Genomic DNA, 72,089 nt, shown 5'->3' with positions numbered 1-72,089 from the left:
CTTTGCTCTGTACATGTTAGAGCATATGTCGAGCAAAGTAGTCTACATGCACCTCAGCTTTCCTCAGTTCCACATCTCTTTGGCATAATTCTTCCTAAAAACACAATTTGTTGGAAATCATCTCCCATCTATTTGTAAAATTCAAAGTCTCTTAAGCACCAAAGTTTGGCCATATGAGGCAAACATACCTATGCAACATCCATGACAACCTGAACATTGCCAGTGCTATCATCCTCCATGTAGGAAATCGTCTATCTCCAAGTTCCAATTTTGACATGCAGCTTTTGTTTTTTTGATTCATCAACTGTAGTCTCATATGCCTCCATGGCCCTAGTGAGAATTTGAAGTTTAAGAAACCAATAGCATTGGAGAATCTCCAATCTATGAGGGATTAGCAAAAACATGCACAATAAACCTCGCCCTTGAAGGGGAGGAAGAAAAACTGGTTTTCATTGGGAAATAGCTTCGACAAGAAGATTAAACCAAACTCAAAGCACTCCTAATGGAATACCATGATTGCCTAGCATGGTCATACAAAGAGATGAAAGGAATTTCACCAGAAGTGGCAGTACACACAATACCTATAAGGGAAGGTGCTCACCCTAAGGTATATGGACCTTATCGCACAAATCCTAAATATGGCACCATGGTTTATGATGAGCTAGAAAAACTCCTAGATGCTGGATTCATCTACCAAATAGAGCACATTGATTGGGTTTCACCCATTGTCATTGTGGCTAAACGCAACAATCTTTTGCTGGAGCTTGTTTTGATGTTGATTGGAGGTTCTTGATAAACCTTCAAATGGAGTTCCAGTAGCTGGGGGTAAACTTGGGGCCTGACATGCTGGCACTTTATTTTATCTTTCCCCTGCCTAAGTTGGATAAAAACAATCAACCAATACTTGTTCGGAACATCAACTTCCGTGAGTTGGCATGGGTTTATGACCACCAAGCTCAGGCCATACTCCAAGTGGAAGTCCTCCTTGGTCTTGCAAAACACCTTCTGGCAAAAAGTCTCAATGTGGGCTGCTTGCCACCTTGACGACATTGTGAAAAAAATGAAATGGATCCTAATACTGAAAAAAATGCAGAGATAGTTTAGAAACACACAATTACAGACACAGTGAGAGAGACATATAATAGTTTTGGATACTCCAAAAATAGATGGAACAGGCAGTCTCTCATAGGCTCAAGGTTGAAGCCTCTACAATGGTAGGCATGTTCATGCTTTTAATATGTTGAAGTAAATTTTCATAGACTCAATCACATTTACTTGTGCCTTCCTTCTTTTATTTATGGCAAGCTTGTTGGCAGAGTGTTCCATTCTTTCTAGTCTTTACTTCATGTTTAGGAATCCGAAAGCTAGCTTTGTCATCTCACCAACATGGTTTTAACAATGCAAAAACTTAGAATAAAACAAAGCAATACATGATCAAATGAAAGACACAGATTTCTAGTTATAGGAAACCTTTGAGTAGACCCAGACAAAATCCATGGGCAAACGCATGTTACCAGCTCTCACCTAGCTCACGATTTACAAGGAATGTAAGGAAAGAGCTCACACACAGAGGAAGTGGAGGATAGGTCGCACTAGCTCACAATTGATAGTGAGGGAGACAAGTTCATTCAGTAGCCACAACTCGCACCAGCTCACAATTTGCAACTGGTAATGAAAGAGCTCATGCATAGAGCAAGTTGCACCACCTCACGATTTGCAAGGAGTCATCTTGGAGGAAAGAGGTCATGCACAGTATTTGTTTAGTCTACATCTGTGTGTGAGTGAAATTGACAGTGAGGGAGATGATGTTCATTGAGTAGCAACTCATCTAGATCATACACAGGCCAATATATTGAGCTAGTTGGTACACCCAGTAACTTCTCAATGATTTCAATTACACGCTTTAAAATAATTGTTGGTGAGAACTTACCCCCAAAGGCCAAACCATGTGGTTTAGTGTCCTCATGTGGTGCTCGATGTGCTCCTACCACCAATGACCTCGCAACATTAGTAGTTCATTTTCCACCACCACAATGCCTGTAAACTTGCTCGAACGCGCATAACTAGGCAAAGCAAAAAAGATGGTAAGTGTGTTTACATGGTAGCATGCAAACACCTTGTACCTTATCATCGTGGGGCCAAGGCCGCATCTAGCACAAGAACCATCTACCACCAAAAGGATGGATTCCCTATTGCCTTGTAGCCGTGGCATAGGGGACAACAATGTTGTTGAGGCTTTGCTCTGTACATGTTGGGGCATATGTCGAGCAAAGTCTACATGCACTTAGCTTTCCTCAGTTCCACATCTCTTTGGCATAATTCTTCCTACAAACACAATTTGTTGGAAATCATCTCCCATCTATTTGTAAAATTCAAAGTCTTTTAAGCACAAAAGTTTGGCCATACGAGACAAACATACCTATGCAACATCCATGACAACCTGAACATTGCCAGTGCTATCATCCTCCATGTAGGAAATCGTCTATCTCCAAGTTTCAATTTTGACATGCAGCTTCTGTTTTTCTTATTCATCTACTGTAGTCTCATATGCCTCCATGGCCCTAGTAAGAATGTTAAGTTCAAGAAACAGATAGCGTTGGAGAATCTCCAATCTATGAGGGACTAGCAAAAACATGCACAATAAACCTCGCCCCTTAAGGGGATGAAGAAAAACTAGTTGTCATTGGGAAACAGCTTCGACAAGAAGATGAAACCAAACTCAAAGCACTCCTAATGGAATACCACGACTGCCTAGCATGGTCATACAAAGAGATGAAAGGAATTTCACCAGAAGTGGCAGTACACACAATACCTATAAGGGAAGGTGCTCACCCTAAGGTATGTGGACCTTATCGCACAAATCCTAAATATGGCACCATGGTTTATGATGAGCTGGAAAAACTCCTAGATGCCGGATTCATCTACGAGATAGAGCACACTGATTGGGTTTCACCCATTGTCATTGTGCCTAAATGCAACAATCTTGTGCTAGACCTTGTTTTGATGTTGATAGGAGGTTCTTGATAAACCTTCAAATGGAGTTCCAGTAGTCGGGAGTAAACCTGGGGCCTGACATGCCGGCACTTTATTTTATCTTTCCCCTGCCTAAGTTGGACAAAAACAGTCAACCAATACTTGTCCGAAACATCAACTTCCATGAGTTGGCATGGGTTTACGACCACCAAGCTCAGGCCATACTCCAAGTGGAAGTCCTTCTTGGTCTTGCAAAACACCTTCTGGGAAGAAGTCTCAATGTGGGGTGCTTGCCACATTGATGACGTTGTGAAAAAAATAAAATGGATCCTGATACTGAAAAAAAATACAGAGATAGTTTAGAAACACACAATTAAAGACACAGTGAGAGAGACATATAATAGTTTTGGATATTGCAAAAATAGATGGAATACTCAATCTCTCATAGGCTGAAGGTTGAAGCCTCTACAATGGTAGGCATGTTCATGCTTTTAATATGCCAAACTAAATTTTCATAGACTCGGTCACATTTTTTACTTGTGCCTTCGTTTTTTTATTTATGGCAATCTTGTTGGCAGAGTGTTCCATTATTTCTAGTCATTACTTCATGTTTCAAAAGCTAGCTTTGTCATCTCACTAATGTGGGTTTAATAATGCAAAAACTTAGAATGCAACAAAGCGATGCATGATCAAATGAAAGACACAGATTTCTAGTTACAAGAAACCTTTGAGTAGACCCAAACAAAATCCATGGGCAACGCATGTTACCAGCTCTCACCTGGCATGATTTTCAGGCAACGATGTCTCAGGATGTTGAAGCAGCTCGCACTAGCTCACGATTTGCAAGGAGTGGTAAGGAAAGAGCTCACACACAAAGGAAGTTGACGATAGGTTGCACCAACTCATGATTGACAGTGAGGGAGACAAAGTTCATTCACTAGCCACAACTCGCACCAGCTCACAATTTGCAAGGACTGGTAAGGAAAGAGCTCATGCATAGAGCAAGTTGCACCACCTCACGGTTTGCAAGGAGTGGTCTTGGAGGAAAGAGGTCATACACAGTATTTGTTTGGTCTATGTCTGTGTGTGAGTGAAAATTGACAGTGAGGGAGATGATGTTCATTGAGTAGCAACTCATCTAGATCATACACAGGCCATTACATTGAGCTAGTTGGTACACCCAGTAACTTCTCAATGATTTCAATTACATGCTTTAAAATAATTGTTGGTGAGAACTTACCCCCAAAGGCCAAACCATGTGGTTTAGTGTCCTCATGTGGTGCTCGATGTGCTCCTACCACCAATGACCTTGCAACATTAGTAATTCGTTTTCCATAACCACAATGCCTGCAAACTTGCTCGATGGTGCATAACTAGGCAAAGCAAAAAAGATGGTAAGGGTGTTTGAATGGTAGCATGCAAACACCTTGTACCTCATTATCATGGGGCCAAGGCCACTTCTAGGAACCATCTATCACCAAACGGATGGATTCGCTATTGCCTTGTAGCTATGGCATAGGGGGCAACAATGTTGTTGAGGCTTTGCTCCATACATGTTGGAGCATATGTCGAGCAAAGTCTACATGCACCTCAGCTTTCTTCAGTTCCACATCTCTTTGGCATAATTCTTCCTACAAACACAATTTGTTGGAAATCATCTCCCATCTATTTGTAAAATTCAAAGTCTTTTAAGCACCAAAGTTTGGCCATATGAGTCAAACATACCTATGCAACATCCATGACAACCTGAACATTGCCAGTGCTATCATCCTCCATGTAGGAAATCGTTTATCTCCAAGTTTCAATTTTGACATGCAACTTATGTTTTTCTTATTCACCAACTGTAGTCTCATATGCCTCCATGGCGCTAGTGAGAATCTGAAGTTCAAGAAACTGATAGCATTGGAGAATCTCCAATCTATGAGGGACTAGCAAAAACATGCACAATAAACCTCGCCCTTGAAGGGGAGGAAGCAAAACTGGTTTTCATTGGGAAACAACTTTGACAAGAAGCTGAAACCAAACTCAAAGCACTCCTAATGGAATACCACAACTGCTTAGCATGGTCATACAAAGAGATGAAAGGAATTTCACCAAAAGTGGCAGTACACACAATACCTATAAGGGAAGGTGCTCACCCTAAGGTATGTGGACCTTATCGCACAAATCCTAAATATGGCACCATGGTTTATGATGAGCTGGAAAAACTCCTAGATGCCGGATTCATCTACGAGATAGAGCACACTGATTGGGTTTCACCCATTGTCATTGTGCCTAAAAGCAACAATCTTGTGCCAGAGCTTGTTTTGATGTTGATTGGAGGTTCTTGATAAACCTTCAAATGGAGTTCCAGTAGCTGGGAGTAAACCTGGGGCCTGACATGCTGGCACTTTATTTTATCTTTCCCCTGCCTAAGTTGGACGAAAACAGTCAACCAATACTTGTCCGGAACATTAACTTCCATGAGTTGGCATGGGTTTACAACCACCAAGCTCAAGCCATACTCCAAGTGGAAGTCCTCCTTGGTCTTGCAAAACACCTTCTGGTAAGAAGTCTCAATGTGGGGTGCTTACCACCTTGATGACATTGTGAAAAAAATGAAATGGATCCTAATACTGAAAAAAATACAGAGATAGTTTAGAAACATAGAATTATAGACACAGTGAGAGAGACATATAATAGTTTTGGATATTGCAAAAACAGATGGAACACGCGGTCTCTCATAGGCTCAAGGTTGAAGCCTCTACAATGGTAGGCATGTTCATGCTTCTAATATTGTGAAGTAAATTTTCGTTGACTCGGTCACATTTTTACTTGTGCCTTCCTTCTTTTATTTATGGCAATCTTGTTGGCAGAGTGTTCCATTCTTATTAGTCTTTACTTCATGTTCAGGAATCCGAAAGCTAGCTTTGTCATCTCACCAACGTGGTTTTAACAATGCAAAAACTTAGAATGCAACAAAGCGATGCATGATCAAATGAAACACACGGATTTCTAGTTACAGGAAACCTTTGAGGAGACCCAGACAAAATCCATGGGCAAACGCATATTACCAGCTCTCACCATGCATGATTTTTAGGCAACGATGTCTCAGGATGTTGAAGCAGCTCGCACTAGCTCACAATTTGCAAGAAGTGGTAAGGAAAGAGCTCACACACAGAGGAAGTTGACGATAGGTTGCACCAACTCACGATTGACAGTGAGGGAGACAAAGTTCATTCACTAGCCACAGCACGCACCAGCTCACAATTTGCAAGGACTGGTAAGGAAAGAGCTCATGCATAGAGCAAGTTGCACCACCTCATGATTTGCAGGGAGTGGTCTTGGAGGAAAGAGGTCATGCATAGTATTTGTTTGGTCTACGTCTGTGTGTGAGTGAAAATTGACAGTGAGGGAGATGCAGTTCATTGAGTAGCAAGTCGTCTAGATCATACACAGGCCATTACATTGAGCTAGTTAGTACACCCAGTAACTTCTCAATGATTTCAATTACATGCTTTAAAATAATTGATCACCCCTCTTTACATTGCTAAGGTTGTACTAGTGGGGCACCACTATTTAGCATATGCAAGTGTATCACCTTTCCGTGCATTCACCCATAACTAACAATATGCCATCGTCGATTAGTGATGTCATTTGATGGATAGTGGCAAGTCTATAGAGCTAGGATTGTGCCTTGCAGCCAAATAGGCCCAAGTTAATTGTCAAGAATGAGGAAAGAGAGTGGTATAAGAGATAAGGGAGGGATAAGGGTTGTTGGCCCTCCCTTCAAAAGGTGGCATGTATAAAATGCCAAATGGTTCACTTTTCCGGTTAGTGATGTCATTTGATGGATAGTGGCAAGTTCGTAGAGCTAGGATTGTGCCTTGGAGCCAAATAGGCCCAAGTTGATTGTAAAGAATGAGGAAAGAGAGTGGTATAAAGAGATTAGGGTTGGCCCTTCCTTCAAAAGGTGGCATGTATAAAAGGCCAAATAGTTAACTTTGGTATTCACTTGTTGGCTGCCAGATTGGAATACAACTCTCCTCCTCCTCTTTGGAGTTGTCTCTTGTTACATTATAGTGCCTTTGGTGAATGCCATGTTCTGTTCTCCTCTTCCCTTCTTCTTCTCCTCCTCCTCCTCTTTCTTCCCCACCTCCTCTACCCTCCTTCTCCTTCTCCTTGGATTAACGATTGCAACAAGCTTGGAGACGCTAGAGTGACACTAGTGGATGGTATTTGCATGCATTGCTCTCAATTTAGAGTAACTTGGAGGAGTTCACCATCAACGTTCCTACAAGATCCCCATGACACACGGAGTCACTCACCACCAGAGACTACACATAAGTATGCACATTTGTAAAATTGTATACATATTATGGATTTATACCATAAATGCATTTTAAAAATAAATAGTAGAATTTAGAAAGAGAAGAAATAGTATAATCATTCCATATATAAATGCAAAATGAATACACACCCACCACATGAATACAATAAGAAGATTAAAAAGAACAACTTTTGTATAGGATCATATTTTTTATGTTGCTAGATTTAAAGCAACATTCATCTCATCAAAGGGGTTGCATTGCTAGACTTTCATTACATCTAAAACCTACTAGGATACTAAGTGTACCCATAAGTTCTATTCTCTCTCTAGTATTGTGAGCTATCATCTTTTCAAAGGCATGATTTCTTACGCACTTCAAAAGTGCTCTTATTAGGCATGCAACTAGAGGGATCAAAATACCCAATTGCATCTTTTCAAAATGATATAATGTCTATAACTATCCATATAAATGCATATATGTCCTACTGAGGGTGTACATGCCTCTCCTAAAAAGCCACCTTTTTTGTGCATGCTCTTGCTCTTTCTTATGCTTCCTTTGTACAATCCATGATCAGTGTCTAGAGATTTCTTCTTCACATTTTAAAAGATTTCTTACTCTCTGAAGAAACTAATGCTATTCCCCATTCAATGATGCCAACTCTACATGAAAATTTTGTTATGAAATCTAACAAAGTATTTCCATGATGCAAGTTTGTGTGAAGCCATTGAGCCTCATGTAACTTTGCTAAACCAGCGAGATGATGCATGCATAATGTGGTGTACATTTTCACTAAAGTAGTTCATTTTCTCTATTTTTTCAATTGTGCATAAATCCTCTAATGTACCTTCATTTTTGCACCTCTTTTTAAGACATGTCAACATACCACCTAAACATGCCTTGCTCAAATGGTAAATTTTGCATAAAGTGCATCAAGCCACTACCATTAAAATATGGTGAGATAGTCCACAACGGATGCTCTGGAGTCATTGCAATAATATGAACAAGCATATGATACATTTCCACCTCTTTCCACGCCTCTCCCATGTGATGCCTTATGTCACCCTTGTATCGCTTCCAGCATAGCATATATGTTGTAATAGTCAGAGAGCATCTACTAGTCGTACTTTGTAGACAAACCCATATGTATCGGATCTTATCTTTTTACCAACATGGATCTCTTTTTCAATTATGTACATCACAAATAACACATTGCTTATATGACTTGCCCTGATTGAGCATCACTACCTTGCAATTCTCACATTGTTCCATGCAAATTTCTTGCACCTTCTTCTTCTTTTCATATTTCCTAGCCCTTCCAAAAGCAATTGCTGAATTTTTCTCCTGACTTGCAGCTATTATGTTTTCCCATATGATCTTATAAGCTTCATCTTATTTTGAGCCCAAAAGGAATTCCATAAATGCATCTTTACCTCACTAACCTCATTTGCAAATGTTGGGTTCCCTACACATGCTTCATGAAAGCAAGCCAAGTAATGTACAATGCACCTCTGTACCTGAAGCATAGCAACAGAGGCCCATTTAATGATCCCTAAAAAGTAATTCTTTTTAGAATGCAACTCTTATATATGCTTTGTGTTCAAAACAACTTTGCTCTTTAGAGTGCAATCTACTAGTACTTCTTTTACTGCTTAAGTGTATAGACCTAGCCTACTTTTCCAAAAAGATATTTGATATGCTAAAAATAAATAAAAAGTATTTATTATATTTATATAAAACTTGGTTGAATTTCCATGGAATTTATTGATAATTCAATTATAATCTTAAAGGCTAAACTTAGCTCTTTTTTTAAATTTACTTTCAAATCCTAGAAAGTGTGTTGAGCTTTTATTTTTATAGGAGCATATAAATTTTGACAAGCCTCATAAAACTTTCACTTCTAAACTAATGGGAAAAAAGCATCCCTGTTGCCAAAATTTTACACTTGATCCAACTTTAAATTGCTTGCATATAGGTGTTAAATTTGTGCCAACATCTAGTGACTCTTGGTTGGCCAAGATCATCCAAAGCATTAAGCCCCAAAAATGTATTCATCTCTTAGGCATCATCTAATGGAGATGACGTTGGACTACTTATAGTTCAATTTCTTACCATGCATTGATCCTCCATAAAGCTGTAAGAGTGTGGTATTAGAGCCATGTCTTCTTGCCTATTCCTCCTTTTATTTTTGTTTGATATTGTAGCTGTATAGGGCATTGGCTTGTTTATCTAAAATCATCATTAGCTACTTACCTTGTGGTTCACTTGGTGACTCATCTATATCCATCTAGTTTATGTTGCTACCTTGCTTGGGTGAATTGCTACCTGAGAATCATCTCTTGAATCAAGTTTTCACCTAAGCCAGATTGCAAGTCTTACTTGGTAATTCATTGCTCCATTGATAATAACCAAGGTCTGTTGACATGCCATCCTATTTGTGGTGTGATATATGTTGGATTGTCAATTAATAAGGCTAAGTTTGCATTCAACCAGCTAAGGACAATATTTTACATTGTTTTTTGGTGCTTCACATCATCATTTACCAGTTTATCAATGGTATCTTTGAGATATAGTCTATCTAGAGTTTCATTACTATTTCACAATTCTCTAGATTTTTTTTTTTAGTGCATCAGATTCATCTCAAAAGAAGGTGGTTCTATAAGAGGAAGAGGGATTCTCAATGGTTTCTGGTGTACTTCAGCCTACTCATTGCTAATGTGATCTCAGGGATCTACATTATGGTTTTCATATAGCCAGTGGCACTCTGAAGGACAGGATGCTTTGCAATAGCAAAGAAAGCCCATGAGAGTCATTTCATCACAGCCAAAAAGGAGAAAATAGCATGGAGCATGTTATATTTCATGTTCTTTGAACTACAAACGTTTTCTAAATACTCATGGTATGTGACACGTAGCAATAGATAAGAAGCACTCTCTTGGTTGCATGCAATTTAATGCTTCTAAGATGCCTTCATCATGTCAATCTGCCAATCATGTAAGTTACTAAGAATTGTAAAATTAAGAATGTGAAACCAAGAACTTGGTACTATTGCCACGCAAAGAAGTAGGGTTTTTCTGAGTTCATTTGCAATAAAATGCACTTATATGGCTCAAGTGATTTCTTTGTAAAGGGGATAGACACTACTGAGTAGTAATTAATTCAATAAGACCTCTCCAATTGCCGACATCACATGACATTGTGGACAAGTTTAGGGGTGTTGGTTTTCATACTTAACAGTCAAAAGTGATGTAGTGGCTAATGCAAAAAAAATTATGAATACTTATCAAGGGTCATGACACACGGGACTCCCAATGGGAGGTGAGTCATGAAAAAGCACTAGGCTACATTGTTGCATCATTAGGAGATGAGTGCATCTGTTACATTGATGGTATTGCAAGTGCAAATGATGCATGGGAACAATTAAAAAAGGATTTGAGACATATGCATGTCACTCTAAGGTCAAGCTTCTAATGAGTCTGAATAGCCTAAAGTACAAGGAAAATGAAGACCCATTCAACCATCTGAACAAATAAAAAAGCATACGACAATAACTAGCTATCCTTATGCAAACACTAGATAATAAGGACGCCAAGGCTATACTTCTTGCAAAGTTGTGATGTTAAAGGCTATGTTACCTTGGTAGAACACTATCAATCATGGATAATCTGACCCTACATGATATTGAGTCATGTCTCTTAGAGAGAGAAGGGAAAATAAAGAGCAAGAAAGGATCCATTATATCAACAAGAGACAATGTTTTCTTTAGCAATAAGAGGAATCATCCACAAAGTACTACAAGAATGAAATTCAATTTTTATGGACTCATTAATCATGAAGAAAAACATTTCCTCAAGTGGCCCTGCAATGGGTCATGGCCCTCACCATTTCCTTAAACTCTTTGTGTGCGTGATTGATCATGCCACCATTTGAGGAAGTGCTGCCAAGGGAGGATGATGCTACCAAGATGGTCATGTCTTCATCCAAACCACTCTGGATGATCACGTTTTTGTGTCCCTTTCCAAATTTAGTAGCAACCTTGGTACTTACTCATGCAAGTTTAGTTTCCTCCATAGGCTCTGACATGCCAGCCTTGTCCTTTTTGACCTGCTTGCAAAGTTCTCTATTAAAGGTTTTAGTCTACCACCTTGTGATTGTGTTCAAGGGCATTGACGACACCTAGCCTCTCTCAATGTTTAAAAAATTAAGTGTGGTCTTAGGATTAGTAACATGCATTGATGGCTCTCATTGGACAATCCTTATAGAGATGGTCAGCTCTGCAACAAGTGCACAATGGTGTTGCAGTTGCGACTGGCACAAGTTGGTTGCCCTTGTAAGGGAAATCCCTCAAATAATGAGGTCCTTGACACTTTTTACATGTGGTTGATTGATTAGCCGCTCCCTTGAACGGACACTCATTGGCTCTGTGAGGACCTTGGCATGGATTGATTAGACCCAGTAGTTCACCCTTCTGTTCACGAGTTCCATTGTCACTTAAAAAGGATGAATTATGGAGGATGTGTGTGGAGTTTGGACTATAGGGTATTAGACAAGATGACCGTCCAATCCCATGGATCGATGAGATTCTAAAAATAAGCGAGCCAAAATTTTCAGCAGATAGACCTTAAAAGTGGATATCATCACGTCGGGATTGCCCCTCAAGACATACACAAAACAACCTTTGGGACAGCACAAGGGATTTATGTACATTTGGTAGCTCTTTGTGGGTTGAGTAATGCACCTGCTATATGATGAGCCTAATCTTTTAAAAACACCGATCCTTTGTAGGAACGTTCTTTTACGACATCATAGATCCTTTACACGGACACGCGGTAGCATATGAAAGTAGGATGTTGAAGGAAGCTGAGCTGAGTTATGATGTTTATGAGAAAGAAAGAACTTGCAATCATTCATGCTTTATGGGTTTCGAAACATTCTCTCCCAAGTGTTGTTTCCTTATAAAAACTCACCCCTCCTACTTCATGATGTTGATCTTGAGGAAAGGTGTTGAGGATCCATCTCAACATCATGTATTATCATATGTGCATAGCGCTAACACATAGAGTGCTATAAAGAAAAGGGTTAGAAACCCTAACCCTAACCCTAAACCTAACCCTAATCCTAAAGGGGTTTGTATATATTCATAATTTTCAACTAAATAAAAAACGTGCAAAGTTGCTTTCATCTCAAGCTTGTTGATCGCAAAATCAGGTGATTCCGGAAACTTGCCCGCACCACCACGACATGCCCATTCTATTAAGGTCGTGGGTCGGCGGAGAAAAAATCTTCGCCGCTGTGTCGGATCAAAACGTTAAAAGCCAGATTCGTCGGATTAAAAACGACGGACATTTTCTTAGAATGTGCCACGTGTCGCAACCTACCGTCTGTTGTTGAAGGCCGAGTGGCCACGTGTGGGCCCTTCCCAAACGGCATCCGACTTGACTTTGGCTCCCGGTCTTCGGAATCCTACCGGATTTTGGCTCCCGGTCGTCAGAATCCGACCCGATTCCATAGGGAAGGGCCTCCCAACGGCCTTTCTCTACTCCGTTACAGCTCACAACGTCAAGCTTGAGATCGATAGATAGTAGGCTAGCAAGGGGAACGTGTTTGTGATCGTCTTTCAGCTGCAAGGTATTGTAGGTATGACTTCTTTTTGAAATGTTTGATCACATACCTGTGAATTTTACATCCTCGTCCATTTTTGCGTTCCTAGCTGATAGCTCATTAGCCTTAACAGGTTTCATAATTCCGTTGGGAATCCATGCCTGCATAAATTAGGGGCCACTCCACACAGAGGCTTCCAAAGAAAGCGGTGGATATGAGGGTCAGGCAAAGAGAAGCCAACCCACCCACTGAAAAGTCCAAGAAGAGGGTAGCGTAAAGGAAAACGAGATGATTGAGCAGAATGGATTTTGACAGTAACCGATTAGAGTGGTGGGAAGGAGGATGCAGTGAATCTATTGTTATGCAAGTACGTCAGGCGAGGAGATGGAGGCCCGAGGGTGGTTGATGTGAGATATATTCGTGATGGTTGCTAAAATTGCAAATGGTTTCATGCATGGTTTGCATCTGTTGATGTTGTCAAGTGGGGGGTGCGTGGTACATCCAGCGTTTTGCTTGTACCCAACGCTTCTCTGTTCACGTGTGAGAATCACGAGGAAAGAGAGGGAAAAGTTATGGAATAGAGTAATGCTTGAGGTTTTGGACGAGAGGAGTAGAGTATTGTCAATGAGAAGGATTGTACAGTGAGAAGAGCACAGTGTTGTCGTGTGTGGGCAGCAGAGTACAATACTTCCTAGTGTAGTAGAGACGAGTTTGTCCTTGAAGCAAGAAAGCAAGTTGAAATCGAGTGGTCTTCCCTTCCACAGCAAGGGACACGAGAAATACAGCTTGCTTTGCAAGCAAACTGAAGCACAGGTGGGAATGATATTGACGATGAATGTTAGTTGCATTAATCTAGTTATCCAGTGATGAACGATTGTATCCTGCACCTCCTCTATCATCAATGGATTCATTGGGGTTACATGAGTGATGGCAGTAGGGGTGGTAGTACTGGCGGAGGAGATGGGACATCTGTAACCTGTAAAATCCTCATGCAGGTTGGTTTTTTCCTGGGTTGGCTCCTTGCACTTGAGTGCTTAGCATGGGGAGGTGCAGGTAAAGCAACTGTGGTCTCATTTGATATGTCAACTATTCCTCTCCTCTCTAGCTCAGCAGTCCTCAGTTTGCTGCTGGGTTTCATAACAGTATTTTCCTAGATATGAGCAGCTCTAGAGAGTCTAGTTTTATAGTTATTGTTACAACTATTGAATAGTCTCCAAGGCCATAGGTTGACTTGTAAAGGGTGAATAACAACGGAGATACATGTGAAAGGTAAGTAACCTCTATTCCTTTTCAGCTGTGGACATTAATACCTCAAAGATGCAGGGTTGTCGGAAACATTGAACGACACGGCCAATTCACCAAACAGGAGAAGACAAAACTTTGAGCTTACTTATTGTAACATTGATGCCAAAGTGTTTTGCGGTGACGGATGTGCCGCACTCTATCAGGTATGCAAAAGGAAAAGTTGTTGAGTTTCCGTCCTTTTGCTTCGGTTAATGTGAGAGATTGGAGAGAGAGAGAGCAAGAGAGAGTGAGCTTGAGAGCTGAGTTGCAATAGAAGAGTGTAAAAGAGAGTACAACTGAAAGAGTGAGAGATAAGGTTTTGTCCTACTGACAAAACCTTAGTAGTCACTAACCATAGTTAGTGAACTAACTGCGGTTAGGGGGAAAAACCTCTTAAAGAGGGAAAAGTGCCCCTAACTAGCTTATTAAATTACATTGGTCACTGCTGAATTATATCTATAATTCTAACACCCCCCTGCAGTGCCAATGTCATGTACAAGGCTGATCAATCACCAATTGGGCTGTGCATGTACCTGCTCACCTGAGATACTGCAAACTGAATATTAGGTCTAGTGTTGCAGCGATATATGAGGCATCCAACAGCCTGACTGTAAGATGTGGCATCAACTGATTCTCCTGCATCATGCATTGTGAGTTTCAGCCCCGGCTCCATGGGAGTGGCTATGGGCTTACAATCATGCATGTTAAATCTGTCCAAGAGTTTTTGCACATACTTGGACTGAGACATAACAGTGCCACGTCTCTCTTGAGAGAACTGGATCCCCAAATAAAAGTGAAGCAGCCCCAAATCTGACATGTCAAAGGTGGTCTGCAAATCAGCTTTGAAATCTGCAATTTTATCTTCATTGGACCCTGTGAGCAGTAAGCTATCAACATAAAGAAGGATGACTAAAATTTCCCCCCCATCCATCTTGATGTAGAGGGCGCTCTCAGTAGGACTATTGTGCAGCCCCTTGCTGGTCAAAAAGGCATGAATCTTGGCATACCATGCACGAGGGGCCTGTTTCAGCCCATACAAAGCTTTGTTTAGCTTGCATACTTGAAGTGCATTTGCTGTAATTTCAAAGCCTGGAGGTTGTTTGACATACACCTCTTCCAGCAAGTCTCCATTTAAGAAGGCTGTTTTTATGTCCAACTGATGAACATTCCACTCAAAATGCGCAACCATTGCAATTACAGATCGGATGGTGGTCATCCGGGATATAGGAGCACATGTCTCCTCATAATCTATGCCCTTTTTCTGAGCATAGCCTTTAGCAACCAGCCTTGCCTTGTATCTGTCAATGGAGCCATCTGGCTTCCGTTTTGACCTTGAAAACCCATCGTGTGCCAATGGCATGTTTACCTGGTGGCAAGTCTACAACATCCCAAGTCTGATTTTTTTCAATGGACTGCAACTCATCGTGCATGGCATTCATCCAATGCACATTGTCCTTTGCTTCTTCGAATGTGGCAGGCTCCTCCTCATCAAGAAGAGTACCTGCATATGCTGATTCCACTGAATTAGCACCTTCCATGTGCCTTGCTGCACTGCGAGTCCTGCCAGGTAACGGAGCATCAATTTTACTCTCCATGAGAGTCTGTAATAGCCAGTTTGGGACTGTTTTTGCTGCATGTATGTCTGCAATTTCTTGCTGCACCACCTGTTCCACTGCCTGTGGAGGTGGCAAGACATCCTGTGGCTGAACTAAAGCATCGGAAGGTGGCTGTAAATTCTGATTTGCATCAGAAGTATCAACAGGGGAACCCAAGGCAATGGGTAGCAACCCCTCAAAGACATCCTCTGAAGAAGAAGACATTTTGAAATTCAGCCTGAGTGTGAGCTGAATTTTCTGCAAATATCACATCTCTACTGACAATGATCTTGTGTGTAGCAGGATTGTAGGGACGGTACCCCTTGCTTTCTGCACTGTACCCAACAAATATGCACTTAATTGCCTTATCTGACAACTTGTGCCTAAATTCAACTTGCACATGAGCATAAGCAAGGCATCCAAAGACTCGGAAATGATCGACTGAGGGCTTTCTCCCATTCCAGACCTCATAGGGAGTTTTTGTTTTTAAAGCCTTAGTGGGAGCCCGATTTAAAATATAGTTGGCACACATCAGACCTTCAAGCCAGAATTTGTGAGGCATGTGTTTGCTTTTCAGCATACATCTGTCCATCTCCATAAGAGTTCTATTTTCCCTCTCAGCTTTGCCATTTTGCTGAGGGATCAGCCTTACTGTGAGCTGATGCACAATACCCTTGCCTTTCAGAAAAGCATCAAAATTTGTAGACAAGTATTCCCCACCTCTATCTGTGCACAATGTCTGTATCTTGAGTCCGGTTTCATTTTCAACCATGGCTGAAAAGTGTTTAAACACCATGAACACTTCTAATTTGCGCTTCAGCCCAAAGACCCAAGTGAAATTGGAGTAATCATCAATAAAGGTAACAAAGTAGAGATGACCACCCACTGATGGAGTCCTCATGGGACCACAGACATCACTGTGTATAAGCTGTAATTTGCGGACAGCTTTAACTGAACCATCCTTTTTGAAGGGGAATCTATGCATCTTGCCTAAAATGCACCCTTCACAAGCATGTGGAGGAGGTATCTCAAGAGGTGGCAATGCATCAACCATAGAGTGCTTCTGAAGTGTCATCAAGTTGTTGTAATGCATGTGGCCATATCGGGCATGCCATAATTCTGCATTCTGCATGGCAGCAGTAGGGGTAGAAACTGCAAGAGCATGGGCTGCTCTTTTCTCAAAAAGATCAAGCTGAAAAAGCCCACGCAGCAGAGTACCAGATAATCTTAAGGCATAATCATTTTCCCTGTCTCGGACAGCACATTTGTCATCCTCAAAGATGACCTGAAATCCAGCTCTGTTAAGAGTGGACACTGAAAGAAGATTTTTGGTGATACCAGGCACATATAAGACATCTGAAAGTCTGAAAACTGAGCCATCAATGGCAGTAAGCTCAACTTCTCCTGTGCCACGTACTGAATATGATGAGTTATTGGCACAAGTGACTTTCTTACCAACGGGAGGTGGATGCAAGGAAGTAAAAAGACACTTCCTAGAAGTGATATGCTTGGATGCACCGCTGTCAAAATACCAAGTGTTCAGTGTTTCATTGACACTGAAAGCAGATGCATCCGTGGAAGAGTCATAACTGCAAGTCAAAAATGCATATGTATCATCATTACAAGTCGCTGTACTATCCCGAGCATCTGGAGCAGCCAGCCTAGAATCTGAAATGCAAGATAAAAAGGCATAATCCTGTCCAACAAAGTTGGCTGCAGCATCCCCACTGTCAGATGCATGAGGGGCTGAATCTGAAACAGCCATACCAGAGCTGTTTTTCTTCTCTTTTGCAAGCCTTTTCCTGCATTCTGCAATGTGATGACCTGGCTTTTTGCAGTAATGACAAAAACCCTTCTTCTTGGGCTTACTTGCATCATTGTTAGCCTTTTGTGAAGGCTGTCCTCACCCACTGGAAGGCTGATTTACTGATGTCTTTGCCTGTCCCTTTGTTTTTGACTTAAACTTTGAGAGCATAGCTTGTTCACCTGCACGTGAAGCCAAGTTTTTCCTGGTCTGCTCTTCCTGAAGCAGAAGTCCTATCAACTCATGAAAAGTGAGAGGATTTGCACCCCCCCTCAATGATAAGTTCAGCGAGGTATGAAAGCTGAGATAAGACTCAGGAAGAGAATTCAGAGTGGTAGTAATCATCTCTGAATATCTATAATTCCAACACGGTTTGCATTCTAGTTCTAGCGCAGATCTAAAGAATTTGGTGTTGTAGGGGAATTAGAGGAAAATTTCAGGCATTCTGTTGCGATCAGGATTTCATGAAGCAAGGAGGTTAACCTCAAGGCTTGCCCAAATTGCTATGAACGTAAGTAATTTGTGTTAAGCAATTGAAATGGTTCTGCTTGATAATTGCATCAAAGGTCCATGCAAAAGAGGGGCACTAGTACATGTATAGTCTGGCAGTAGAGTAGTACTATGCTGCTGTACTTTTACTTTTTATCAATATAAGCAGTCATGATGTCTCAGTCACACAGGTCATGTGCTTGTTTGCTTATCACATGGCTCTTTCTTGCAGTAGGATCCCTTGAGAATGGAAGAGTCAATGAATCCTACAGTTGGAGCTCCCTACCAAAGTAATCCGGGGATGAGTGCATATGAGCAGCAAAGGCCCCAATTTGTTCAACAGGAACCAGGCTTGCCTATTAGACCATAATACTATCCAAGCTTAAATCAGCCACATGTCTCATTTCCACACCCTCTCTAGCATCCTTTTGATAGGATGAACTATCTTTTCTGTAATATCAGTCAATGGGACTATATGGACCTCATTATACTAGAGATTTCTCACAGCATGCATTTCCACAAGCTACACTTCAGCCCTCCATGATGTCAACATTCTCTAGCTATCAGGAGGAAGAGGGATTCTGCATAGACTTGGATAGCACAGAACCGTAGAAGGAGAGCACTCAATGCTGTGCTACTAATCTCTCCTCCTGTGCTAGCTATACTGAAACACACACCCCCTCTGGTGACAGCCAACAGGTTGCGAAAGGGAAGTCAGTAAAGAAGAGAGATTGGCCTTCTAGAAAAAGAAAGGCACGTAAAAGTCAGAATCTGAAGCTGAAGGAGCTGAGCATGAAGACAATGATCCACAAAGGGGAAAGCGATACTAGTGAGCTGGTCGATTTAGTGAACTTTTGCTTAGAGATGCAACCTAAGTTTGAGACTTTGACCACTGATCATGAGTGCCATGATTGCAGGCATGGATTGCCTTACCTATATTCTGCCGACATGTAGGAAAAGAAAAATAGTATGTCAATCGTGTGCATTCACACATTTGCAATAACGGACTGGAAGCTCTTAGAGCTGTTGGGAACCACATTGTGCCTATGTGGATTGTGGAAGTGTGCTTGATGCTCAAGAGATTTGGAAGTGTGTTTGAAAGAGGCTGAGAAACACATGCTGAAAGTGCACAGGGTGATATGTATGCTAAAGGTGGTGCACTTTCAGAGGCACGGGAAGTCTTGGACATGCTGCCAGTTTGAGATGTGTCGTGGAATGTGTTAATGACAGGATATGCTGAATGTCAACATGATTGGAATATATTGAAGTGTTTTGTATTATTGAGGTGGAGGGCATTTTGCCCAAATACTGTTACTCTAAAGAAGCCTGGGAGATTCTTGATTGAGGTCAATAGCTTATTCTGGGAGACAAATCCTGAATGCTAAGCTGGGCAAGTTGAGTAGGCTGATAGAGGAGGAAGGATATGTGGCTAGATCATAGTCACAAGAAACGTTTCGTCTGTTTCGTTGTTTCGAGGTTTCGACACGCTTTGTTTCGTTTCGTTTCGAATCTTCGGACGAAACGGATAGGTTTCAAAATGATACTTGATATATACAAGGATAGGGGCAAATAAGACATGTTATATTCAAGTTGAGTGATGGAGAAGGCCCTGAAATTTTGGAAGAAACAGAGAATTGGGGCAAATTGGGCTGCTGCTCGTTGATCCCAGGTGCTGCTCCTTGAGCAGAACAGAAAAACAGCAGCAAAGGGGACGGTGGGCAGGACTGTCGGTGGCAGCAGGCCCTAGGCATGGGCGTCGATTGCAGCCTGTTTGTGCAGGTCGTTGATGGCGTCGATGCTTGTGCAGGCAGCAGGTCCTTGATGGCATCGCTGTTCTAGGCGTAGGTCTCCCTTCTAGGCCTGTGTTGGTGGTGGCTAGCAGCAGCTAGCTTGAGTCTTGCATGCAGGTCAATGGCCCAGCGGCAGTGTGCACATATGCTAGCCCACGAGCCACAAGCTCACGTGAGCATAGGGAGCGTAGGGAGCAGAAGCGGGCTGGAGAGGATGGTGAGTACATAGACGAAATCAGGCTGGGAGGATCGCAATCGATTCGCGAAGTGCAGAAAGGAAAAAATGGGCAAAAATGCCTTTTTGGGATTTGGGCGAAATATGCGTTGCGTTGGGAGCGTTTCGTATTGTTTTGAAACGTGCCGAAACTTTTGGTCTTGTTGAACAGGACGAAACACGTTTTCATGTGAGATTGGACCTAGTGACATAGCCATTGTACCCTACAGGCAAAAACGTTTTTGCTATTTTACAAACCTAAGGGCACGAAATTCAAACGACAATCTGTGAGCATCTAGTTGTTAAGCATTGCCAACATGTCTTTCTACAAGAAAGACATTATATATCACCTCATGAGTAACTACATTTAGTTTGATGGAAATATAATAGTATGGTACCTCTGAAAATTTCCTCCTTGGTTGTATCCAGACCTTGCTTCGGTGAATGGTTCACCTAGGTTTGGCACGTTGTGTCTTGTACATTTTGATAGTTTAATGCAACACAATTTGACTTTCAAAACATCCTGACATGTTTCATGCCATGTGTATTGTTCAATTCAGTACATCCTGAATGAAGCAAAAGGTTGAATAGAATCTGAATGGAAATGAAATTCTTATCATATGATTTACAGTGACATATTATAAACATTGATAAAAAGCCTCACGCATCAGTCGAGGGCTACCAACTATGGTTAATCTCTTAGCAAACAATGTTCTCCCACTTGGACAAACTTACATACCAAATATTTGTTTCCTTTATTGTCCCCTTCCTCCATGAGATTCCATTACACTACAAAACCACATCATTATTTGAAAGCATCCTTGCCTCTGTTACACCAATGCATTCCCAGACATCATTCGTTTCTTTTGAAGAAACAATTCTGCAAGGTTATCTCTAATTATTCCCGATTTAGCAACATCGTCATCATCATCTAAGACTGCAGAACGTGGACTTGGATCTGTTGCCCTAGCTAAGAAAGCAGCCTCCGTAGGCCATAGTGCATGATTACAGCTCATCTAATCCTGCATCTGCAATGGCAGCCTTGATTGCAGCCATCTCGGTGGGTTCATCTGCTCCTTCCTTTCTTTTTTTACTACCCAACTTTGCAGCATGTAACAAAACGTTGGCTTCCTTTATCCATGAAGGATCTCTTACCTCGTTTCTCACAAGAAACATGTTGTGCAAGGTACAACAACTTGCAACTGTGCTTACATTATTGTTCAAGTCTGCTTCCATGTGTTTCAATAAAATTCGAAACCTTGCCTTTAAGCTCCCAAAAGCTTGCTCAATGCATATCTTAGTGGCACTCAATGCATAATCGAAACTTGAAAGCTTGTTGAGCAGCAGTATGTTGACTGTGTGATCTCTTGTAAGGGCACATCAACCATGGTTTTGGGGTATTAAAGGCCGTATCTCCTAATAGCCAATATCCCTCGCGAGCTATATGGCCCTCCAGCCCTGTACGCCCAATCTTGGATAAAGCAAGTGCCTTAGTATCATGTATACTACCACACATACCCACATCAATTGCGAGGAATTGTTGGTGCACAGCTACAAATATTATGGAGTAGTATGAGTTGTAATTATGAAATTCATTCCCATCCAACGAAGGTTTTACAACAGGAATATTGCTTCCATCCACAGATGCCATCACTCGTTGAAAATTTCTTAGCCCTTTCACCATATGGCCATGTTATGTACACCTCCATCCAACATTGGGTTATAATATAAAGTCCCTCTTGTATAATTCTCGAAACTATACTTTGATTGCAAAAGAACTTGGAGCTTATTGACAATTGGCTGTTTCCATGGGTAAGATGCCATAAATGGCAACCCTGCGTCGTAAAGAGATGAATCTTTTATTTGGTCCCAACTTGGTTTTCTCAAATCCATAGGGTTGGAAGATGGTAGAACATAACCACTCAATGGCTGCCTTAGAACATTGATATTGTGACCAAAAGTCTTAGCTTCATAGAACGGGTATACATTATATCCCCATGAATCTGTATGGTGAAGTAGAAAATCACAAGCATTGCCATGGTTCCAAAAAGAGTCGGTCTTTCATTTAGTACCATATGTCTTCTCTTGAGATATAGAGGCACTAGCAATAGAAATGTGATCTTCAAATCTTCCCTGTCCATCTCTAAATGTGCTGAGTTTGCAAATTCTTCATTCCACAAAAAATAATGTTGGTATTTACAAATCCAAAAGACAATCAACTCTTGTTGTTTGCCACACCTATTGCATGATTGCATAACCTGTCATTTAAAGGATGCATGTTTGTAGTATTTGCTGCTCTTTATTCTGCCACTTTTGAGCCAGACACAGCTCATAGATGCATCACATAGCCTCACATTTAATGCTTGCATATCTCTTGAAATTTTCAATTCATGAGCATTCTGCCAATTTTGTGTTCATGAGCATATCTACTATTTGCTGCTTGCCACTTTGAGCCAGACACAACTCGTAGATGCATCACATAGCCTCACATTTAATGGTTGCATATCTCTTGAAATTTTCAGTTCATAAGCATTCTGCAAATTTTGTGTTCATGAGCATATCTACTATTTGGTACTTGCCACTTTCAGCAAGATACTGCTCATAGATCCATCACATAGCCTCACATTTAATCCTTCCATATCTCTTCAAATTTTCAGTTCATGAGCATTTTGCCAATTTTGTGTTCATGAGCATATCGCTTGCGAAAGTTCTATTCTTCTGTTTGTGTATGTCAAGAGAGTTTGCCTTTCATGCTCCACTCCTTTTCAAACCCCCACTTGGGTGCTCTCCCCAAAGCTCCACTAGCTGAAATTTCCCCACTATTTAGTGTGGTACGGACTGCCTGGAATCCTTGTGACTAGGCTAATAAAATGTGAAATCAGCAGTTGTGCCAAGACAAAGGGAAAATTGATCCAATTAGCAAGCAAGATAAATCTGATTGCCAAAAGACTTGGTATGCCCCTTGTCAATGATATTGCGATACAATCTCTCCAATCAGGCTGGAATTTAGATGAATACTTTGGGGGATTGCAGCAATTACAGCAGTGTGCCTGCATCAGGTTCAGCACAAAATACAGCTCCAGACCAAGAATTATTTTTTTGCCGAAAAAACAGTGCTAATTATATTACTTCGAGAGCAAGATACAAAAGATCAGCTTGTAGCTGACGGGCTGCGTTCACAAATCGGACACAGCCCTAAAAGGTAACAAAAATAAATCACTCTCTCACGGAGGGATAAGGCGAGTGTGAATGAACAGCCATCGGGGTGGTGAGTAGCGCCACCGAAGGCCCTGCGAAGTCTGCTCGAAGAAGAGGCCCTGTGTGTCCCAAGCCCGGAGGAAGCGTCTCCGCTTCTCACGACTGGTCCGGGAATCTCCCTGAATCTGGTCCCACTGGCCTCTGAGGGTATGAATAATCTCGCTCCAAATATCAGTCATGATCTGGGCAGTCGATAAGGAGGTGCCACTGAGGATCTGCGCGCAACGCGAGGTCCAAATGTGCCACCCTGCGATGCTGCTAATAATCTCCCAGACTGGCTGCCTCTCCTGAACTCCTGTATCAGCCTCTACTAGGTGCTGCGGGATACCCTCGAGCGGCCCCCACGTTCCCTGTGTGATAAGGAAAGTGTGGTCCTGCTGGCATGCCTCGAATAAGTGATGAAGACCAGGTGCGGTGCTGCACCAACAGAACGCGCCCCAAGTGATCAAACCTAGCTCCGGTGCTGCGCGAGTGAGAATCCCGAAAGTCCACCTCCACACTTCCTGGGCGCGAGTGCAGCTCCACAGGCAGTGTTTTGGTGACTCCTCATCCTCATGGCAGATCTGACAACGTCCGTCCTGGCCTATCTGTCGCAACCAGCTCCCCACTGGAAGACCTTTGTGGGCAAGAAGCCACAGGAAGTAGGAGATCTTCCGTGGCCGCCAGCTCTCCCACAAGGCCTTCCAGAAGGCCTGCAAAAAGAATCTGGAAATACCCTGTGCATACCAGCTGGGCCGCTGGGTGGGGGGGCGGCTCTGCATCCTCCCAAGAACTCGCCTGCCCAAAGTCGTGTTGTAGGCAAAGAAGGAGGTCGGCCCCTGTCCTGTCACAATCTCTGGCCAACTCCACTCTCCTGGATCCCAATCAAGCTCTGACAAGGCCCGCCCCTCCCAGAGCAAGAGTCGCCAAAGCTGCATCTGATCCTGCTCAATGCTAGGATCGGTACGCCAGACCTTCCCCAAAAGGCCTACGACCCGAACCCTCTGCCATGGGAGTAGGGGGTCGATGAGCGCATCCTCTCTCCTGAGTCGTCCATCCCCCATAACCGCAAAGAAGGAAATAGAGGAGTCGTCCATACGTCCTGCGACCACCAGCGGGATGCCACGGGGGGTGAACTGTCCCAGCCAACGGTCGTCACCAGGCATGAGGATCTGAGGCTCAGGTGGAACCAACCAATTAGCTGGGATTGCGCCGTCGACCCTGAGGGACGGGAGCCACTCTCCACCTCGGCGCGGGACACAAGAACCGACCCCCTGCTGAAGTAGCATCTTCCACGTCTGCCCCCCCGGGGTCAAACCGCGGATGACTAGCTTGCCTAACAAGGCCTGACTCTGAAGCTCTGGATCGATGACCCCCAGGCCACCCTCAGCTTGCGGAAGAATGACTGTCTGCCAAGCAACCCTGGCTCTGGTATCTCTGAGGCCATCCTCCCCGGACCAAAGGAAGTTTCGAACCAGCCTCCTAAGCTGTGCCACGCTGGATCTCGAGAAACACCAACAGGAAGCCACATACCAAGCCGTGGCTAGGAGGACTTGGTTGACTACCAAGGCACGACCTGCAAGGGAAAGCTTAGCAGTGCTCCAGAAAGCCAGCTTCCGTCGGATGGAATCTAGCACCGGGAGAAACTGCTGAGCTGGCGTGATGTCCAGGCCGACCTGAAAACCAAGGTATCTAGCTGTCTGTCCCCGTGGGATCCACCTGAAACCCAAAAACCTCCCCCACTGAGAACGCGCCCCGGGGTCAGTGAGAAAACCAACTGATTTGTTCCAGTTGATTTTGGCACCAGCAGCCGAACAGAAGACCTCCAGGGCCATCCTCACCCTCTCCAGCATCATCTCATCGTCCTGGACATACAGGGCTGTGTCATCCGCGTACTCCGAGTCCAAGAGCTCCGTGTCCTCCCGGAGTGGAAGGCGAACACCCCTGATCCCTGTAGACCTCGCCCGAAGGTAGTAAGTCATAGCCTCGGCGAAGAAGAGAAATAGGTAAGGAGCAAGGGGGCAGCCCTGACGCACTGATCTCTCCAAGCTAAAACGCTCACCCATCCTGCCTCCAATGATGACTCTGCTAGAAGCTGTCCTGTACAAAGCTGAAATACCCTGAATCCAACCTGGTGGGAAACCTAGCCGCTCCAGAGTCCCCTCCAGAAAGGACCAGTCCACTCGATCGTAGGCCTTCTCAAAGTCGAGAAGTAGGATGGCAAGGTGTGATCCGCTGTGCTGAGCCCACTCCGCCGCCTCTGAAAAGGTGAAGACATTATCCAGGATACTGCGATCCTGGACAAAGCCTGTCTGAGTGTCATGAATGAGGTCTGGGAGTAGAGGCCGAACTCTGGCGCTGATCATCTTGGCGAGGATTTTGTAGGCAGTGGTAAGGAGAGTGATCGGGCGCCACTGACGGATCTCCTGTCTATCTCCTCCCTTCAGGATGAGGCAAATCAGTCCCGAGGAGAGGCTCTCTGGCATATAACCGCCGCTGAAAATCCTCTGAAGAGCTGCTAGGAGGGGCTGATGGATCTGGTCCCAGAAGGAGGTGAAGAATGCCCGGGATAGCCCATCCTCACCTGGGCATTTCTGTCCATCGATGGCCATCAAGGCCTCCAGCATCTCATCCGTGGTGAACGGTGCCAACAACGTCGCCTGCATGCTAGGCTGGTGGAGTGTGCCTCCACACCTCCTCACGGGTGTTTTCAGATCTGAGAGGTGGTGTTTGTGAGGGCCAGACTGCAGGATCTTCAATCCTTTTTGTTCTACTTCCTCTTATGTCCAAAACGGCTACCCTGTCAGAGATGGCAGAGAATAAGGTGAAGATTCCGTATTACCCACCTTCTTGGTAGATTGTCACATCTGGATGGGAATAACTACGGTGTTTGGCATGTTAGAAGGAGGCCTAGAATTTGGCTCAGCTCTTGGTTAGAGCCAATGGAAGGGTACGTTCTTTCATTTTTCTGAACTGTACTCCTCAAATTATAAATCATGTCAAGCATATGATAGTAGCCAAAAGCATATGGGAACACCTGGCATCCTTGTACTACAGGACCTCTCCCATGAAGAGCGTTTCTCTTGAAGTTCTGATGAGGGTGTTGGATCCCACAAAGTCTTCATCGATGCGGGAGCACATCAACAAGATCCAAGAGCTTCAACAAGAGATTCTTTAGGTGGGGAAGGAGATATCCTTTGAGGATATGGCCATTACTCTGCTCTCTCACTTGTCCTCTCAGTATTATGCACTAGACATTCCAGAGCATGGTATCCAGTGTGCGACGATGTGTTTGTGTGGGGTGACAAACGTCTTTCATGGTTGTCCGGAGCCATAAATGCATGAGAGCATGAACATTTTTTGTTGTGGGGTGTCTTGTAAATCCACTGTGTCGAGATTGTATTCATCATATGTGGATAGTCGGTGGGCAATTAGGGATTGCATTCATCATATGTGGATAGTCGGTGGGCAATTAGATACTAAGTGTTTGTGGCATGCATTAGTGTGCACAAAGTCTATGGTTGGGCATTAATGCCTTGGCCTAAGTTTTTGGAAAAACTTTGAGAGTGGTGAAAAGCCAAGCATGAGGTGGCTAATCAAGTATGACGTGGCTTATCGAAGAAGTACATGCCCATGCAAACGTGGCTACGTGATGTAGGGAAGATACTTCTGGAGGACGAGCTGGAGGTACGTGGAGAAGGCAGTTGTGGCGACATTGGATGCTGCTGGAAGGTCAACGGAGGTTGGTGTGAGAGCAGATAGACTTGGTTATGGTCGCTATTATCTGGAGGGGAAGGAACGATTGCTCTGATGGAGAGTTGATGGACAGAGGTGTGGCATCGTTACTACAAAGGCTGAGTGCTTTGAGAGCAGGAGAAGACAAGAGGTTGTGAGCTTTGAGTGCTCTGTGAGGAGGAGGAGCTATGGCGCAGCTATGCTCTCCAGTCGGGTAGCAGATGGAAGTTTCTTAGACTACGGGAGACATGAGCCCATGAGTTACATGATGAGGGGAAGTCTGTTCTGTTGGCTATCTTCACGTAAAGGAGAAAGGAGGAAGTACGTAAGCTCTACTGAGAGTGTCGACTGCTGCAACTGTGCGGGCTGGAGAGAGGACCTGGGGTGACAGAGAGCATGCACTGTGAGCAGTAGGAGAGGCTGTGGCAGTTGGTTGAGACGAGAGCTTTGGGACGTGGCTGGAGGACCATGAGCGCTGAGTGCTCCGTGAACAAGAGAGGGATACAGATGCTGGGAATGATTGCGCAAGGGCAGAGATGGTTCTCGCGATCTGCTAGCCAGTCCTATTTCACTCTTCGGTCGTGAACTGCAGCTTTGGAGAGAGTTATGGAATGCTGGGGGTTGGGCGACAGAGAGGGAGAAGCTGTGACGCGGTGAGCTCTTGCTGGGAGCCTTGAGACTTGGCTGGGGTGATGCTACTATGCAGGCTTGGAGTAGATGGGCTCCGGGTGCTCTTTGAGAGTAGAGAAGATCATGAAGCTGAGGCTGGTTATCATGCTTGTGTGGCTGAGCAGCATGTATTAGCACAGCGGGGTTATGTAGAGGATAGTGATCGGAGGCAGGAATATTAAAGGTCTCTTGCAAAACAGGTGCTGCAGTGTGCTCATGGGCTAGCTGGTCATCAATTGTATGGGATGAGAGGAGATAGGCCTTGGCTGTGGGTGCGAGTGCTTGCCTCAGAGACTTGGCTGGGAGAGAAGATGGGATGGCGGGTTTTAAATGGAGAGACTATGGCTGTGAATAATTCCATGTGATGTTTTGGAAGTCATAGTGTATGCTTGGCTAATTGCAGAAACCCGGTGTTCATAGTTGTTCATGGAAGAGGCTTTGCTTGTGTTAACAGAGACTATAGGCAGGAGATGGCTGTCCATGCAGTCCAAAGGAGCAAATCCATTAAGTGCTTATATAGCTCTTGAAGTGGGTTCAATTGCAGGGTGACAATTTTGGGTACACAAGGCAATTGGCTACTTGAAGACCAATAAACCGGGACTGTTCAAGTGTGGTCTTGTCATGGGATACATGAGCATGGATTCATGGGAGGACAATGGCAATCACACATATATAAATAGTCTTCATGTTGTGCATTTTTGAGATGTGGTTTTGTGTATGTCAGAGTCTTCTCTTAGTCTGACTGTAAGAGTCTTTTTGGAGTCCTAGTGTTGTGGATACGTGCTCTGGTTGCTGGGATATTGCTCTCTATCTATAAGCTACCCCCACTATACGGATCCCACTGGAGTGCTGGCCTTAAATATTTTTTTACTGCTGCAGTCAAAGTGGAAAATGATTATATCACTTGAGCTTGGGCCGGGGATACGTGGTCTTTCATTTGAGGGGTCCAAGGAAATTATTGGACTCTAGTGATACATGTGAGTGATGAGGGGTGGGCAGAGGTTGTATGGATTCCTGATGATATGTGGCTAGAGGATGTATTGAGCGTAGATGTGTGTAGGGATGAAGATTTTGAGTGAATGTCATTTTGCTCGGTGTTGTGTTGTCCATTAGTTTTTATTGTGGATGAGGGTGGCTGTAAAGGCAGGGTAGGCTTTATCATTTTTGTCAATCCACATTTTGGTGCATCCACGAAGGAGTTGTGCACTTCAGTTTACAACACTGAGTGAAGCTGGTGCAGATAGTTGCAGTGGTTGTAGAGCTGAGAAAGATGGCACAGGATTTTCTTGAATTTTGGGGGATGCCTTATAAAGATGCAACAAGATTCTTGAAGAAAATGGAGTTTACAGCCCTGATGAAGGATAGAGCAGCTCCAGAAATCTTGTTCCAGATTCTGAATTATTGTCTGCAGGGAGATGCAAAAGCTTGGCTACAAACATAGATTGCTACTTTCAGAACTGCTCACCCCAGCAGAAGTATCCTGAGTACGGTGTGGTGAGAACTGCCTTTCTTGCAAGATTATCACAGGCAAAGAGCCCAAATGAGGTGTGGAAGGAGTTATGCAAGACAAGGCAGGAAGAGGATTAGGAAGTAAATCAATACTTCATACAGTTTGGTAGATTATGGAGTTTATGGTGTGAAGCCCTTACTTCAGATGTGCCTCCACAAATGATTAAGAGATATAGTGTCATAGCAGGTCTGAAGTCTACACTCAGATTAAAGGTAGACCTGAAGAATTTGGATAGCTTTGAAGATGGAGTCAGAGTGGCCAGAGAAAAGGAGTGGAAGGTTAAGAGACTACGGCAATTAGGCATGCAAGAAGAACCGAAGACATTGGTTAGTAGTCCTGAAGTGGTAAAGGCATATGCAGAGAGGGAGATTGTATCTGCTCCTGTGCAAGAGGATTCACTCAAGAAAGATTTGCATGAGGCAGTAGAATTGATGAAGTCTCTGAGCTTTAATTGGATGGAGACAAGTGGGAGAGGAAGAGGCCGAGTTGCACAGAATAATAAGAGGAATGCTTTGGTAGGAGGTGAAGGAAGCTCAGCTGGAGCAGGAAGAGGACGGGGTTATATGAGTAATGTGAAATGCTGGAACTGTGGAGAGTGGGGACATATCGGCCCTCACTTTGATAAACCAGCAAGGGTAGGTGGAGAAGTCTATCTTGTAATGCAGAAGACAAACGATAGGTCAGGAGACTTTAATGTGGAAGTGAAAGTTCTAAACCAGCCCTCTACCAGTGGAGTCAAATGGGAAGATAAGGGAAAGAAAGGCAATCAGTCTGATTAGTGTGGAGACTATTCCAGAGATCATGCCGGTGGCAAAGAGAATAAGGAGTGCAACAGGAGAGAATGGACCCTCTGCAAAGAAAGGGAAGCATATGGAATTTGATCTCAGTCCTCAGCCTAAAAAGAAGAGTCGGAAACCCAGGAAACATTATAAAACCTCATATTTGCATATTGGTCAAGGTCAGGAGGAATACACACTGATGAATGATTTGAAGGGGAGGATAGCCAATGTAACTTTTATAGTTGCTTGGTTTATGCCCGAAGCTCAAGAGAGAATGGAAGAAATTGGCTAATCATAGAAAAGGTAATGAGCAGGAGCCTAGGAGAGGAGAGATGGAGATGATGTCTATGGAAGATCTTCCAGATATATGCCTATCAGTGGATGCATGGTGAAACCACCCTCAACAACGTAAAGGGTGGTAGGATCCACATAAATACAGCATATACAGTAAATAGACAAGCAAATTTGCAACACACCACAAATCACAGGGGAGCTAGAGCGCTCCTACTAAAAAACAAAGACACCAATTGGCCCCAAACATTGGCGCCCCTTGCGGTATTTATTTAACATTCATTTGAAGCCAAGAGGCTGATTACAAAGGTCGCTGGGAAGTTGCTCCACAGGCAAACCAACGCCCTCAGACTTCTCGTCCAGCCCACTGTGTAATTCCCTGCTCAACTTCAAACGGTGAACGACATCCAATCCCTAGGCAATCCTGTATCCTCAGCCAACCAAAGCATGCAACAGAGATCCCAATAGCATTTACTGTCTGAACCACTCTTGCAATCGCACATCCAAGTGCCCAACCAACAAACACGGCTGAACAACTGCAAGACAAAGCCCTCAACAGCTGAACTCTGGTGCAATCAGACAACCAAACACTTCCCAGCGGGGGTTGCCACAGCCTATAGCCTCCTTGTAGTCCTGTGCTAAAAATAGCAATTTTTAATTGCACCACTCTTTTGGCCCCCCTGTTGCACACTTTGGCCCTAGGAATGAATTGCCTAGTAAGTGGGCGCACATTCACTATTTCCAAAGGCCCACTTAGGAATTTTAATTCCCCGAGTCCCGCCCCATGGTTGGACCCTCGCGCCCTAGAGGCTCAAGGTAGTCACATGCAAATTACGGGAGTCGCAAATCAAAAGTTCCATAATTTCACGTCCTCGTGATAGACTCCCCTCTTGAAAGAAGGCAAACATCCTTGATTGCCTGCAAAGCAAAACAAAAAGAAAGAGTAGCAATGGAAAAATCAAAAGCAAATGAAATAACCAAAGCTGAAATAGAAAAATAACCAAATAACCAAATCTGAAAGACAGCCAACAATGCCATCAATAGATCAACCAAGTCTGAAATGAGAGCGACCCAACATACCAACCAAACCTGAAAGGACAGCGTACCAATGCCGCCAATAGGTCAACCAACAGTGAATATGTATCTGTATAGCCATGGTAACAAATACATAATACATTGTGCATAAGATGCATCAAAACCAAGTGGCTAGCACACCAATCATAGAGGCCGTCACGGCGAATGTACTGTCAGCAACCATTACCTCGGGTGAAAGAAAATGCAACACCAAGTGTCCTCTAAGATACGGGTTTGTACAACAAGAATGGAAGCGCTAACTCCCTCCCTGTGCATCAGGTAATGTTACAGACACGCGGCGCTCTACTGAACCTGAATGAGTACCACGTAAAGTGGGATCCAACTGGAAAGCCTCAAGATAAAGCTGTAACACCTGAGGAGTATCTGCCAACTCGTCCTCCTCCATCCACTTCGCATGCAATGATGAATAGTTACAAAACTTCACCAAATAGCGTCGTACAACTTTACCTTTTACCTTCCTTTCCCTATGTGCTAGGATCTGCTCGGGTACAAGGATCTCATCCATGTCTTCCACCTTTGGTTGAATCTCCGAAGGCGAATCCGTAGGCACATCACCTTGAAAAGGCTTAAGGAGACCCACATGGAAAGCATTGTGTGTGAATCTTCCAATGATCAGGTAACTGTAAGCGAAATGCTACATCATTAATCTTTTGAGTTACCTTGAAAGGCCCATAGTACCTCATACTTAGCTTAGGGAATAGCCGAGTACGACCCCATGTACTTTTCAGCCTTGCTTTCTGAAAACGCAGCAAGACATAATCACCTTCCTTGATGACAACGTCACGCCTGTGTTTGTCTGCTGCCTTTTTTTGCTTCTCCTGTGACTTCTGCAAAGCTTGCTTCACCTTTTGATAAGCTATGTCCAAGCTTTCCACATACTTATCAGCCTCAAAAATCTTATCTTTTGTCTACAAGATGGGTGGAATCTTACGTCGGCCTTCCACCATCTCAAATGGAGCCTTACTTGTGGAAGAATGTACCGTATTATTGTAAGCATACTCCACCAAAGGTAAGAACTTCTCCCATTATGACTGGTGCTCTGAAACATAACATTTCAGCAAATCTAGAGCTGTGGAATTAGCCTCCTCTGATTGCCCATCGGTCTATGGATGAAAAGCAGAAGAAAATAGGAGAGTAGTGCCCATATTCTCAAACATTCCCCGCCAAAACAAGCTAGTCATGCGCGGGTCTCTATCACTCACAATGGACTTTGGCATACCATGATACTTGAAGGTATTCTGCATGAACAACTTCGTCATATGATCTGCCCTAATCTTCTTCCGTACAGGAATGAAGTGCGCCTGCTTACTGAATCGTCCATATTCCATCATTACCTGTAGGTGTCCTCGGCAAATCAAAAATAACATTCATGGCTATGCTCTCCCATCGTCCATCGGGTATGGGCAAAGGACGTAACAGTCCAAGAGTCTTCCTGCGATCATACTTCACCTTCTGACAAGTTAGGCATGTGGGGACATACTCATCAACATTGCGACGCAACGTAGGCCAATAAAAGAAATGCTTCACCGCCTTAACTGTAGCATCAATACCTGGATGTCTTGCGTACGGTGGATCATGACATTCCCTCACGACCTTTTGCCTTAGCTACTTAGTTACACATAACCTGCCATGCATCATCATAAACTCATCCTTAAGCACATAATGCTCGTGCCGTTGTCCATTAATAAGCTGGTCATAGATTTCAGCAAATTGCTCATCTTCGGCATAGAAGTCCTTCATTTCATTAAACTCATTGTGATAAGCAATGGTCACAGCTAAAACTTGTGGCTTCTGGGACAAGGCATCTGCAACCACATTCTTCTTGCCCTCAACATGAACAATTTGAAAATGAAACATTGACAAGAAGTTTGCCCACCTCATGTGCTTCTCGGAGAGCTTAGACTGCGTCAAGAAGTAGCGCAAAGATTGATGATCCGTCCGTACCGTAAAATCAGCTCCCAATAAATAATGCTTCCAAGTGGATAAAGCATGAAGGACAGCCAACATCTTCTTCTCATAAATCTGTAAATGCAACTCAGCTGGCTGTAGAATGCGACTCTCATAAGCTACAGGATTTACAATTGGGATAGACTCCCCTTTTAATTTCGCATCATGGGTCTTGCCCTTATGCAAAACTGTAATTTTTCTCTTCTTGGCTTCGATCACCGTATCCCAACGATGCATCCATGGCATACCTAACAAAACTTCACAACCTGCAAGTGGCATAATGTAAAAATCTTCGTTGTCCACAAAAGACTGGATATGTACGCGCAACTCCCCTATAATAGGTGTGACACGTGTAGTGAATTCTGGGTTAGCCATGCTAGCTTCACAACTCGGTCCCATCTCCTCAGCTCGAATGCCCAATCTCGCTGCCATCTCGGGACAAATAAAATTGGCCTTTGCACTTGGATCAACAAAAAAAATAAGGGCTGTTTGATCCCGAACCTTACCCCAAGCTCTGCATAACTCAGTTTCCTCACCTTGGGGCTGCTCATTGATCACATCAGGCATCAACCCAGCCATGGTCTTTTGTTTCTTCCCCTTCTGATCACCTTTGCTTGTCTTAGCCTTTTCTTCTTTCCACGGTGGGTAATCCCGAGATATATGACCTGGTTCTTTGCATTTGAAACACTTCTTCTCAAAGAGAGTTCTTCGCTCTTCTTTACTCAAAAACTCGGATGCCTTTTTATTATTTTGTCGCCTCCCTGCAACAAACGTAGCCTTCTAACGATTGGCCGCCTTCTCTATTTTGGAAAATCGGAACCCAGTTTTCATATCTGTGTCATGTTTCTTAGCTTCGTGCTTCTGTCCACCTTTGAACCCCGAAGTCTTTCCCTGCATCAAAGCATAAGCCGTGCTTGTAGGCCATCTTCTCCCGGTCGTAGTGATGCCCTATGGGCCCTGGATGTGCCTTGTAGGCATAGTTATAGGCACTTTAGTGTTTTAGTGCCTTTTATGCCACATAGGACATTTAGTCCTATGTGACACCTAGGACACTTAGTCCTAGGGTCTATCTTTATGTACCTTGTACTTTCATTTCTTCAATCTAGTTGATGTGACGGCCTTTTAGCCTCGACTCTTGTACTTGCTTCCACACTCACCGCACCTACAGTGGTATCTGAGCTCCTAGGACCTGCTCCCTCGTCCCCGGACTTGCATTGCTCCCTGCTCCCAGCTCGATTTGCGCCCCCATCCGTACAGTTTGTATGACTGTACAGTTTGTATGACTGTACGGACGCTCGTACAAATAACATACAAATCACGTGCCCTCCGTACAACAGCACCTACAGTTGCTCTGCCTGTCGCACCTACTCCGTACAACAGCCCCTACAATGGTAGATTCGTCGTACAACTGTACATGCATCGTACAACGGTACATGCACCGTACATGCGTACATGTGCAATAACTTCTCCGTACAAGGTACATACGTCGTACATATTTCGTACATGTGTACTTGCACCGTATCTGCTCCGTACAGGTTCATCTGCTCCGTACCTGTTTCGTACGATCTTCCATACAGGTATACCTGTAGATCAGCCGTCAGCAGCTTGTACCTGCTTTTCATACACATGTACTTGTAGAACAGCTGACCGTACAGCTTGTACTTGCTTCGGGTGTTACATACAGTTTCGCACGTGCGAATCTACCTACAAGTTCCGTACCTGTTTTGGCATTGGTTGTGAATTAGGTTCTTGGTTCCTACTTGCTATAACCCTTTTTGGGTCTCACTGTAGTCATCTACATACATTTGTAGTTTTGGGGCTTTTGCAGGACATTGGCAAATTTGGGGCTTTCAGTTCTTTTCACTTCCTTTGGTTGCAATTTCTTGCAAGACATTGGAGCTTTGGGATTTGGTTTGCAATTTCTTGTTCAGATTGCAGGACATTGAGTCACATTTGCAGGACATTGGGTCAGATTGCAAGACATTGGGTTACATTTGCAAAACCTCAGCAAAATTTGGGGCTTTTCTGTATTTGCCCTCTTTTTGGCTTCTTTGCCCTCATTAAATTTGGGGCTTTTGCCAGATTTGCTGTTTTTTGCAATGGACATTGCCTGACACAGTCACATTTGGGTTAAATTTGCATTTGCCCTTTGATTTGGGCTGGAAATTTGCAGGACATTCACTTGCAGACATTTGCTGTCATTTTTTGGACAGCCAGCTCTTTGTAGTGATAGCCTTGAGGCTTTTTTATTTTCAGGTCTTTTCTTTTCAGGGTATCCCATTTGCAATGACTGGCAATAATCATGATCTATTTGGCATTCTTCGTGAAGATGATAAGTTGGATGGCACCAACTATCCGATGTGGTCTTATCTTATGAAACATATTCTTGTTGCAAGGCATTTTTGGAATATTGTTTCTGGGGTTGATATGAGGCCAGCCAATGTTTCAGTGGCTGCCCCTACTGCTGGTCCCTTTGCAGAGGGTACTCCTCCTGATGCTTTATCCTCTAGCACCCGTGCTGCTCCTCCTCCAACTCAGGAACAAACAAGATGGGGCAAGAGATGCAAATGCACATTCCTGTATTGCTTTATCATGCAAGAGAATCATTATTCCACACATCCAGTCTTGCAGGACAGCAAAGGATGCTTGGGACAAATTGGCTTCTCTTTATCAAATTCGCAATGAGGCACGTGTTGCATATTTAAGAAGGCAATTGCAGGAAGTCAGTATGAATGAAGGTGACTCTATGGATGCATACCTGACAAAGGTCAAGGATCTCATGGAACAACTTGCCAATATTGATGAGGTGGTGCCAAATTCTCAGCTTGTCAGTACCACATTGAATGGACTGCCAGATACATATCAAGGGTTTGCTACAACCCTTCGATTAGTGGCCATGGGTAATCTAGACCACTACTCATTTGATCAGGTAGTCACTTTGCTTTTGCAGGAAGAGCAAAGTCGTGCCAATAGGCAAGCTATTATTCCTGATCATGCATTTGCTTCACAGCAGACAGGAAAAGGCAAGGCTTCCAAGCCTATGGGCAAGCCTAAATATGCGACTAACAGTGGCAATTCCTCCAATGCATCTAAAAATACAGCAGATAAGTCAAAGAAGAAAAGATGCAACTATTGTCACAAGCCCGGGCATGAAATTTCAGAATGCAGGAAACGCATTGCTTTGGAGAAAAAGAAACTAGGATTGACAGTTAATGCCTCATATGCAATTGAATCCCACGAGCCAGCAAATGCCTCACATGCACATGCTCTCCAGGATGATTGGGCATGGGCTGTCCATTGCTCCTTTGATTACTCCCAAGTTGATGCATTCTTTACTGCTAATGATGCTCGGTCTTGGTATTTTGATAGTGGTGCTTCCAAGCACGTCACATCTTGTAGACAGTTGTTTCATTCCTTAGCTAATGCACCTCGAGGGGGGCCTTAACAAAAAGGAACATTGTTTTTATGAGTTTCTTTTATATGTAATCACGTTTTAGAAACCATGGTAACTCGTATTAAATAGTCTTTCTAGAATGTTCTCTCTTGCAGAATCTAGCTTGAAATTTTGAGTTTTTTTTTTTGCATCAATGATGTGATAATTAGAAATTGCTTGCCCCGCAGTGGTTATTTGGCTACATGTGAATAAGTTATGGACTGAATTTTTTGCTTTTGCTCATCATACTCAAATGTGTTAGTCTTGTAGAGGCATGGAAGAAGGACCAAGAGTAATGATTGATGGTAGTTTACGAGCACAAGGTTCCAAACACAAAGCCAATGCAAAGGAATGGCGCCTTTTCATGGTACGTTGTTTGCAGTTTTGTGGCCTTAGTGTTAGTGTTGAATATAACTGGTTAAAAAAAGGAAAAAAAATCAAGTTTTCCCCCTTGAAAACGGTGTTAAGTAAAGAGATCTAGTAGCTAGCTAGAAACGAATGGAAATGTGGAAAGCATAATTTTTGCCGAAAAAACAGTGCTAATTATATTACTTCGAGAGCAAGATACAAAAGGTCAGCTTGTAGCTGACGGGCTGCGTTCACAAATCGGACACAGCCCTAAAAGGTAACAAAAAAGTAAATCTCTCTCTCACGGAGGGATAAGGCGAGTGTGAATGAACAGCCATCGGGGTGGTGAGTAGCGCCACCGAAGGCCCTGCGAAGTCTGCTCGAAGAAGAGGCCCTGTGTGTCCCAAGCCCGGAGGAAGCGTCTCCGCTTCTCCCGACCGGCCCGGGAATCTCCCTGAATCTGGTTCCACTGGCCTCTGAGGGTATGAATAATCTCGCTCCAAATATCAGTCATGATCTGGGCAGTCGATAAGGAGGTGCCACCGAGGATCTGCGCGCAACGCGAGGTCCAAATGTGCCACCCTGCGATGCTGCTAATGATCTCCCAGACTGGCTGCCTCTCCTGAACTCCTGTATCAGCCTCTGCTAGGTGTTGCGGGATACCCTCGAGCGGCCCCCACGTCCCCTGTGTGATAAGGAAAGTGGGGTCCTGCTGGCATGCCTCGAATAAGTGATGAAGACCAGGTGCGGTGCTGCACCAACAGAACGCGCCCCAAGTGATCAAACCTAGCTCCGGTGCTGCGCGAGTAAGAATCCCGAAAGTCCACCTCCACACGTCCTGGGCGCGAGTGTAGCTCCACAGGCAGTGTTTTGGTGACTCCTCATCCTCATGGCAGATCTGACAGCGTCCGTCCTGGCCTATCTGCCGCAACCAGCTCCCCACTGGAAGACCTTTGTGGGCAAGAAGCCACAGGAAGTAGGAGATCTTCCGCGGCCGCCAGCTCTCCATGTGGAAAGCATAATGAAAAGCAAAATGGAAAGGAAAATGAAAGAATAAGTGCCAGGCAATGATAACCAAAATACTCATATGTAGATAGCTTGATGTTGACTAATATGAAAAGACTAAAGACAAGTACAACACTATATAGTGTGACACTAGACTATAGAAAGCAATAGTGTATATGGGATAACTCCCAATATGACACGTGGCATGTCTAGGACTCACTAGACTATAAAACACTCCCTAGACACTTAGTACACTCATTTTTGACTCACTTTGGCTTCATATTCCAACACCCCCCCATAAAGGCAAGGTGAGAGACTACTGGAATGGAACCAAGAACAGAACATGATAATGATGGTCATCAGAATTGTGCATGCAGGTCTAGAACTAGACATGGTTCCCACACAATCTCAGAAGCAAGTGAGCATGGCTCAGAGGCTAGTGAGCATAACATAGAAATCTCATCTAGCATGGCTCAAAGGCTCATCATGCATGGATGCATGACCAACTCAGAGGTCTAGGAGACCAATGCACCAACATCGTGAAACTCTCAAGCCAGGCCTGATAAACAAATAGACCTATCAAAGCCAATACATATGGCTCCCACAGTACATCCCCCCTTGGCTTCATAACATGACATGTTAGGAAGGCACATACCAAAAAAATAGGAAAACCAATACATCTTTTTAGGAGGACTATCCAAGGCAGAGGACCTTTAGACTCAATGAAAACCAAACACTCAATACATATCATTTTAAGGGGACTACCCAGGACATACATCAAGCGTGTAGTAATAAATAAAAATATCTCTTTGTGAAAGAGATTTCCTCCAAGTAGCTAATGCTCATGTGTACACATCCTTGCGAGTCGATGACGATGTCAATGAAGCGCTAGGAAGGAATGCCCCAAAATATGTCTCGGTGAAGTCCATGGGTAGCTACATGGAGCAATTACATGATGACTCTCAAAATGCAGGAAGGAGAGTCACCAATGTCGAAGTAGAAGCCTCAAGTACCTCGACCAATCAGAAAGTCAATCAATGCGAAGTACCTCAGGCACCGATCGAATAAGCAATGTTGAAGAAGTCACTTGGGTTGGAATATGGAAAAAGAACTAGAACTAGAAACTGGAAATGGAAATGAAATGACAAGACTAAAAGACAAGAAATACCTTGAGAAGAGTGTAGACAAGACACAAGCTAGACTGATAGATTAGAATGATGTGACCCATTGAATATATGGGCCAAAGTACAAGACATAAAGCAAGAGTGCTTATGGGATAATTGTAGAAGTGCCACATGGCACACACTCAAGACATAAAGACTAGACTTAGACTTAGACTTAGACAAATGTAGACTAGGAAATAGTACACTTAGTGTGCACTTATCTCCAACACCCTCCTTAAGTGGACACTAGGAGTAAGACAGAAAGACAAGACTAGAAGACAGACATAAAGACTGATAGACTGAGAGACAAGATAGAAAACATGACAGACAAAAGATCCTGAGACACCCCTCCTCAAGTGATATCCTCATATGGGTCCACAAGGGTAGGGACAAGATGGATCTAAAACACAGTCAGATTGATAGACAAATAGACAGACAGACAAGACTAGATAGACAGAAGACTGACTGTAGACAAATAGAAAGACCAAGACACCCCTTGACCTACATCATCGGTGGTCAAGGTGGTAGACAAGACATAAAAGTAATCAGAAAGCCCACTTCTCATCATGTGAGGAAGGAACAACAGGATCAGCTGATGGAGATGTTGCAGCAACATGGGCTGAGGTAGATGCAGGAGCTGATGTAGAGGTTTTGGAGTAGCAGTCCCTCTCCCGGTGATTATCACGGCCACAAATGGTGCATGGATGAGCCTTGAAACAATCCTTCTCCATATGATTAGTTTTGCCACAATGGGTGCAAGGCTTTCTTACCTTAGAACTTCCTTTCTTTGCTAAAAATGCAGTGTCAGTTACCTTTCGTTGTTGAGTTCTTTCTTCCTCTTGGAGAGCATTGATGATACCCTCAAGAGAAGGATTATTATGATACTTGAAGGTAGTGACAAGAGTAGCATAGGAGTCAGGTAAGCTTTTGAGAAGCACAGCAATAGCAATATCTTCGGAGATGGGAGACTTGACTGACGCAAGCTGAACCATAAGACTGCGAAGATAATTGACATGAGAGGCTATAGTAGCTCCTTCCTGCATATGTAGATCAAAGAATGAGATCATAAGTGCAATCTTAGAGTTTTTAGATCGGGCTCCAAAAAGGGTATCCAAAGTGATCCATGCTTGAGGAGCAGACTGTATGTCGGAGATGTGATGAATGTAATCATCTCCAAGGCCGAGCAATATGATAGCATAGGCTTTGTCGTTCTTGGCAGTGACAACTTGCTCAGATGGACCTTCGGGAGCAGCACGGTGAACAATGTCCCAAAGGCCTTCTTTCATAAGATGGCACTTGATTTTGATCTGCCAAGTATGAAAGTTGGACCCATTGAATTTGTCGATAGATATGAGAGAATGAGAGGAAGATGCCATGTGGGAAGGTCTTACCTCTTGCTAGGATGCAAGGGCAGTGTCTATTCCCTTACAAGATTGCAGAAATAAATAAGAGGAGAGATCCAAGAAGCCGGTTCTCTCACCACTTTGTCAAGGCCATAGCATATGACAGCCCATCGAAGCAGGAGGAACCAGCAAAAAAGGAACTGCTGAGCAAACTGATGCTGAGCAAACTGAAAGAGGAAATGCACAGTACCTTAATCCCAAGGCAGAGGTAGAGGCGCAAAAAGGAGCGCGGTCCAGGAGGTGCAGGCAGCGCGAGCTCCAAGGCAGTCACGAACAGATGGCGCAGATCGCGAACAGCAGCTGGAGAGGTGCAGATTCCGTACAGTCGTACGGACTGTACGGACAGTCTTGACTGTACTCGAAATGTTCGTTTGTTGATGCAGGTGCAGGAGCGACAGCAGGAGCGGGAGCTACAGCAGCGCCAGATCTGCGCAGATCTGACGTGCAGATCTGGTAGAGAGTGGAACTGCGCAGCAGATCTGGCAGCGCAATGGCGTGCAGATCTGGCGCGCAGATCTGGAAGAGAGATGGCGGGCAGATCTACAGCGGCAGCAGGAACGGCAGCAGCGTGGAGAAGACGGGCAGAAGATGAAGATGGCGACCAGCTGAGCGGGGGAGAAAACTGAGAAGAGGCAGCTATGGCTACAGCAGACTGAGGGGAGAGAAGAGGGATCAATCTAGCTCTGATACCATGTTGGAATATGGAAAAAGAACTAGAACTAGAAACTGGAAATGGAAATGAAATGACAAGACTAAAAGACAAGAAATACCTTGAGAAGAGTGTAGACAAGACACAAGCTAGATTGATAGATTAGAATGATGTGACCCATTGAATATATGGGCCAAAGTACAAGACATAAAGCAAGAGTGCTTATGGGATAATTGTAGAAGTGCCACATGGCACACACTCAAGACATAAAGACTAGACTTAGACTTAGACTTAGACAAATGTAGACTAGGAAATAGTACACTTAGTGTGCACTTATCTCCAACAACTTGTTGATGTAGAGTGGTCTACATCAAGCTCGATGTAATACACTAATCAGAGAGATCACTGTAGTGGAGTGTGTCGGAGTAGTATCGGAGAACTCACATTTAGCTCGAGAAGTCTTCACCAAAGTTTGGAGTAGTCACGTGAAGGAGTCACTGCAATGTAATATCAAGAGCTCACATCAAGTGATGGGCAGAGAAGATAGAGGCAGCGTGGACAGCAGCTCTAAGAGAATGACGGGTTGAATGCGGGCACGGACTTGCGGGCAGCAGCTCCAAGAGAATGTCTCGGATAGAAGGATCAAATGGCGGGCTAGAGCAGAGGTCAACGATGAAGAGGATGGACAGCTCCATGTTGAGCTAGTTGCATCATGCTTGGGCTGTCAAATCATTGAGCTCTAGAACAAAATTCGCCCGCAGAAACAAATTTCGTCACTTCTTGCAAGGGCTATAACTTTTCATAGAAAACTCGGATTGCAATGATGTAAAAACGAAATTTGTAGTACTCAAGGTCCTCTACAACTTTGCTGAAGACACAAAGCCGTGATTCTACTTCTAGCTCCGGATAGAAGCGTCACATTGTTTGCAGGTCACAGAAAGATGTAGCTGAAGGAAGGAGAAGAGAGGTGACAGATCATGGCATGGAGAAGAGAGCTCAAGGAAGGAGAGAAGAGGGCAGCCTTCCAAGGAGGAGGAGTTAGAGTAGCTTCATTGGCCTCCCTCACCTCAACCTCTTGGAAGGGAAAGGGAAAGAGAGAGCAGGGCTAGGAACATGGCTCTGATACCATATGAAGAGATCTAGTACCATTGGAGCACAAACAGAGAATTCCCAGGATGTACCAACCCACACTTGCTTTTGAATCTCATAATGCTATGCTTTGCTCACTTTGTATGGAAGGTGGAGTACTCTGTAGTTTCAAATGTATGGTCAACTCTTCAGGTCTCTCAGGCAGTAATCTTTTAGCAAGTCTTATAGGAAGCAGTCCTTAAACTCATTTAAAAAGTGTCTCCTTGTCACATGCACCAGTGGCAGACATAGGTGGTAGTTACACCTGGCTGCACAGTCATCAAGTTGTAGCAAGGATTCAAGGGCATTTAGGGCTATCCAAGCAGCCTATTTAAAGGTTAATTGGGTCGCCCAGGGCAAAGGGCTGACCAGATCGGGTCTGAATGACTCGACTAGAAGGTCAGTCAACCAACCCCGTTGGTTGGTCAATAAACATGGCAAAAGGCCCAAAATTCAAAAAACATTTCCCACAAGAGCCAAAGTACAGGTGGTGTCCCATTTTATGGAGGGTGGCCCACTATAGTCAAAAGATCATAAAAGGTGCCCTACTTGGAGAAAAGCGCTTTCTTTATGAAAAAGCATAGTAAAAGCTAGCTTTTGTAAAAAAGGAGCCTATTCTAAGATATAAAGTAGGTTTAGCTTTTGGAAAAGCACAAGCTAGGCCTAGTCTATAAAAGGAGAGCCCCTGAGCTCTGAGTTGTATTGAGAATTGCACTCAGCTTCATGCTCCCTTTGTGAGCTAGTTGTACAAAGTTATTCTACTATAATAAAACCTTTAGGGGGTGTGGGGGTTAAAGGTCACTGTGCCTTTACCCTGGTTATGTACAATACTCAAACACATATATAAATGAATGAAAAAGAAGATAAGTGTGGTTCTGCACCCACCAAAACTTGTGTGGTTCTCTGTTTCTCTCTCTCCCTCTTCCGTTCTTGCTTCCGTTGAGAGTACTCTCAACTGGTATCAGAGCCCGGGTGATCTAGCTGAGCGTGCGTGAATGCTTGAAGCTCAGCAGCTCTGTGGGAGGAAGGAGAAGCTCTGTGGGAAGCTTTGTGGGTGACTTTACTTGCATTCGAGTGTGTAGAGACCTTGGAGGAACCTTTGGAAAAGTTACTTTGGCTTTGCGAAGTGGTTTTGAGAGCCTGTTAAGTGTTTTCAAAGAAAAAGTCGTTTTTTGAGCTTTTCCCTATTCCGTTCGATGACAGAGACTCCGTATTGACTTGTAGAGGCAACTATTGCTTGCTTTTGGTGTCCACTTCACTTCAGGAGCTTGGAAACACCTTCATTCTTGAATGTGGGATCATTTCATTGGATTTCTGACTCACTGTGTCAGTTTCTGCGTTTTTCTGCCCGGGTGTTGGAACTCAAGTTTGGAGCAACCATTTGCAGATCTGTCAGTTTTGGTGGACTCAGGAGGTCCTAAAACTTCTATGTTGCTCATCGTTTGCACTCCGGTGGAGTTTACAAACAGCTCTGTTTCCAAAAACGTTTTTCAGTCCGTGTGTTGGACCCAGTGATTCAGACCACGGTTTCCAAAACCGTCTGTCCCATTGCGTTCCGGACGCCCAAAAACCCCTACCTGTCAGTTCTTACGTGATTCGGTGGAGAATTTTCAGAGTTATAGATCTCTGTGTATTCGATTTCGTCTCTCTGTTATGCATTTTTTCATTCTAAGGTTTTGAAACCTTAGATTTATGCCACATGGCAGTGGATAAGGGTTGACTCCCATTTCTCACTCATCGGTTGGGATTTTGGAGTTCTGGCAGAAGAGAGATATTTGAGATTTTCTTGCTGAGTCCGATTATGCAATGGCGCCCATGTTTTGAGGCATCTCAGGTTCTATTTTCAGTAGCGGTCATTACCGTGGGACTATGATTTCTTGAGCATACCTTATGCAGATTACTCTGGTTGCAGTTTGAGCAGTGTGCGCTCATTCGTGGTATGCATTGGGTTACACGATCCTTATTGGATGCGCTGATAGGCCCAAATTGCCTTGTGGGATGCTATTTTTTATGGATGCTTTGCACATGGATGCTATTTTATGCTGAGGGACAGCTTTGACACATTGCAGGTGATGCACTAATAGTGCTATGCTCTCTTGGATGAGATATTATTAATGCATATGCCAGTGGACGGTGTTTATGCTTGAGTCATTTGGCGCTTATTGGCATTTTGGATTGCCATTGCAGTTGGCATTTTCTTTTGGGCCAGATTTGCTCATATGGATGCATAGTATATGCACATGAGTCAGATGCATCTTTTGATGCTTTGAGCTTTGAGTTTTGGTGATATTTCACTCTATCGTGGCATACACATTTGGGTGCACCTAGTATTTGGTGAGATTCTCTCTTATAGGCACTAGCATTTGGGATTTTGCTTTATTTGCGTCATGGCATCCTCTTCCATGTCTGAAAAGGAGTATTTCAACATTAAAAAGTTTGATGGGACAAACTTTTCTTTGTGGAAAGAACAAATAAGGGATGTGCTTATTCAAAAGAAGCAGATTTTTTTTTTTTTTTCAAAAGAGCGTCTGTGGAGTGGCATCCAAGTAAACTGCTGTGTCATCTGCCAACTCACTGTCAAGTAGCTCCTCTTCCCTTCTGATGGGAAGTCTCAGCCCAAAGATGTCAGCTTGAGATCTAACATAGATACTCATAGCTTCGGCCACGAACAAAAAAAGGAAAGGAGCAAGGGGGCATCCCTGACGGACTGATCTTGGCTGTGGGCTGATCTGTACAAAGAGGAAACACCTCTGATCCAAGCATCAGTAAAGCCAAAGCGTAGAAGGGTGCCCTCCAAAAAACCCCAATCTACTCTGCCATAAGCTTTTTCAAAATCCAAAAGTAGAATGGTAAGATTCTGGCCACTCTGCATGGCCCACTCTGAAGCTTCCCAGAAAGAAAAAATGTTATAAAAAATGCTTCTGCCGTGCATAAATCCCGTCTGAGTGTCATGAATGAGATCAGGGAGAAGTGCCTGCAATCGGAGGCTGATAGCCTTGGCCAGAATCTTGTAACAAGTCCCCAGAAGTGTGATAGGCCTCCACTGGGACACTAAATTTCTGCTACCTCCTTTTGGGATAAGGTGGATGAGATCCTCTGTAAGCGACTCAGGCATCTCGCCAGAGTCCCAAATGGCCTGCAGGGCTGAAGTAATATAGTCTCCAATCATATCCCAAAATGCAATGAAAAAAGACGGGGTGAGGCCATCTGAACCTGGGCACTTGCCCTTGTGAAGGGCTGAAAGTGCAGTCCTGAACTCTGTGTTGGTGAAAGGTGGGTCGAGTAGAACATGCATACCCAGATTCACCAACACAGGGATGCTCTGCCAAATAGCCTGTCTAGCATCCTCTCTATCATGTGTCTCAGGATCAGCAGTAAGAAGGGTGGCATAGAAATCTGAAGCTATGCGTAAGACATCATCAGGCTCTGTCTGTAAAACCCCATGTAAGTCAATAAGCTGGGATACACTCTCTCTACTATGTCTAGGGCCAAGAGTAGAGAAAAAGTGTTTATTGACTCTACCACCCATCTGAATCCAGAAGGACTCCCGTGCATGAAAGGCATACTTTGCTCTCTAATCAAGCAATAACTGCAGATGAGCCCTTGCTACAGCAAGGCGCTCCTGAATCCAAGCATCTGAAGGCTGTTTCTGCTCTTCCCTCTGCAAAGCTGCCAACTGCTGGCGAACACCAATCTCACGTCTGAGAATATCTCGTCTCCTGGTACAAGCAACTGAGCGGTAGAAGTCTCTAATACCAGAAGGGCAGCGGCTACATGTGATGGATATGGCTGCCCACCCTGGACTTAAAACACACCTCGGTGATGTATGGGACTTAAAAAACTGATGTATGGGACTTAAAACACACCTCGGTGAGCTGCTGCTCCTCCCCGCTCCCTTGCTGCACCCTCTCCCTCAGCCCGTCCCTCCCTCTCTCCCTTGCCCTCAGCCCCTCCCTCTCCCTCAGCCGCTCCCTCCCTTCCCCTCCTTCCCTTCAGCCTGCCCCCTTCCTGCTCGCTTCCTCTCCTCCCCCTTTCAGCCTGCTCCCCCGCCCCCTCCCCCTGCCTGCTCCCTTGCCCCCTCCCTGCCCCTCCGCCCCCTCCCTGCCTGCTCCCCCGCCCCCTCTCTGCCTTCCGCCCCCTCCCTGCCTCTCCGCCCCCTCTCTGCCTCTCAGCCCGCCCCCTCCTCTCCCTCTCCTCCCCCTTCCCTTCACTCCTCGCCCCCTCCGTGCCCCTCCCTCTCCTTCCTCTCCCTCTCCCTCTCCTTCCTCTCCTCTCCCTCTCAGCCCTCCCCCTCTCAGCCCGCCCCCTTCCAGCTTCTCCTTTCTCTCCTATTCCTATTCCTAGCCTGCCCCCTCCCTCCCTCTCAGCCTGCCCCTCTCCCCTTCAGCCTCTCAGCCTATCCCCTTTACCCCTCCCCTTCTCACCCCTTCCCTCTGCTCCCTCCTCGCCTCCTTTCCCTTTTTTCTACCCTCCTTTCTCCCGCAGCTTTTTTTGGAGCGGAAGGAGCCTTTAATTTGTTAGAGTCGGCCTCCTCACCTCGATTGGCGATGGATACTCCGTCAGCCAATCTTACTTCACCTCCACCGGCCGCGAAAACTATTACCTTTTCTAAAGACGAGTTGCAGCAGCTCAAGAAGGATGTCGAGATTGAATGCTCTACCATGTTGCTAGCACGCATCTTCGGGTCTCACCCCTCCAGATCCCAAGCCAAAGATTGGATGCTTGTGGCTCTCCCCCCAGACCTCACTCCACGATTGTTAGATGTTCGTCTTCTGGGACGAGGTTTTTTCCAGGTTATTTTTGACACTCCAGAGGCCGCGAGCACTATGCTCAAGGCTGAGTTTTTACACCTGGGACACAGGAAGATCTTCTTTGAAGCCTTTCATATTGGTTTCAACCCAGTGGAGGTAGATAAGAAAATGTTTTCGCTCTTCATCAGATTCCCCGGGCTTCCCCAGGTTTACCATCGACTTCTTTCTGTTATTGGGGAGCATTTTGGCGTAGTTGCTGAGATCCCACCCCTCCCTGGGTTGCCATTGACTGCAGCAGAGGCAACCAAGGCTGATGGGGTACCTAGAGTTAGGGTCCTTTGCAAGGATCCTAACCTCAAGATGGATCATGTTATGATCTAGCGCCCGGATGGTTCGTTTTTTCGCCAGAGAGTAGAGATTTCAGGCAGACAGGACCAGTGCAGGATTTGCAGGACCTCTGGACACTTTGCCAGGGATTGCCCCAGGAAGAAGAAAAGGCCCAAGAAGCCCTCTGGTACAGCTATGGCCCCATGGTCTCGACAGGGGGGACAGGGGGGTGGTATAGGTCCAGCACTTGCTCCTCAGCCTCGACAGAGGGGTGGTACAGGTGGTATAGGTCCAGCACCTACTCCTCGATCTTCGCATGGCGGTGCTCCTTAGATTGGTGGTGGTACAGGTCCAACACCTGCTTCTCGGCCTCGACAGGGGGGTGGTACAGGTCCATCACCTGCTCCTCGACCCCCACCTACCTCAGGGGCACGCAACGCTCTCCAGTGGGTTTCGGCACGTGTGCAGATCCCTCCTTTAGTTCACGAGGGTACTTTAGTGGACTCTGCTTCACCTCGAGCTGTCCCTTCATTCTCACCTTGCACAGTCTGAGACGCTGAAGCTTCGACCTCCTCCCCGGTTGTAGCTTCTTCCCTAGATCCAGCGGTGCCAGATGCTCTTTTTGAGGCAGGAGAGGTCTCCGCGGCTGGGCAGACATAGGATAGAGAGCATTCCTCACTTCCTCCCTTGGATAGGGGGAAGGGGATAGCTTACACTATTGATCCTCTTCCCTCACAAGGGATCCTTTGCACTCCGGTGTCTGGCTTGCTCCACAGGAACTCGTTTTCAGCCTTGGCAGAGGGTTCAGATTTCCCAGAGGAGGAGTTTGTGCCCGCTACTTTTGGGGAGCCAGTGATTGGGTTTCCTATTGACAGGGCTTCTTCTTCAGGTGCCAGGATTCTTTCCCTTGTTGATTTTCCGCCACTTGGTTCCATCCCTCCCTCCTCGAGCAGGAGGTCTTCCCCTGTTGAGGGGTTTGTTTCCGCCACTAGGTCGGGTAAGGTGTTCCACTCTACATCCTCCCGTCGATGAGGATTATTAGTTGGAACATACAGGGCCTAGGTGGCGTCCCACATCGCCACCGTAGACAGCTGATCCGGGATCAGCTTCATCCAGGTGTTACTGGGGGTTCCATTGATATATTATTTATTCAAGAGCACAAGCTGGATTCTAGAGATTGTGCCAAGTCAGGCAAGTTGCTTTCTGGCCATACTTTTTGGTCGCCTGCCTTGGGCACCAGGGGGGGCACTTCTATTTCAGTTTCGCAGTCGGTTCTCCCCTTAGTTGTTGGGCACGGAGTCATTATTCCCTCTAGAGCTCAGTGGATTATTCTTTTGATTGGAGGGCGTAAGGTTGGTTTCCTTAACTTGTATGCCTCCAACATTAGAGGGGAACGTGTCCTTATGTGGAAGACTTTGCTCTCCTGGGCCCCCATTGTGGATTCATGGGTGATTGGAGGTGACTTTAACATGGTCGAGTTGCCGTCAGACAAAAAAGGGGGTACAGAAGGCGGACTTCACTCTTTGGAGAGAGCAGCTTGGGATGCCTTTCTTTTTCACTTCTGTGGCAGAGATACTTGGTGTGATGATGCCTTTCTTATTCAGCCACAGTCCCTCCTGTTCTCCTGGTCGAGATGGGTGGTAGAGTCAATAAACACTTTTTCTCTACTCTTGGCCCTAGACATAGTAGAGAGTGTATCCCAGCTTATTGACTCACATGGGGTTTTACAGACAGAGCCTGATGATGTCTTACGCATAGCTTCAGATTTCTATGCCATCCTTCTTACTGCTGATCCTGAGACACATGATAGAGAGGATGCTAGACAGGCTATTTGGCAGAGCATCCCTGTGTTGGTGAATCTGGGTATGCATGTTCTACTCGACGCACCTTTCACCAACACAAAGTTCAGGACTGCACTTTCAGCCCTTCACAAGGGCAAGTGCCCAGGTTCAGATGGCCTCACCCCGTCTTTTTTCATTGCATTTTGGGATATGATTGGAGACTATTACTTCAGCCCTGCAGGCCATTTGGGACTCTGGCGAGATGCCTGGGTCGCTTACAGAGGGTCTCATCCACCTTATCCTAAAAGGAGGTAGCAGAAATTTAGTGTCCCAGTGGAGGCCTATCACACTTCTGGGGACTTGTTACAAGATTCTGGCCAAGGCTATCAGCCTCCGATTGCAGCCACTTCTCCCTGATCTCATTCATGACACTCAGACGGGATTTATGCATGGCAGAAGCATTTTTGATAACATCTTTTCTTTCTGGGAAGCTTCAGAGTGGGCCATGCAGAGTGGCCAGAATCTTGCCATTCTACTTTTGGATTTTGAAAAAGCTTATGACAGAGTAGATTGGGGTTTTTTGGAGGGCACCCTTCTACGCTTTGGCTTTACTGATGCTTGGATCAGAGGTGTTTCCTCTTTGTACAGATCAGCCCACAGCCAGGTACTTATTGGTGGGGTAAGGGGTGAGAGATTTCATATTTCGAGATCAGTCCGTCGGGGATGCCCCCTTGCTCCTTTCCTTTTTTTGTTCGTGGCCGAAGCTATGAGTATCTATGTTAGATCTCAAGCTGACATCTTTGGGCTGAGACTTCCCATCAGAAGGGAAGAGGAGCTACTTGACAGTGAGTTGGCAGATGACACAGCAATTTACTTGGATGCCACTCCACAGACGCTCACTTCTTTCAGGACAGCATTGGATTTATTTTGCTTGGCGGTAGGGGCGCAGATAAATTGGCATAAATCCAATGGCTTTTGGATCAGTGATGAGGACACTCCAGTTTGGGGGCTTGACATAGGATTCACTTGGGTTCAGAGGGGTGAGCTTATCAGGTATTTGGGCTGCCAGGTCGGCTTGGATATTTCTACCATGTTTTGGAGAGCATCAGAAGGAAGCTTCTTTTTTGGAGCTCAGCCAAGCTGGATCTTGCCTCTAGAGTTGTGGTAGTCAACCAGGTCCTCTTGGCCATAGCCTGGTTTGTTTGTTCATGTTGGTGCCGTTCTAGGGACTGCATCATTCAGCTCAGAAGACCGATCAGAAACTTTCTCTGGAGTGGGCTTGATGACACAGCAGATGCCTTAGCCAGGGTGGCTTGGGAGACCCTCATCCTCCCTACACAGGAAGGGGGTCTAAATATTATTGATTCAGATTTATAGTGCAGAGCTTTACTTTGCAAGATGGTGGTGCGGGGACTTATGCCAGGGCAGGAACCGTGACTTTCTTATCAGCAGCATACAGAGGTGCACACCTTCTTCAGGAGGAGACTGGATGAGCAGTGTTAGATGGATCTTCACCACAGCACACCTCAGATTACCTTCGTTCCCTCTCATGGTTGCCATTCTGAAAGCTTGGGCCAGTTTCAGAAGCACTCTTTGGAGGATTCCTCCTTCCTCTCGGGAAGAGATTGATAGGCAACCCATCATGTGGAATGAGAGTATTTTAGATGATCATGGCAGACCACTGGGTGCCTCACTCTACATGCAGTGGTCCAGGTGGGAGAGGGGACCTGCATCTTCTATGGGGTCTTGGAAAGCTTTCCGCAGGCTTCCAGAGGAGACCAAATCAAGGTTGACAGGACATCTCAGAGGGAGTGCAGGGAGGATCTTGCAGATTGAGGTAGCCCTTCCAGAGGTTTGGGTAGACACAGATGATATGCCACTCACTTCCTCCACTTGGGCAGGTACTTTTTCGAGAGGCGGGGTTCCGCTTCAGGTTTTGGCCTTTCGAGATGCACAGGAGGATGCTTTGGTTTTTAGTATCCAGGATGGTGGCAGATTGCTCAGGTCCATAGAGGACATCTTGCTTGAGTCTGCTTTTCAGCCTATCAGGGTTGTAGGTCTTTTGATGCAGGGATCAGATTCAGAGTGGTTCCTAGACCCAGACCCTCGGCTACTCTCCACCGGGTCTTGGAGGCTCTGGCTCTATGGGGGAGTTCCCATCAGGTATTTGCAGTGGGACCCCGGAGAGTGGGAGTGGATTGACGCAGGGCATCGAGAGAAGAGCATCCCCTTCTTTCGTTACACGGTCAGTAATGCCAGGAGATATCAGCTCAGTAGTAGAGGTTGGAGACCTTCCAGAGTTCCTCATTGGGAGACTTTTGATATTACTGCGGATCTGCAGAGGTGCTTCCGGAGGAGACTCTGGAAATTCCACAGGAATAGAAAGATCACTATCTTCTTTTGGCTTTCTATCCATGGAGGGATTGCAGTGAACCTTTGGAGGTTCAGGTTCGGAGCCGACCCTACATGCCCTCGATGCCTTTCTGCTTCGGAGTCTATTCAGCATTGCTTATGGGATTGCAGATAGGCGAGGATGATTTGGATGGGGGTAGCCAGGATTTTCAGTCACTTTGCCCATTCCCCATTTTTTATGACATGGGGCTCAGTGGCTTGGCTTTCTCTTACAGGACCTCAGGTTTTCTATGAGAGAGTTGACTCCTCTGGGGCCATTTCGGTTCGACGTCATCGGATTGAGTCCTGTTCGATGGATGTGGTACCACACCTTCCTTTTACAGCTGTACATGCCTCTGTGGATACTTCTTGGGAGATTCTAGCGAGCATAGCATCCTGGCATATCTGGAGAGCCAGATGCACAGAGGCTTTGGAGGGTACTCAGGTTCATCCCTCGCACACATTGGCTAGTATCTGGACAGACATCGTACATACTTTGATGGCCGTATGGACGGGTATGTAGGGAGACTCTACAGCCTCAGCTAGGAGGGCTTCTTTCTTCAGGGAATGGAAGGATTCTCCTTTCTTCTCTGAAACTACTACAGGGTTGAGGTGGCACTTTCAGCCTCAGCCTTGGTTGTTTTCCACCTCACTCTGAGGGGGTTTTTAATTTATCCTTATGATTTCATGATGTATTCCACTTTGAGCTTGCTCTCGCGGGTTTTTTCTCTTACTTAATAGAAGTCTTTTTCTTGGGAAAAAAAAAAGGAAGCAGATTAAACCCTTGGCAGGGATTGAAGCTAAGCCTGCAAATATGTCTGAGGATGATTGGAATGAGTTGGATGCATTAGCAAATTCTACTATTAGACTTCATCTTGCACAGTCAGTTTATTTCACAGTAGTAAATGAGCAGACTACGGAAGATTTGTGGAAGAAACTATGTGCCACTTATGAGAAGGAAACTCCCTCTAATAAAGTTTACCTCATGAAGAGGTTGTTTGAGTTGCAAATGAAGGAAGGGGTCTCCATTGCTTCTCACTTGAATGAATTCAATATTATTTTCAGCCAGCTTCAGGCTCAGAAGATGAATTTTGATGCGGAGACTAAGGCAATATTTCTCTTATGTTCATTGCCATCCTCATGGGATACCTTCTGTACAGTTGTCAGTAACTCTGCACCTGGTGGAGTACTGAAATTTGATGATGTTGTGGGTAGCTTGTTGGCCGAGGAGATTAGACGGAAGTCTATGGACGGCAACAAGCAGGATGCAGCCTTAAATGTGCAAAGGGGCATATCACAGTTCAGGGGGAAGTCCCAAGAAAGAGGGAAGTCTCGTAGCAAATCCAGGGCACGGAACATTGAGTGTTACCACTGTGGCAAGAAGGGCCATATGAAAAAGGATTGCTACAAGCTGAAAAGAGGGCAAAAGGATAAGAAAAAGAATGCAAATTGGTGCAAATCAAAAGGAAGAGAGTCCAGGGGAGGACAAAGGAAAGTGAAGATCGAGGAGATCAATGTAGTCACACATGATAGTGACAATGACATTCTCTTCATGTCTAGTTTATCTGCAGAGTTGCTTACCACTTCAGATGATGCATATTCCCAGGATTGGATTTTGGATTCTAGTGCTTCATTCCATGTTACTCCCCATAGGGAATCGTTCTCAACTTATCATAGTGGAAAGACAAGTTGTGTGCATCTTGGAAATGACTAAGCATGTGACATAGTGGGAGTAGGTGACATAAAGTTTTCTTTTGCAAATGGGTCTGCATTTATTTTGAAACATGTGAGACATGTGCCTAAGTTGACCAAGAGTCTTATTTCAGTGGGTCAGCTAGATGATGCTGGTTTTCACACCACTTTTGGCTTTCAGAGTTGAAAAATTCAGAAGGGCTCTATGCTTTTGGCCAGGGGTGCCAAGTGTGGGACTTTGTATCCCTTACATGTATCAGGGGTATTTGATCATGTTGTTGCAATAACCGAGCAGCCAAGCACTTCTTTGTGGCATTGCAGGTTGGGGCACATGAGCCACAATGGAATGAAACTCTTATGCCGTTTGGGTTATGTACCGCATTTGACTTTCTTTGATTTTGAATTTTGTGAGCACTGTCTCTATGAGAAGCAGACTAAATCAGCCCATAAAGGAAGGGGAAAGAAAGATTTTGAAAAGCTTGATTTGGTGCATTCAGACGTATGTGGTCCCATGCCTAGACGGTCATTAGGCGGGCTTGAATACTATGTGACATTCATTGATGATGCAACTAGGAAAGTGTGGGCTTATGCTATAGCTCGAAAGAGTGACGTGTTCCAGGTATTTCAGAAATGGCTGGCCTTGGTTGAGAATCAATCAGGTAGAACGCTTAAATGCATACGGACTGACAATGGTGGAGAGTATCTCTCTCATGACTTTCAGCATTTCTGTGATACACGTGGGATTAAGAGGGAGCTCACATCCCCTCGTACTCTAGAGCAAAATCCAGTTGCAGAAAAGATGAACCGTACCATTCAAGAAAGGTTGCAATGCATGCTTTCCAATGCAAGTCTTTTTTGTGGTTTTTGGGCTGAGGCAATGAAGACTGCAGTGCATATGATCAATAGATCACCTAGTAAGAGTTTGGATGGTGGTATTCTTGAAGAGGCATGGAGTGGCAAGAAGCCCTCTTACTCTCATTTGCGTATATTTGGGTGTGAGGCATATGCACATGTGCCAAAAGAGCTTCGAAAGAAGCTAGATCCTAAGTCTAGGAAATACATCTTTTTGGGTTATGGTGAAAGTGGAGAGATGGGCTATCGTCTCTGGGATCCAGAAGCAAAGAAGATCATACGCAGCCATGATGTGGTCTTCAATGAGAAGAAGATGCATAAGGCACCCATGAGGGATGTGGAAATGAGGAGAATCACTTTCCAGGATGTGAATCCACCTGCATATGTTGATAGACAGCAAGCTGTCCATGCACCAAATGTTCAAGAAATGGTACCACCAAGTACTCCCACAGGTATACAATCAAGGGTAGATGATGGATCATCTATTAGTGGAAATGATGAGCCAAATGTGGTTGATATGCAGGTGGGACAGCAAGCTGAAATGCCCTTGAGAAGATCTTCTAGACTGTCTAGACCGCCTGATAAGTTTGTTCCAGGGGTAGACTATGTGATGCTTACTGATTGCGGGGAGCCTTCTTGCTACAGAGAGGCTATGATGCGTGAGAATCAATGCAAGTGGGAGTATGCTATGCAATCAGAGATGAGTTCACTTATGAAGAATAAGACTTGGGACTTGGTTTCTTTGCCACATGGAAAGAAAGCATTGCCATGTAAATGGGTCTACAAGATGAAGGGCACAGGTGATGATGTGCCTAGGTACAAGGCCCGTTTGGTTGCTAAAGGGTTCAAGCAAGAGAAGGGTGTGGACTTTGATGAGATATTCTCTCCGGTTGTGAAGATGACCACACTTAGATGCATGCTTGGACTAGTGGCATCAGAGGATATGGAGCTTATGTAGATGGATGTCAAGACAACTTTCTTGCATGGGGATTTCCATGAGGAAATTTACATGGTGCAGCCGGAAGGCTTTGAAGAAAAGGACAAAGAGCATTTAGTTTGCAAGCTGAAGAAGAGTCTCTATGGTCTTAAGCAAGCACCTAGAGAATGGAATCAGAAATTTGATGCTTTCATTTGGTCCCAGGGTTTTAGTAGGAGTGAAATTGATCACTGCCTCTATACTCCCTTTTCCTCACTCCTCTCACCCTGGGGCCACGGCCACCAGGACCCCCTCTCTCTAAGAATAATAGCCTGATAATCTTGGCACTATATGTGGATGATATGCTATTGGCTAGCAAGAATACTTATGAGCTAGATGCATTAAAGGCCAAGTTGCATGAGGCCTTTGATATGAAGGATTTGGGACTTGCAGGTCATATTCTTGGTATGCGCATCACGCGTGATCGGAGTAGGAAACTCCTTTGGCTTTCACAAAAAGAGTATGTTACAAAAGTATTGCAGCGTTTCAATATGGAGGGGGGGAAGGCAGTGAGTACTCCATTGCCTCCATATGTGAAACTGAGTCACACAAATAGTCCCAAATCAGATGAGGAGAGGGTTATGATGGCCAAGGTTCCTTATGCATCAGCAGTTGGGAGTCTTATGTATGCTATGATAGCTACTAGACCAGACATTGCATTTGCAGTGGGAGTTGTTAGCCGGTATATGGCTAATCCTGGAAAGAGGCATTGGGAGGCAGTTAAGTGCATCATGAGGTACATGAAGGGTACCAAGGAGATGTGCATCTGCTTTGTTAAAGGAGCCATGTGTGTACTTGGGTACACAGATTCAGACTATGCAGGGCATGTGGATAGTAGGAGATCCACTTCTGGTTATGTGCTTACCTTTGCACGTGGTGCAGTGTCGTGGATGTCTCGCGCACAGAAGTGCGTTGCTTTGTCTACCACAGAGGCTGAGTATGTTACAGCCACTGACGGTTGCAAGGAGGCTATATGGCTTGATCGGCTAGTGGGAGATTTGGGGATTCATACAGATGTACCGACATTGCATAGTGATTCCATGAGTGCTATTCAGCTAGCACGGAATCCGGTCTTTCATGCAAAGACCAAACACATTGAGGTCAGGTACCATTTCATCAGTGAGGTACTTGAGGACAAGCGCATAGAGCTTGTCAAGGTTCATACAGATGATAACCCTGCAGATATGCTGACGAAGATTCTACCTAGTCAGCGGTTTGAGTATTGTCGTGTATTGATGGGCATTGGATAGTATGCTCACTGGTTGTTCTCCCTTAAAGGCACATTGTCCTTTAAGTGGGAGGTTGTGGGGGTTAAAGGTCACTGTGCCTTTACCCCGGTTATGTACAATACTCAAACACATATATAAATGAATGAAAAAGAAGATTAGTGTGGTTCTGCACCCACCAAAACTTGTGTGGTTCTCTGTTTCTCTCTCTCCCTCTTCCGTTCTTGCTTCCGTTGAGAGCACTGTCAGGAAGGCCAGCCCTTCTTTATGGCCCTTGGTGTTGCATTTCCCGAGAGAGGAGAGGAGAAGAGTGGAGATAAGGAGAGAGGGCACAGCTAGAGAGCACATCACAAATGACTAACTGTACACTACATTTTGTTGAAAATGATGAATATATACAAATCCCGGGTTAGGGTTAGGGTTTTCAACCCTTTACTTTTTAGCACTCTATGTGTTAGTGCTATGCACATATGATCACAAATGATGTTGAGATGGTTCCTCAACACCTTCCCTCAAGATCAGCATCATGAAGTAGGCCTTCCCTCAAGATGATGATTCTGGGGCATCGAAGAAAAAGTGAGCATTACATTCCATCACACCCCTTTAATGTGAATGTCCTTCCTCTGCGTCAAACCAAGAGCTTTTCAGTGCTTCTCGAAAAGCTCTTTCCCAAGTGGTTTGGTAAAGATATCTGCAACATTCTCTTTGTTGTTGCAATGTTGCAATGTGATGTCACTAAGTAACACTCTTTCTCTGATGAAGTGCTCTCAGACATCAATGTGCTTTGTCTTGGAGTGATATATTGGATTCTTGGTTAATGCTTGAGCCGATTGATTATCACAGTATATTGTTGTTGGCTTTGATTCATCAAAGTAATTTGTTTCTGACAATAGTCTGATATATAAGAGATCCGATGAGCTGGCGATAGTACTTGTTATTGCCTGTAGGCTTTTCTGGATCTTTAGTAAGTTTCAAACTCTATTCTATGGGAGTGGTTGCAATCTTGCAATTTGCCATATGAAACTTCTTCAAGAGACTATCATATTTTTGCTGGCTCATAAAGTTGCTGTCTGAGTCTCTCTAGAACTTAATTCCAAGACAATAGTGCATAAGTCCAAGATCTTTCATGTCGAACTCTGTAGATAAGTCTTGTTTTAGCTTGCTTATGGAGCTATCATTACTTCCTCTCAAAATCAGATCATCTAAGTACAAAAGTGCAATAGTAATTCTTCCCCTTGAACTGAGTATGATTTGCATTGGACTTCATGTATCCTAGATTAGCAAAATACTTGTCGATTTTGCTATACCAACTTCTGGGTGCCACACAAGAAGAAGAAGTTCCCTCCCACTGAGTAGGGTGAGCATAAGGAAGAGAAGAGGAGTGACCAGAAGAAAAAGAAGCCTAAGCCCACCGCTGGTCTTTTGCCAGACTTGATCGGGGTAGTTCAGAATACAGATGCTACAGAGTTATGTCGAACATGGGGCAAGATAAGAGACCAAACAGCTCTGATGTTTTTTGATCCGAGAGCGAAGGCCAACTTTGTTTCTCTAGAGCTGGCTAGAAAGTTGGGAATGCGGGCAGAAGAGATGGGTCCTTTGTGTGATGCGGATATGGCTTGCTCGGGGCTCAACCAATCAGTTACTCCAGTGATAGGTAAGCTGAGGATGCATATTCAGAGCTATGTGGACTCGGAAGAGTTCTATATTATGCTGTTGAATGGTTGTGATGTGTTACTAGGAATACCCTAGCACTTTCGTGTTGGGGCTGTTTTGGATACGGAGAATAAAACAATCACAATCACTCACCGTGGCAAAACCCACGTTCTTGATGCTAAGCTGAAGGGAGAATCCATCCCTATTGTATTTGCTTCTGCCATTGGCAATGTAATGAAAAAGCACCTTTTAGCGTACTTAGTGTTTGCATGTGAAAAGAAATCAGTAGAAGCAGAGTCTCATTTTTCTAAGCTGGAAAAGCAGCGGACAGATTTTCTTTTTTAGTTTAAGGAGTGTTTTTTTGACTCTCTTCCCCAGGAGTTCCCCCTTGAAAGGCCAGAAGACCATACGATAGACATAATCCCTAGTAGCAGCCCACCTAACAGACCTCCTTATAGGGTCAGTGCAGCCCAGCAATAAGAAATTATGAACTAGGTCAAGGACATGTTGGAGAAGGGGCTGATTCAGCCCATCTCTTCACCCTACTGCTCACCCGTGCTTTGGTCCAGAAGAAGGATGGATCTTGTCGGATGTGCATCGACTAAATTACAATCAAGAATAGATTCCCTATACCCAGGATAGATGATATTTTCGATAGGTTGCAGGGGCGTGGACGCATTGATCTGAAGAGTGGTCATCACCAGATCAGAATTCAGCTAGAGGATGTGCACAAAACAGCATTTCGTACCACATTTGGTTTGTACGAGTTTCTTGTCATGCCATTTAGGTTAACGAATGCACCTGCCACCTTCAACAGAATGATGGACATGATTATTAGAGAACACCGAGCCTTTGTTGGCACTTTCTTTGATGACATCATCGTGTTCTTTGAGGATGAGGCTGAACATAAGAAGCACCTTGTAATTTTCCTTGAGGAGCTACGGAAGCATAAGCTGCTTTTCAATGCCAAGAAAAATGAAATTTTCATGCATTAGATTCATTTTCTCGAGCACATTGTTTCCAAGGATGGAGTTAGGATGGACCCCGCCAAGGTAGAGGCCATCAGGATTTGGCCACACTTGAAGAACATCCATGAAGTATGTAGCTTTCTGGGCTTGTGCTCGTAGTACAGGAGAGACGTTGGGTGTCATACATGCTCTTTTGACCTGGAAGCATTATCTTTTGGATGCTGATTTTCATGTTCAGACCGATCACCAATCATTTCAGTACTTTCTCACTCAGAGAAAGTTGTATAAGAAGCGCATGAGGTGGACAAATTTTCTTTCTATGTTTCAATTTCAGATTGTGCATGTGCCTGGGAAAAAGAATGTTGTTGCATATGCACTCTCACGAAAGCCCACCCCAGATACTGCTCAGCGTCTATCAAGCCGCAAGTTTCAGTAGTGACCATTGCATATCATGATGAGCTTGATGCCATGAAGGATCAATATGCCACGGATTTACGATTAGTTAATTGCATGAGCACTATACTCTCAAAGAGGGTTTTCTAATGAGGCATGGCAGACTGTGTGTCATGAAACAGTTGAGGCCAAAAGTTTTGATATAGAGTCATGCCCCACCCTATGCAGGACATAGAGGCATTGATGCCACCATCAAAGCTGTGGAGCATTATTTCTTTTGGCTAGCATTGAGGAAGGATGTCGAGGCATATGCCAGGACATGTATCACTTGTCAGAAGGTGAAATATGACAAACAGAAGCCGGCTGGATTGCTGCAGCCCTCACCTGTTCTTGATTGACCTTGGCAAAGCATTGCCATGGATTTTATCTTCGATCTTCCTCGTACACCGGTGGGACATGATGGAATATGGTCCATTATTTGCAGATTCAGCAAGCAGGCCCATTTTATTCCCGTATGGAAGAAGATTACAACAGACCATATGGCGAGACTTTTTATGTTTTGTGTGTTCAAACATCACGGGATGCCTCAATCAATTGTCAGTGTTTGAGACCCGCGGATGACAAGTCTTTTCTGGAGAGGTATATTTGAGAATATGGGTACCACGCTGAATTTCTCATCCTTTGTTCATCCTAAATCTGATGGGTAGTCAGAAGAAGCCAACTCCACTGCCGTTGATCTTCTGAAGTGCTATGTTTCGGATCAACAATCGAAATGGGAGCAATTTCTGACTCCCATTTGTCTTGAAGTACAAGAATGGTCTCCATTCGGTATTTTGATGTGCCAAAGTTGGAATTGTCTAACTTAGCAGATGCCTTCAAATTGAGGTTGCTAGTTGTAGACATGGTGCAAGAAATGTACTCAACGTGCATGTGGAAATCACTGTCTGAATGAACTGCAAAACACTGTCAGTATCAGCTGTAGTCTGAACTTCGGATGAAGATAGAATTGCAATATATAATCAATTTGTTATAGGGCTTGTATGGCAAATGATGCGGGGAATAGCCAAGAGGTTTTACAAGGCTCAAATAAAGTGCACATTGCGAGAAAAAATTGCCAATAGGCTTTACAATGGTGGCATGTGAGTGTAAAATCAAATAATGTGCAATCTGCCCATTGATCAATTGACTGATGCCTCTGAAAACTCTCTAGTCTGCTCATTGACATATAGAAGGTCGGGTTTCAGGACATGTGATGATGTGAAACCGCATGTGAAGCATAGGGATTGATTTTGAGTAGAAACTATTTGGGAATGTTTAGGTATGGCTTCGCTTTGAAGTTCTCTCCTCTAAGGATGATCTACTCTACTCTGATCTAGATCTAGACCAATCGTCGAGCGATGAAAAAGCAGCAAATAATTCATTTTCTTTTGTTTGTTTTAGGTTGGGTCAGATGCGTCGATATAGAGGCTTAGTGCGTGCATAGAAGTGGATTTGATGCCGAGGCTAGAAAGTGTGTGATACTTGTGTCGAAACGTGCACATGATGTGACGGTTGTAAGTTTAGTCTTACAATCAACACCAATACATGGTGGGGAGCTCTTTTGGTCGCAGATGGAGCTTTAAAGAAGTGGAAAGATTTCAAGAAACAACTCTATGAGCAGTTCTTGCCTAAAAGTTTCTTAAATGATGTGCACACAACTTGGGAAAGCATGAGTGTGACAGCTTCAGAGACTGTCGAGACTTATACTTAGGGTTTTTGGGCTTATCTTTAGATCACTCCCTTCAAGGATGTCTCAAAAAAGACTAAGCTTCGAAAGTATAGGGCTGGCTTACATCCTAGTATTTGTGCCCAAGTAAGTATCAACCCAAGACAAAACTTCGAGACTTCACGTATTCAACTTTAGTGGTTTAGTTGATGAAAGAAGATTTGGTGCGAACAGTTGAAAAGGCAAGGATAGGGACTTATGAATATGATACCAGCACAAAGTCGAAAGAAGTTTCAGCCTCAGAAGCTGAAGGGTTCATCAAAGCCCTTTAAAGGAAAATCAAAGTTCACTCCAGAACAGCTTGAGACCTTTCGAAAGGAAGGAAAGTGCTTCCATTGCGGAAAAGAAGGGCCTATGGCTGCCCAGTGCCTTGAAAAACCTCTGTGTTTGAGAGAGCAAAAAACGCCCAAAGAACCACTAGAGACCTTGGTGGGAGGAGTTTCCGATGTTCTGGGGAGAGTGGCCGGTCCTGAGGACAGAGACCTTTGCCTTTCATGGGGCAAAGTAAGAGACCAGAATGTGCTAATTTTGTTTGATCTAGGTGCAACAAATATTTTCATCTCTCATGATCTTGCCTTGCGGCTAGGGATCAACACCGGACTCAGACAATCTCTTGATGCCCGGCAGATCTTCCAGGGGCGATTAGTACTAGTATCTCCACTCATTGGCAAGCTCAGGATCCATGTGCAGGATTATGTGGATCAAGAAGACTTGTTTGTTTCACCTTTGGGCCAATTGGATGTAGTTTTGGGAATGCCTTAGTTTCAATTAGATCCTCATAGCAGCAAGATAATGCATATATGCAACTTGATGGTAAAGATGCACATGGAAGTGCTATTGCAGAGACCAAGGTAAGTCTATAGTTGGGGATGAGGCAAACTTGCCACAACAGACGTTGAGGATCATGAAGGACGAAGGCAACAGCTTCTTTTCGAGGGTGGTGATCTCATTGGGCATGATAATGATACATCCTTGTTAGTAGAGCACCAAGGTACACTATTGCATGGGGATTTTCCTACAACCCCCACACGAGGTGTTTTTTTGGGCAACAAACAGAATATTTATTACACAACCAGCCAGATCATTCCATCTGTGGGAAGCCTATTAGTGAGCAGTTAACTATGATCTTGCCCATGGGAAATTTCAGCCAAAGACTTCCACCGGTGACTCTTCCAAGGCGTGATATCCTTGAGTTACGTGCAGGGGATAGGGGTGGGACTTCACTACTGCCATTTGGCACATCCCAGCCTCGTGTGGATGCTTTTGGGAGAGCCTTTCCCTCTAGCATTTATTTATCATCTCTGTTTCAGCATAATGCTTATGAGAGGAGTTGGCCTCAATCTCAATTAGACAGGAGACTCTAATAGAGTCTAGACCACCTCAAATGCAGCCTGGACAGATTTATGTGGAAGGATGCCATATGCTCAATACACACGTGGGTTTGCGGGGTGAGTGGGACATTGAAGCTCCCTTGTCAATGTTGAGCAAGCACAATGACTACTGGAACAGTTTGAGCATGAATATAGCATCCATAAATGCAATGCAAAGACAGAACAGGAGCTATGATTTCGGTTCTTCAAGGGCAGCTTACCCAGAGATGCGATGAAAAACAGCTCATTGATGATGATTGAAGTGCTTATTGAAGCTACCATGTGGGATATATGGCAAAGCAATCAATGCTTCCTGTGCCATGAAAAGTGGAGGACAATGGGGTGTTCAGAACAGAAACCGTGGATCTTGTCTGATTATGGAGCTTTGTGATGATGGGGGTGTGAGGATGGATTACTACCCATGAGAGAGAGACCCATGCGAGAGAGAGAGAGAGAGAGAGAGAGAGAGAGAGAGAGAGGTGCATGTTAGTATGCAAAAGAAGCAGAAGTGCCTTTAAAACTATCTCATCGTCAGCAAGAAAGGGACTTAACAAGACTGAGCTTTATGTTATGGACTTTGTGAGACATGAAAACTCATTTGTAAGCAGTTAAGAGCATCGTTTCATGTTGAATTTACTGTTAGAACAACGATCTTTGTATATAATTATGTCGTCCTTGAATAGTCTCTTCTGAATTTCTGCATGTACTTGGTCCCTGAAGTTATATAGACACAAGCTCACCAAGCTTTATTACCTTGATGTAGTCTGCTAGAGTCTCCGACACTCTAAGGGAAGCAGCTCCTCAGAGATTTTTGAGCAATGACAATGAGAAGAAAATTCAAGAGCAGGAGTTCTTGAAGCTCTACAAAGAAGTGGAGCAGCTAGGTACAATGTAAGAGTAGCTACTTTCAAAGACCATAGTGCTTTAGAGTCGTGGGCTAATACAAGACGTAATGCAGGAACCTCCCAAATGAGTTGGAAGCAGCGGAAAACAGTGGAGGCAAAGAGATTACTTTCGCTGGGGGTAAAGGTACTAAATATGCTGTATGACTTTACTCAGTGGTCAAGCAGACCTTGATTGTTCTTTGTATTTTGAGCCTGAACCTTCATGTTGGCAGCCGGAGAAAGGACACAAGATGCCCATTAACATGGGCAGGAACATTAAAAGAAAGCGAGATAAGGTCGAGGAACAGAAATTACAGGAGGTTTTGATCTAGACTCTATTTACATGTCATCTCTCTGGGTGCAAGAGAGTTGTTCTCAATGAATATGAAAAATAAAATGCCCAAGATCAGGTAGAAAGGTCAATGATAGAATTCAAATGGCAAAAACCAACATTGATATCTGGGACTTTTAGGGAAATCGGCAGTTTTGCTTTCTCTCTATGCAGGGAAAGAAGTTTGAGCAGATGATATTTTGGATTTTTGTTGAATTTTGCAGGACATAGCTTTAGGTCTGCGTTCAGCTAAAAGGACAAAAAACACGATTGAGAAGCGAAGCACTACAAATAGAGGCCTGAAAGCTTCAGAAGGAATTTTCAAGGGTGGAGTCCTTTATGTAAAGCGCACCTTGATGAAAGAGCCTCGAACTGATATTCACGAAAGAATTGCTCCTGGAGAGAGAAAACAAGGCAAGAGAAAGTCAGGCAATAAAAGGAAGCACAAAGGTGAAAAAAGATGACGATGAAGTAACAGCATTTGCATGCATCAGGTTGAAATCTTTTTTTAAACCATTTTGACAATGTAGATCCAAGGCAGAGTAAGCCTTAGGTGCGTTTTGAGAACATGCTTACCAATCTGTATAAGAAATTCACAATGAGAGATTCCTCGTTATTGACTGTGAACTATTTGGTGGTCAAATTAGCAATGAGAGACATGTAAGAACTGCAATAAGTTTAATTGGGTTTAAGGGCCTGCTTCTGTTTCAATAATCTACGGGTTCAAAATCAGCACAATTCTGTGTTTGGACGTCTTTATCCTGAGCGGGGGTGACCTGGATAGTTGTCCTTGAACTGGAACCCATGATCCCATGCTTTCAGAATGAGGGCTGGTATGAAGCCTTGTACTGGTACCTTGCGTGTAATTTCAGCTATACTTCTTGAAAGCACCCCTGTTGACGGCTTGAAGTCTTGATCACATTGTGAGTCCACCATGTGAGTTTCATTACGAATCTGTGCAATCTGCTATGGTTTTTAGCACCATTTTTTGGTTACAAAGATAAAATTCAGGTCTCTTCTATATGATCTAATGGTTGAGTTATGATGTTAATTTTTTCTCCTAGCATTCCTATAGTAATAAGTAGTCTCAAGCACTATCCAAGCATCCAATTTTCCTTACAGAATTATATGATTAAGTTTCTAGACTATTTCATCATGGAGGATGTTTATAAGGAGATTGGGGAGAATGGCAGCATTGTTGATATCAGGACCTGGCCTGGTTGGCAGTACAGAAGGGCTGGTTAGCCAGGCCTACAGACCATGTCGGCAGACCTGCTTGGCTCGGCCTGGTTCAGTTTCATTCGGTCATTACAGGGGGCAGTCCAGCCATATAAAGGCCACATTGGGGGTGCACTTGGTCATTCAATCCAGCACTCTGCAGGCTGCCAAACAGGTCCTTAAGAGTATAAACACACAATTTCTGCTGTTTTCGTTGAGAATAAAGGATTGCAATTAAGGGAGGCATTAATTCCAGCTGCCAAACAGGTCCTTAGGGATATAAACACAATTTCTGCTGTTTTCGTTGAGAATAAGGGATTGCAATTAAGGGAGGCATGATGAGGCATTAATTCCAGCTTTCCTTTCAGCTAAGCATCTGATTTTTCGTACACAAACAAAGACAAAAAATCAGGACTATTTCATCCTGGTGAAGGTCTTGGGGACAATGCCAACATTGTTGGTGTCTTATGAGCCTTGTGGTGGAAAGGACAAAATTTCTCGTGGTTTCATTGAGAACGAAGACTGGAAATAAAGGAGACATGGTGATGTTATGCTTTCAAAGCGTAGCATGCACCTTCACATAAGCAAGAGACCTCTAGTATTGTCTTCAACCATGACCCAATGAGTATGGGTATGAGAGGTCAGCAATGATGATTGCTGACATGGCAAGGGATATAAGCTAGGAAGGTTCAATTATTTATGTGCAAAGAGGTTGGGAAGCTTAGAAGTCAATCTTAGTGATATCTTATACCTCCAACCTACATTATTGATGACCTCTTTGCAAGCTTAGAAGTCAATCTTATTGATATCTTATACCTCCAACCTACATTATTGATGAGAAGACAATGTCACATTTATGATACCATATGCCTTGGTCGCGTAGTTTAAGCTCTTAGAGATAGGTAACTTGAGGGGCATGTTCCAAATATATATAAATGTACACGAGTGTTTTGGGGATGTCGAGTCTCTTGAAGTTCAGTGCTTTTCACAACATCAAAAAATTTGGGAACTTGATGGTCAAGAAATGAATGTTCATGCATTGAGCTTGTAAAGTATATCCCTTTTTCCACAAAGCTTAGCCTTGGGCCCCTTGCCTTATTCTTCCCACTCGATAGTTTGGCCCCTTAGAAAAGTGTCCTCCACAATTTGCTAGATATCGTGGATTTGTCTTAGGTAGAGAAGTGGTCGATGTTGAGACATCATGATGAGAGTCATCATGTTATTGGAGTGGTGTAGACACACTAGTTTCTTCTATGGTTCCTTGGATAGATTTTACATTAAGATGCAACACATTTTTGGATTATAGTGATATAGTCATTGGGTAAGTATAAGAGAATTTTCAAAGACCTTGAGAAATTAGAAACAACCATATTTGAATAAATAGTTTGAGAGTATAGAAGTTGGGATAAACAAGATCTTTGAGATTTTCTTTGCACAAAGCAAAGGTAGATTGGGCCAACTAAAGGCGATCAGTCCACAGGAGATCCAATTGACCAAAGTGGGAGACCACCATGTCCTACAAAAGGGGCCCCTTGGGGGAGCACACATATATAGTATGAATGTATGTGTGTGCGTGCTCGCGCGCACAAAAAAATAAAATAAATTTGATTAGTAAATGTGTCTTACACACATACTTATTTCTTTATACACGAACACACGCGCGTGCGCATACACAGATATACACACACACACATGAATACTTTCCTAACTATGAATTATTCTTTTATGTACTCCCGTGAAATCTTTCCTTTACATTTTCTTTTTAACCACCCCACATACCAAGCTCACTAATCGTTCCATACCTCCTCTAATCCCTTCTTAACCCATGCACTCATTCGCTTCTAACTCCACTTGTGACTTAAACTTCACTTGTGGCTAAATTGTTTTTTAAATTATCTAAGAATCCATATGGTTGTCTATATTCCTAGGTAAAGCGATAGGAAGCCGGGGAAAACAGGCATTATCTGTTTACGTAAACGTAACTATGATGTTCTAACATCTAGTTCGTTTGGATGGTGGTAGGTAAGTGGACCCTGACCTCGGAACCTGGACTGCTTGAGGATTCGACATCTTTTTTCAATATTATGTTTGTCAAACTCAATATTATTAAAAATTCTTAATTTTGATCGAAGTTTTTGCAAACTCTAGTTGTATTTTTCAACTTAGATGTCAACATTTTTTCTTTATATGTTTCTTTGCCGATTTGGAGGTTTTTGGGCAATTGCCTTCCTTTTAGCAACATATATTCGGGTTTATTAGTCAAAACTTAAACTTTGACTTTGCAAACTTGAATCCAAATGTTATCACATCTTAAATAATAGAGATTGTGCTACCTACCTTTATGAGGATGCATAGAAAAGAGTTGGAATACGTATGTGTGTGTGTGTTTAGTTAGTGGGGCACTACTTGGTGCAGAGCTATATCAGTACAAGAGCACAAGTGCATAGGAGGTATCTTCTCATACACATAATTAATGATATGAGTGGAGAGAATCTCCTTGACATCATAGATGATGTCACACAAATGTAATATAATCCCCAAGTCACTAGACTCAAGACAAGCCAGAATACTTTTCATACTAATGTTAGAACTAGAACCTTGTTCACATTAGAGACTCCAAAATACCTCGAGTCAGAACCCTTTCTTGCATCTCATCTTTCTTGATTGCCCTTCCCACGCTCTCTAAACCCGCTTTTGTCATTGCTCCTTGACATTTTCTCCACTCGACTTCCTTTTTCGATAAGCCTCTCTTCAAGCCTATGGCAATTTTGTTTATTGACATGTCGAATATACTTGCGAGCTCGAGGATTCCGTTTTTTCATGTCGTCGTCATCTTCCACAAATTCTTCTCGATCTAACCAAGGACTACATTCCCTTGAGAAGATGGCCAATGCCTCATGTGGAGTGTTGATATTGATTCTAGAATATCTTCAGGGTATTGTGATGATGATAATGGAGTAACAAGATCATCTAGCATATCTTCAGGGTATTGTGATGATGATAATAGAGTAACAAGATCATCTTTGACACTCCTTTCTCAATTTCTCAAAACCCTTGAATTGTCATCTGCAAATGGGTTGTAGAGAAGACATAACAAGAATGCTTCTTTGATGTGTAACTTCACTCCTATTAGAAGAGGTAGTAGGCAAATGATTTGGGCAGGCAGTGGTAAAAAGGAGCAGAAAGGAGGAGGTGAGGAGCAAGAAGAGAAACAAAGGGAGGAGAGCAAGCCCATGGAATAGCATATATTATATAGCAAGCTTGTCACAAGGTAGACAACAAAAAAGAAATAAATAAGATGATGCCATGTGGACAGTGGCACCATTCAACCTACTTCTAGTTAAAAAAATTTCCCCCTCCCTTCTTATATAGTTATGGCGTTGTAAATCATTTTTGTATGTGGGAAGGCAAGGGGAGTAGGTCCTTCTAGTGGAATTGTTGCTCGTGGTCAATCTTCGTTGCCATCTTCTTCTTCTCCTTTCAGTGGAAGTGCTACTCATTTGACATCCTTGATTCTGTTGGTCTTAAAGTTCGCATGCTTTCTAGAGCTTGTCGAGGTTCCCATAGAGGTCGCCTAGGAGGGAAGAAAGAGCCCTTTTTGTGGCTTGGGAAATAGATAAACCATGTATGCGCAATGAGCGGCCGAATAGACAACACTTCTGAGCACTTTAGAAGAGAAAGCAATGGAAAAAGGGAAGTGACACTCAAGAGAGAGTGGACTCCACTCTAATGCAACTCAAAATACTACAAACACAAGGGAGAAGAAGAGGTTTCATACATACAAGAGGGAGCGGAAGCTGCAAGACTACTCATAGAGAGAGAATGAACTAGAGAGAGATGGACTCAAGAGTCTACATAAGAGAATATCTACAAGAGGGAGAGAAGGCTCATGGAAGAGGCTTGAGGAGACTAGAGCTACAGCAACATGAGGCCTAATGGTGGAAGAGATGATGAACAAAGGAGAGGAGGGCTCCTTTTATAGAGATTTTATCACCCTCCTTCACCCATTTATAATTGCTGCCTGTAGATTCTTTTCCCCATCAATCACATAAGCTTGTATGTCACCATCAATGTCCTTTTTGGCTACTCCTGCCTTGTGTCCCATCAAAAGATGCTCAAGACTCTTAAAATATTGAGAAAGTCAAGAGTCTCCCCACATGGAGCCCATAGGGACCCTCTCTTTTCCATATGTCCACATCCTCCGTATTCCACATGGGAATTCTAGAAGGATTTCTCTTGACTTCACACTCCTCCATATGCCTTCCACACACTTGGCATGTGGCCTTTCTTGTATTATTGGAACACATGGACATGAGCCCATCCCTTTATATGACTCACTCTTCCTATTTTCTAAAAACCCCATAATATTCCATACACAAATAACTCTCACCCCATACCAAGGTATTTATAATTTATACCTATGGTATTTACAATGATCCATTCCACTCATCCTCTCAATCCCATACAATATCTTAGAAAATAGAAATAAGGGAGAGCCGCTAGGTTATCACTTGATACTCAAACTCTTATCAAACATAGAAGAAAACAATATCAATGCCAAATAAAAAATATCAATTTTTGGCATCACATCTTTCCCCCCCTAGCAGATCCTCTCTAGTGATAGAGAGGGTCTACTGGCCCTCAAGGTAGTCGAGCATAGAAGAATTTAAGGCGATACTCATTGGTGCGTTCGGGTATCACCGTGCCATCAACATCCTCAAGCTGAGAGGTTCCATTCGTGAACTTCTTTTTGACTTGATATGATCCCTCCCATCGGTCGATAAACTTTTCGTCTAGCTGCTTGTCCAGACGGCTATCAAATCTCATAACCAAATCTCCTTCTGTAATATCTTTCTTCTTCTGTAATTTGGTGTCAAAACGGGCCTTGCACCTTTTTTGAGAAGCTTCCAAGTTTTGTAAGGCCTGTAATCTGCATTCATCCAAGGCTTCCAGCTATATCAAGCGTTGAGCATAGGCATTCTCCTGCCCTTTTCATGCAACAGCAGTGTGAAGACTATGTATCTCCAATTCAATGGGCAAAATGGCTTCTATTCCATACACTAGTTGAAATGGTGTAAACCCAATAGCTAGCTTGTGTGTGGTTCTGTAAGCCCATAAAACTTCTGCCAAGTGCTTATTCCAATGCCTTTTCTTGGTGTCTACAAGCTTTCCCATTGAATTGCACAACAATCCATTTGTTTTCTCTGCCAAGCCATTACGTTGGGGATAGTATGGTGTGGACATGCTATGATTTATCTTTAGCTTATGCACCACATCTTCAATTAGTTCATTTCTAAAAGAGGTTCCTCATTAGTGAGAATTTCCAAAGGACAACCAAAGCGTGAACAAATTTGATCAAAGAGAAAATTTGCAACTGTGCTTGCCTTGCTATTGACTATGGCCTTGGCCTCTACCCATCGAGTCGCATAATCTGTGGCCACCAATAAATAATGCTTGCCCTGAGATGAGCGAGGCAGTGGTCCCACAAAGTCCAACCCCCACCTCTCAAATGGTCCATATGCTGGAATAGGCTTCAAGGGCCCAGGAATCAACTGTCGCCTTCTAAACTTTTGGCATAGTTTACAACTTCGACACCATTCATATACATCCTTATGGAGGCATGGCCAAAAGTAACCTGCATTAAGCTCCTAGCTGTGCTCATTGAAGCAAAATTATTGGAGCATTCATGACACATTTCTAGGATTCTCCTAGTCTCCATGGGATGGACCACCCAACGGAGCACCTTATCTTTTCCCAATTTATAAAGAATGTCATCAACCATAGTATAGGGACAAGCCTTCCTTACCAATCTCTGCTTTGTTGTGGAGTTAACCCTCAAGGAAACATGCCTTCTTCCACATATTGGTGAACATCTTGTAGTTCTGGCCATCCAATGTCTACCAAAGAAACCACCCCCCTATCTTGTACTATAATGGCTTGAGTAGCTAACTCATATGCCAAACTTATAAAAATCAAACTGACTTTATAGTGACATAGCCTTTTGATTAAGCTCCTTCAAATGAGGACTTCTTGGCTTGTAATGCCCTTGCATTTTCTTTATAATAAGCTGAGAATCTCCTCTTACTTCCAATTCTTTAACTTAACTTTGAAGACAATCCTCCAAACCAAGAATCAAAGCATTATACTCAGCTGCATTGTTAGTTGTGATACTTGGAAGCTCTTGTCCTCTTGCCCACACCTCTTGACCTTCAGAATTCATCAAGACTATCCCCCTGGCTCCTTGTTGGCGTGAAGGACTAAAAGCCCCATCAAAATACAAGACAAAAGCTATTGGTGGTGTCTCCCTTTCATCATTAATATCCTCCTTATATTTCTTTTCTTCTCTTAGATCCTGCCGTCCAGTGAGCAAATCTGCCATAGTGGACCTATTGGTATTTTCAGTGACAAAAGAGAAAGAGAACTCTTGAAGCTTTGACAACCATTTTGCAAATCTCCCCACAGGATTAGGCTTGCGAACTAGATATGCTAATACAGACTGAGAGGTAAGGAAGAAAACTGGCCGAGGTAATAAATAGGAGCGAAACTTTCTGACTAAAAACACCAAAGAGAGGGCTTACTGCTCCATCTCTTCATACCTTGTTTCCACCTCTGTAAGCTATCGGCTAGCATAATAGATGGGTTGCATTCTACCTGCCTCTTCTTTTTGTAGCTAGAATTTAGACACCCTTTTGCTTCATCAATCCTAGCTAAGGCCATCTTTAACTTCTCCATGTGATCTATGCACTGAGAATAAATGCAAAAATCATCCAAAAACACCCTTATGAACTTTTCCAAGTCAGGCTCAAGGACTTGACTCATGAACCTTTGAAATGTAGCTGGTGCATTGGTCAACCCAAAAGGCATGACTCTATAAGCAACAACTCCCCAAGGTGTGACAAATGATGTCTTCTTTTGATCTTCGTCCCGAATGCGAATTTAAAAGTACCCAGAATACTCATCACATACAGAGTACATCTCACGCCCTGCTACTTGGTCTAGTATTTCATCTTGGAATGGTAATGAATTCTCTTAGAGCATGCATTCAAAGGAAGAAAGTCCACA

The 72,089-nt window shown here is 44.0% G+C and overlaps 2 protein-coding genes across 5 annotated transcripts; both read left to right on the top strand.

The window, feature by feature from the left end:
- Positions 1-12,686: 12,686 nt before the first annotated feature.
- Positions 12,687-18,085, top strand: LOC147887269 (uncharacterized). Of its 3 annotated transcripts, XM_087394897.1 has the most exons (4): positions 12,687-12,908; positions 13,015-13,934; positions 14,205-14,329; positions 17,983-18,085. In XM_087394897.1, the coding sequence occupies exons 2-4, from the start codon at positions 13,748-13,750 to the stop codon at positions 17,989-17,991; spliced, it is 321 nt and encodes a 106-aa protein (XP_087251023.1). In that variant the 5' UTR covers positions 12,687-12,908; positions 13,015-13,747; the 3' UTR covers positions 17,992-18,085. The 3 variants fall into 3 exon arrangements, 1 of the variants encoding a protein (XP_087251023.1); XR_015543239.1 differs by lacking the exon at positions 13,015-13,934; XR_015543238.1 differs by lacking the exon at positions 13,015-13,934 and having other exon boundaries at positions 12,696-12,917.
- Positions 18,086-37,017: 18,932 nt separating this feature from the next.
- On the top strand, positions 37,018-64,695 carry LOC147887268 (axoneme-associated protein MST101(2) protein). Of its 2 annotated transcripts, XM_087394816.1 has the most exons (6): positions 37,018-37,120; positions 63,358-63,478; positions 63,553-63,623; positions 63,712-63,798; positions 64,034-64,302; positions 64,355-64,694. In XM_087394816.1, the coding sequence occupies exons 1-5, from the start codon at positions 37,028-37,030 to the stop codon at positions 64,271-64,273; spliced, it is 612 nt and encodes a 203-aa protein (XP_087250942.1). In that variant the 5' UTR covers positions 37,018-37,027; the 3' UTR covers positions 64,274-64,302; positions 64,355-64,694. The 2 variants fall into 2 exon arrangements, with proteins under 2 accessions (XP_087250942.1, XP_087250941.1); XM_087394815.1 differs by having other exon boundaries at positions 64,034-64,695.
- Positions 64,696-72,089: the final 7,394 nt, after the last annotated feature.

This window comes from Dipteris shenzhenensis, chromosome 23, assembly GCF_047967505.1.
Source record: "Dipteris shenzhenensis isolate YYH24624 ecotype China chromosome 23, Dip_SZ_1.0, whole genome shotgun sequence".
In the NCBI taxonomy this organism is placed as follows: Eukaryota; Viridiplantae; Streptophyta; class Polypodiopsida; order Gleicheniales; family Dipteridaceae; genus Dipteris; species Dipteris shenzhenensis.
The sequence above is the reverse complement of the archived record's forward strand: the minus strand, read 5'-3'. Positions and strand labels throughout refer to the sequence as shown.

Coding starts and splice junctions, on each gene's coding strand:
- LOC147887269 (XM_087394897.1), top strand. CDS start 13,748: ATGAACGATTGTATCCTGCACCTCCTCTATCATCAATGGATTCATTGG. Junction 13,935..14,204: donor CTTAGCATGGGGAGGTGCAG/GTAAAGCAACTG, acceptor TCAAAGATGCAG/GGTTGTCGGAAACATTGAAC.
- LOC147887268 (XM_087394815.1), top strand. CDS start 37,028: ATGGAAGAAGGACCAAGAGTAATGATTGATGGTAGTTTACGAGCACAA. Junction 63,479..63,552: donor CAAAGAAGTGGAGCAGCTAG/GTACAATGTAAG, acceptor GACGTAATGCAG/GAACCTCCCAAATGAGTTGG. Junction 63,799..64,033: donor AGGAACAGAAATTACAGGAG/GTTTTGATCTAG, acceptor TGAATTTTGCAG/GACATAGCTTTAGGTCTGCG.